Below are 72,089 nucleotides of genomic sequence, written 5' to 3' on the forward strand. Positions count from 1 at the left end.
GGGTAGGTACTACCCGAATTTAAACTTATAAAACGCTAATATGAAGAAAAAGCTTTTATAAATGAGTTCATATTATGCTACGAAATACTATTAACTACTCTTAATAATCTGTATGATTAACTTGTTCCATTTAACTATTTTGAAGGAAATGGCACCGACTACTCGACACACCGTGAATATGAATGAAGAGGAATTCCGTACTTTTCTAGCTTCAAACATAGCCGCAGTACAGGCTGCGCTACATACCAACAATAACCTTGGATCTAGCAGTACAGGAAATCGTGTAGGATGCACCTACAAAGAATTCACTGCCTGCAAACTTTTGGAATTTGATGGAACCGAAGGACCGATCGGATTGAAACGGTGGACCGAGAAGGTCGAATCGGTGTTTGCCATAAGTAAGTGTACTGAAGAGGACAAAGTAAAGTACGCTACGTATACCTTCACAGGTTCTGCGTTAACATGGTGGAATACCTATCTAGAGTAAGTGGGACAAGACGATGCGTACGCACTACCGTGGTCAGCATTCAAGCACTTGATGAACGAGAAGTACCGTCCCAGAACCGAGGTCAATAAGCTCAAGACAGAACTTAGAGGGTTACGAACCCAAGGATTTGATATTACCACGTACGAAAGACGATTCACAGAATTATGCCTATTGTGTCCGGGAGCATTCGAAGATGAGGAAGAGAAGATCGACGCGTTTGTGAAAGGATTACCGGAAAGAATCCAAGAAGATATAAGTTCACACGAGCCCGCCTCCATACAACAGGCATGTAGAATGGCTCACAAACTAGTGAACCAGATTGAAGAAAGAATTAAAGAACAGACTGCTGAAGAGGCCAATGTGAAACAAGTCAAAAGAAAGTGGGAGGAAAACGGTGATAAGAATCACCAATACAACAACAACAGCAATTACAACAATAATCGCAACAATTATCCCAACAATCGCAACATCAATCGCAACTACAACAAACGGTCCAACAACAACAACAACAACAACAACAACAACAACAACAACAACGACAACAACAACAGCAACTACAACAATCATCCCAACAACAATAATAACCGCAACAACAACAACAATCAGAAGCAGCTATGCCAAAGGTGTGAAAAGTATCACTCGGGGTTCTGCACCAAATTTTGCAACAAGTGTAAAAGAAATGGTCATAGCGCGGTGAAGTGTGAGGTCTACGGACCAGGGGTTAATAGAACGAAAGGAACAAATGGTGTCGGAACGAGTAATGGCGGAGCAAGTAGTGTCGGAGCAAGTTATGCCAATGTAGTTTGTTATAAATGTGGAAAACCGGCCACATTATTAGAAATTGCCCGAACCAGGAGAACACGAATGGACAAGGCCGCGGAAGAGTTTTCAATATTAATGCGGCAGAGGCACAAGAAGACCCGCAGCTTGTTACGGATACGTTTCTTATTGACAATAAATCTGCTTACGTTTTATTTGATTCGGGTGCGGATAGAAGCTATATGAGTAGAGATTTTTGTGCTAAATTAAGTTGTCCATTGACGCCTTTGGATAGTAAATTTTTACTCTAATTAGCAAATGGTAAATTAATTTCAGCAGATAATATATGTCGGAATCGAGAAATTAAACTGGTTAGCGAAACATTTAAGATTGATTTGATACCAGTAGAGTTAGGGAGTTTTGATGTGATAATCGGTATGGACTGGTTGAAAGAAGTGAAAGCAGAGATCGTTTGTTACAAAAATGCAATTCGCATTATACGAGAAAAAGGAAAACCCTTAATGGTGTACGGAGAAAAGGGCAACACGAAGCTACATCTTATTAGTAATTTGAAGGCACAAAAACTAATAAGAAAAGGTTGCTATGCTGTTCTAGCACACGTCGAGAAAGTACAAACTGAAGAAAAGAGCATCAATGATGTTCCCGTCGCAAAAGAATTTCCCGATGTATTTCCGAAAGAATTACCGGGATTACCCCCACATCGATCCGTTGAATTTCAAATAGATCTTGTACCAGGAGCTGTACCAATAGCTCGTGCTCCTTACAGACTCGCACCCAGCGAGATGAAAGAACTGCAAAGCCAATTACAAGAACTTTTAGAGCATGGTTTCATTCGACCAAGCACATCACCGTGGGGAGCTCCTGTTTTGTTTGTCAAGAAGAAAGATGGTACATTCAGGTTGTGTATCGACTACCGAGAGTTGAACAAACTTACCATCAAGAACCGCTACCCACTACCGAGAATCGACGACTTATTTGATCAACTACAAGGCTCGTCTGTTTATTCAAAGATTGACTTACGTTCCGGGTATCATCAAATGCGGGTGAAAGAAGATGATATTCCAAAGACTGCTTTCAGAACACGTTACGGTCATTACGAGTTTATGGTCATGCCATTTGGTTTAACTAATGCACCAGCTGTGTTCATGGACCTTATGAACCGAGTGTGTGGACCATACCTTGACAAGTTTGTCATTGTTTTCATTGATGACATACTTATTTACTCAAAGAATGACCAAGAACACGGTGAACATTTGAGAAAGGTGTTAAAAGTATTGAGGAAGGAAGAATTGTACGCTAAGTTTTCAAAGTGTGCATTTTGGTTGGAAGAAGTTCAATTCCTCGGTCACATAGTGAACAAAGAAGGTATTAAGGTGGATCCGGCAAAGATAGAAACTGTTGAAAAGTGGGAAACCCCGAAAACTCCGAAACACATACGCCAGTTTTTAGGACTAGCTGGTTACTACAGAAGGTTCATCCAAGACTTTTCCAGAATAGCAAAACCCTTGACTGCATTAACGCATAAAGAGAAGAAATTTAAATGGAATGATGAACAAGAGAAAGCGTTTCAGTTATTGAAGAAAAAGCTAACTACGGCACCTATATTGTCATTGCCTGAAGGGAATGATGATTTTGTGATTTATTGTGACACATCAAAGCAAGGTCTCGGTTGTGTATTAATGCAACGAACGAAGGTGATTGCTTATGCGTCTAGACAATTGAAGATTCACGAACAAAATTATACGACGCATGATTTGAAATTAGGCGCGGTTGTTTTTGCATTAAAGACTTGGAGGCACTACTTATATGGGGTCAAAAGTATTATATATACCGACCACAAAAGTCTTCAACACATATTTAATCAGAAACAACTGAATATAAGGCAGCGTAGGTGGATTGAATTGTTGAATGATTACGAATTTGAGATTCGTTACCACCCGGGAAAGGCAAATGTGGTAGCCGATGCCTTGAGCAGGAAGGACAGAGAACCCATTCGAGTAAAATCTATGAATATAATGATTCATAATAACCTTACTACTCAAATAAAGGAGGCGCAACAAGGAGTTTTAAAAGAGGGAAATTTAAAGGATGAAATACCCAAGGGATCGAAGAAGCATCTTAATATTCGGGAAGACGGAACCCGGTATAGGGCTGAAAGGATTTGGGTACCAAAATTTGGAGATATGAGAGAAATGGTACTTAGAGAAGCTCATAAAACCAGATACTCAATACATCCTGGAACGGGGAAGATGTACAAGGATCTCAAGAAACATTTTTGGTGGCCGGGTATGAAAGCCGATGTTGCTAAATATGTAGGAGAATGTTTGACGTGTTCTAAGGTCAAAGCTGAGCATCAGAAACCATCAGGTCTACTTCAACAACCCGAAATCCCGGAATGGAAATGGGAAAACATTACCATGGATTTCATCACTAAATTGCCAAGGACAGCAAGTGGTTTTGATACTATTTGGGTAATAGTTGATCGTCTTACCAAATCAGCACACTTCCTGCCAATAAGAGAAGATGACAAGATGGAGAAGTTAGCACGACTGTATTTGAAGGAAGTCGTCTCCAGACATGGAATACCAATCTCTATTATCTCTGATAGGGATGGTAGATTTATTTCAAGATTCTGGCAGACATTACAGCAAGCATTAGGAACTCGTCTAGACATGAGTACTGCCTATCATCCACAAACTGATGGGCAGAGCAAAAGGACGATATAAACGCTTGAAGACATGCTACGAGCATGTGTTATTGATTTCAGAAACAGTTGGGATCGACATCTACCGTTAGCAGAATTTTCCTACAACAACAGCTACCATTCAAGCATTGAGATGGCGCCGTTTGAAGCACTTTATGGTAGAAAGTGCAGGTCTCCGATTTGTTGGAGTGAAGTGGAGGATAGACAGATTACGGGTCCGGAGATTATACAAGAAACTACCGAGAAGATCATCCAAATTCAACAACGGTTGAAAACCGCCCAAAGTCGACAAAAGAGCTACGCTGACATTAAAAGAAAAGATATAGAATTTGAAATTGGAGAGATGGTCATGCTTAAAGTTGCACCTTGGAAAGGCGTTGTTCGATTTGGTAAACGAGGGAAATTAAATCCAAGGTATATTGGACCATTCAAGATTATTGATCGTGTCGGACCAGTAGCTTACCGACTTGAGTTACCTCAACAACTCGCGGCTGTACATAACACTTTCCACATCTCGAATTTGAAGAAATGTTTTGCTAAAGAAGATCTCACTATTCCGTTAGATGAAATCCAAATCAACGAAAAACTTCAATTCATCGAAGAACCCGTCGAAATAATGGATCGTGAGGTTAAAAGACTTAAGCAAAACAAGATACCAATTGTTAAGGTTCGATGGAATGCTCGTAGAGGACCCGAGTTCACCTGGGAGTGTGAAGATCAAATGAATAAGAAATACCCGCATCTATTTCCAGAAGATTCGTCAACACCTTCAACCGCTTAAAATTTCGGGACGAAATTTATTTAACGGGTAGGTACTGTAGTGACCCGAACTTTTCCATGTTTATATATATTAATTGAGATTGATATTTACATGATTAAATGTTTCCAACATGTTAAGCAATCAAACTTGTTAAGACTTGATTAATTGAAATATGTTTCATATAGACAATTGACCACCCAAGTTGACCGGCGATTCACGAACGTTAAAACTTGTAAAAACGACATGACGATATATGTATGGGTATACATATGGTTAACATGAGATTATGATAAGTAAGTATCTCCATAAGTATATTAACAATGAGTTATATACATATAAACAAGACTACTAACTTAAGGATTTCGAAACGAGACATATATGTAACGATTATCGTTGTAACGACATTTAAATGTATATATATTATATTAAGATATATTAATATATCATAATATCATGATAATATAATAATTTAACATCTCATTAGATATAATAAATAATGGGTTAACAACATTAATTGAGATCGTTAACTTAAAGGTATCAAAACAACACTTACATGTAACGACTAACGATGACTTAACGACTCAGTTAAAATGTATATACATGTAGTGTATTTAGATGTATTAAAATACTTTTGGAAGACTTCAAGACATATATCAAAACACTCATACTTAACGAAAATGGTTACAGTTACTTTCCCATTCTTTTCTTTCATCAAGAATTCTAGTCGTATTCTTACCCGTATTATACACAGCTTCAAAACGTACTTACTATGGGTATATACCAATAGGAACTAGCATGGGATTCCACTCTTGATTATGTCATGTATGACTAATCAATTTTAACTTCTACCATGAGCTAGTCAACTAACTAGAACTCCTTTTAACCCCACTCACCACTCACCAATTACCACTCATCATTCACTCCATTTCACTTCCAATTCTCTTTCTAATTCTCTCTCAACACACACACACTATTATGAACGTATTTTTCCAGTAGTTAATCATCATCTTCATCAAAAATCACTTCAAGAATCAAGCTATAATCATCATAGGAAGAACACTTCAAAAATCCCTTCAAGTTTACTAATTTACTTCCAAGCTTTCTAATCCATTCCAAGTAATCATCTAAGATCAAGAAACCTTTGTTATATACAGTAGGTTATCTTTCTTATTCAAGGTAATATTCATATTCAAACTTTGATTCAATTTCTATAACTATAAACTATCTTAATTCGAATAAAAATCTTACTTGAACTTGGTTTTGTGTCATGATCCTACTTCAAGAACTTTCAAGCCATCCAAGATCCTTTGAAGCTAGATCATTTCTTGTCACTTCCAGTAGTTTTACCTACTAAACTTGAGGTAGTAATGATGTTCTTAACATCATTCGATTCATATATATAAAACTATCTTATTCGAAGGTTTAAACTCGTAATCACTAGAACATAGTTTAGTTAATTCTAAACTTGTTCGCAAACAAAAGTTAATCCTTCTAACTTGACTTTTAAAATTAACTAAACACATGTTCTATATCTATATGATATGCTAACTTAATGATTTAAAACCTAGAAACACGAAAAACACCGTAAAACCGGATTTACGTCGTCGTAGTAACACTGCGGGCTGTTTTGGGTTAGTTAATTAAAAACTATGATAAACTTTGATTTAAAAGTTGTTATTCTGAGAAAATGATTTTTATTATGAACATGAAACTATATCTAAAAATTATGGTTAAACTCAAAGTGGAAGTATGTTTTCTAAAATGGTCATCTAGACGTCGTTCTTTCGACTGAAATGACTACCTTTACAAAAACGACTTGTAACTTATTTTTCTGACTATAAACCTATACTTTTTCTGTTTATATTCATAAAATAGAATTCAATATGAAATCATAGCAATTTGATTCACTCAAAACGGATTTAAAATGAAGAAGTTATGGGTAAAACAAGATTGGATAATTTTTCTCATTTTAGCTACGTGAAAATTGGTAACAAATCTATTCCAACCATAACTTAATCAACTTGTATTGTATATTATATAATCTTGAGATACCATAGACACGTATACAATGTTTCGACCTATCATGTCGACACATCTATATATATTTCGGAACAACCATAGACACTCTATATGTGAATGTTGGAGTTAGCTATACTGGGTTGAGGTTGATTCCAAAATATATATAGTTTGAGTTGTGATCAATACTGAGATACGTATACACTGGGTCATGGATTGATTCAAGATAATATTTATCGATTTATTTCTGTACATCTAACTGTGGACAACTAGTTGTAGGTTACTAACGAGGACAGCTGACTTAATAAACTTAAAACATCAAAATATATTAAAAGTGTTGTAAATATATTTTGAACATACTTTGATATATATGTATATATTGTTATAGGTTCGTGAATCAACCAGTGGTCAAGTCTTACTTCCCGACGAAGTAAAAATCTGTGAAAGTGAGTTATAGTCCCACTTTTAAAATCTAATATTTTTGGGATGAGAATACATGCAGGTTTTATAAATGATTTACAAAATAGATACAAGTACGTGAAACTACATTCTATGGTTGAATTATCGAAATCGAATATGCCCCTTTTTATTAAGTCTGGTAATCTAAGAATTAGGGAACAGACACCCTAATTGACGCGAATCCTAAAGATAGATCTATTGGGCCTAACAAACCCCATCCAAAGTACCGGATGCTTTAGTACTTCAAAATTTATATCATATCCGAAGGGTGTCCCGGAATGATGGGGATATTCTTATATATGCATCTTGTTAATGTCGGTTACCAGGTGTTCACCATATGAATGATTTTTATCTCTATGTATGGGATGTGTATTGAAATATGAAATCTTGTGGTCTATTGTTACGATTTGATATATATAGGTTAAACCTATAACTCACCAACATTTTTGTTGACGTTTAAAGCATGTTTATTCTCAGGTGAATATTAAGAGCTTCCGCTGTTGCATACTAAAATAAGGACAAGATTTGGAGTCCATGTTTGTATGATATTGTGTAAAAACTGCATTCAAGAAACTGATTTCGATGTAACATATTTGTATTGTAAACCATTATGTAATGGTCGTGTGTAAACAGGATATTTTAGATTATCATTATTTGATAATCTACGTAAAGCTTTTTAAACCTTCATTTATAAAATAAAGGTTATGGTTTGTTTTAAAAATGAATGCAGTCTTTGAAAAACGTCTCATATAGAGGTCAAAACCTCGCAACGAAATCAATTAATATGGAACGTTTTTAATCAATAAGAACGGGACATTTCAGGTTAAACCTATAACTCACCAACATTTTTGTTGACGTTTAAAGCATGTTTATTCTCAGGTGATTATTAAGAGCTTCTGTTGTTGCATGCTAAAATATGGACAAGATTTGGTGTCAGCATGCTTGTATAATATTGTTTAAAACTGCATTCGAGATTTATTTTGTTGTAACATATTAATATTGTAAACCAATATGTATTGGTAGTGTGTAAGTGTGATATTTTTAGATTATCATTTCTGGATAATCTAGGTGGTGTCCTTTTAACATTGTCGATAAAATAAAGGTTATGATTTGTTTTTAAAAACGAATGCAGTCTTTGAAAAACGTCTCATATAGAGGTCAAAACCTCGCAACGAAATCAATTAATATGGAACGTTTATAATCAATATGAACGGTACATTTTAGTAAAAACATGACTTTTTAGCCGATATCAGTGATTTACATTTGGACGACTAGGAGCTCAAGCGGGAGTTGCCTTTCTTGTAACCGAGGTGAGTGAAATATTTATACGTGTATGTATATAATTTGGTTGCTTGCGTGCAACGTGGCAAGTGTTATCCGGTAGGATGCGCTTTTTGTGGGCCACAATTGGGTTGGGAAAATATAGTGAGTGATATCCGTATGGATAGCTCTTCGTTGACTATATTTGGTTTGCGTTATGTGGTGAGTGATATCCGGAAGGATTGACTCTTTGTCGATCACAATTGGGAATGGGGGCATGTGGTGAGCGGTTAACGTTTGACCTATCGCTCTTTGTCGGCCACATGTGTGTGTTGGGGTAAGTGGTGAGTGTTAATCGTGAGGATTCGCTCTTCGTTGGCCATTTATCGTAGGATGGTAAGCGGTTTCGCTTTTATTCGGCCATCCTTGTGAATGAGGTAAGTGTTAACGGTTCGGTTGCACTTTTCGTCGGCCTCATGGTGCGTAGTGGTGAGTAGTTAATGTATATTTGACCTACCGCTCTTCGTCGGCCACGTACGCGTTGCGATGGGTGGTGAGTGGTTAACGTATTTGACCTACCGCTCTTCGTCGGCCACCATCGAGTCGAACGTCGACATTGTGTATTTTTAGTTGTGTGAGTTTTATTAGCATTGTACGTTTGATTATGCGATTATTGCGATTTGCTAATGCTATGCGTTGTTTGTGTAGGTGTATGCAAGTGATCGAATTATGTATGTATGCGTATAAGTATTGCATTCACTAAGCATTAGCTTACCCTCTCGTTCTTTACATTTTTAGGTTCGGAGGTGGACGTGACAAGGGTATGCCCGGGATTTAGATGATTCCCCTTTTGTTGCTTGCTTGGATTACTTTTGGAATCGACCCAGGATCGGGTAATTTATCCCCAAACATCATGCTCATAGTTTGTTTAGAAATTAAACTCACTTGGGTCGAAATCACTACTTTAATGTATTTAACGGGTCGTTGGAGTCCTAAAGATTGTAATGTACTTTGTCGTTTTAAACCCGGTTGTTTAATGTTTGGAAAGTGTTGGAATTGGTTTTGGGATTTAACGGAACTTGGGTTGGACGAAAATGGCTTTGTCATGTTTAAAATGGGCTGCAGTGTTTTCGCAGCTTTAACGTGCGCCGCGCAAATGGCCGTTTGTTGGTGGTCAGGTCAGTTGCCAGCTTCTGAGTCTGTTTCACGTTATAGAGTGCGCCGTGCAACCCATATGCGCGCCGCGCATATGGTCAGACATGAAATGTTGTTGGTTTTTTTTTTAAAAAAAAAGAAGGAAATAAGTCGTGTTTTCTAGTAAATGGAATTTGGGTCGTTACAAAGTGTGGGAAGCGTTTGTGGTGTTAGTTAAAAGAAAGAAAGAAAAAGGTGAAAAGGCGAAAACGCCTTGGTACTATTTATCATTTTTGTCTAATAGATAGTATAGTAATAATATAAATTATAATTATTATATTATTAATATTCAAATATGGATTCTTTTTACGAAATTAATTACGTTACATATGTATGCGAAAATACATGTCTCTATATATTTGTAAAAACAACGACAAGTTTCTTAGTCAAATGGGTCATTAAAATAAATGTCTTTAGCATTTACATTTACTTAATACTTAAAACATGTCATTAAATTGTTTCGTTCAAATAAACCCGTAATTTCACGAGTCATTTCACTAGTTTTTATTAAATATGGGTGTGTTTGGACGAAAGTAGCTGGAGCTGGAGCTTATAGCTGGAGCTGGAGCTTATGAGCTGGAGCTGGAGCTGGAGCTTATTTTTAAAGCTGGTAGCTGGAGCTTATTATTTTTTATAAATGTTTGGTAAATTAGGTGGAGCTTATTTTTTAGTTCATAAGCTCTACTTTTTTTCATAAGCTACTACAAGTAGCTTATTTTTTCAGAGCTTATGATTTTCATAAGCTCTACTTTTTTTGTCTACCAAACAAAGCTTATGACTTGAAGCTTATTAAAATCATAAGTTCAAGCTCTCATAAATTTCCATAAGCTTCAATAAGCTACGCGCCAAACACACCCTATGTATATAAGATTCGCTAAACATCACAATTAAAAATCATTATTATAATCATAATAATAATAATAATCACAATTCATAATATAAACAATAATCTGGTTAACATTGATTTCAGTGACACAACTACACTAGTAACTTTTATAATATTTCCATTAATAAAGTTTAATATTACCGTGATTATTAAATTATTAAATTATTAATTATTATTATTATATTATTTATATTTATTTATTATTATTATAATTGTACGGATCAAGAAGTGTCCAATCGTTGACCATATGTTGACCGAATTACTATCTATAAAATCAAAGAAAATGCAATTGACACTATTCATTATCCGCCAATTTTGACTTTTAAAAACCTCCATTTTCATATTTATAGCAATAGTTATAGTATATAACGAAAATGCATGGATAGTAGGGATGGCAATGGATCGGATATGGATCGGGTGATGCCGTATTCATATCCATTTAGTTTTTGTTCATCTATATCTATATTTATATCCATTTAATTTTTATTCATCCATCCATATCCATATCTACTGGATTAAGCGGGTTAATGGATATCCAATGGATATTTAAAATTTGTTATAATATTTTCAAATATGCGATGAAAACAAAAATATTGTATAGCAAAAATAAATATAACATGCCATAATTAAAATTTATTCACTAGAACGTGTAATCTTTTTCGAATATAGAATACGATTTGTTGAATTTACTATTATACATGGACAATTAAAATTAAATATCTAATTTGTATGTTTATTTTGTTATATATACGTGTTTTATCATAATATATCATAGTTATTTTATTATAAGGTTGAGTAAAAAATGTAAATTTAACGGTAAATGCATTTGTAATGGTAAATATGTAAACATATATCTATATTTATGTATTTGTATATGTATTTCGGGTGGTAATGGATATATCCATGGATGTAACTTTTCATCCATATCCATTTCCATATCCATTTAGTTTCATCCATATCTGTATCCATATCCATTTAAGTTCATCCATATCCATTACGAAGCGGGTGGATCGGGTGGATATCCACTGGATCGGGTGGCCATTGCCATCCCTAATCGATAGTCGGATGGTTTGGTGCGCTATTTTACAAGCGAGTTCATGACACCAGTGGAGCTTTGATTTTCTATTATTTAAAAGAATACGAATTTGGGTATATGTATATTGTTAGTTCTAAGTACTCTCTCCGTCTCATATTAATAGAGCACAGACAAAAAACACACAGTTTAAAAAAATGTTATAAAAGTACTGTACTTTTTGTTTACTTTTCAGTTTTATCCTTACATTTTCTTTCTCCTTTAATTCTATCCACATACATTAAGGGCATAATAGAACTTAAACTTTTTATTTTTTTCTATTTATGGAAGTGGCTATTAATTTGGGACATCCCCAAAAAAATATTGGACTATTAATATGGAACGGACGAAGTATTTAACACAATTGAATGGTTGGTTGGGTGGTTTGGCATGCTCCTTTGCTACCAGGTGGTCGCGGGTTCAAAACTTGGAAGGGTTTAACACAAGACATGGAAGCAATCTCTTTATTCGTCGAACAGAGAGAGAAAGACTTTCTCTAGTCTTGAAGTGTTTCATTTCAGTTGAAGAAATGATTTACCTTTATTTTAGGATAGATGAAAAATTATATACATCTCATTCCCAGTACCCCACACATGTAAGATGATAGAGGAAAGATTGTATATCTCATTTTCTAATACGCCACACATATAAGATTAGGTTTTGATGTTGTTGTTTTTTTTCTAAAAAAAAAATAAGATTACACCGTTTGCAATGTGCGTCTAACTCAAAACTTGTTAAAATAATTAAGAACATCTATATTTATCTCAATTTTTCGAATATTCCGTCGAAAATAAATATATAGGATACTTTAATTTGTATATCTTGAGAATTTGTGTTTTTAGTTACGAAGTTATTATTATATTAGTAAGAAAGAAAAAAAACTTACATGTAAAGGATATAAATAAATAGGGATTTTGATTAGGGATGACAATGGCCACCCGATCCGATGGATATTCACTCGATCCACCCGCTTTGTGATGGATATAGATGAACCTAAATGGATATGGATACGGATATGGATGAACCTTAACGGATATGGATATGGATTTGGATGAAAAGTTTCATCCATGTATATATCCATTACCACCCGAAATACATATTCAAATATATAAATATAGATATATGCGTACATATTTACAATTACAAGTTTATTTAACGTTAATTACATTTTACTTTCAACCCAAAATGAAATAACTATAACTATAATATATTATAATCAAACACGTATGTCTAATAAAATAAACTTACAAATTTCATATTTAATTTTTCATAATCTATGTTTTATAGTAAAAATAAAAAAAATTTGTTATATCTTCGACAAGGATTACACATTCTTATGGATAGATTTTAATATATTTATTTTTGCTACACTACGTTTTTATTTTAATCAAATATTATAATATTTTTTTACATCCATTGGATATCCATTAACCCGCTACATCCATTGGATATGAATATGGATGGATGACCTGAAACTAAATGGATATGGGTGTGGATATGGATATGGATATGGATGAACAAAAACTAAATGGATATGGATATGGATACGGCATCACCCGGTCCATATCCGATCCATTGTCATCCCTAGTTTTGATTGAACAATGAGTGTTAATTTTTTATATGAACATACTAAATTCTAAGCCTACCATCTTTGCTTTTTTACCGGCAAATAAAATTTTATTAATAACGCTTTTTTCCAGCAGCTAGGAAGCCAAACAAAGAATACAAGGGATTGACTACGAATACAAGGGCCATACGTGTCAACAAATATTAAATCCACCTCTATTACATAGCCAATTAAACGAGGTAAGGCAGATGCTGTCGTAAATCGAATTCATTTTCAACGTGGATGCACCGAATAAAGTGTTGTTTCTTAACTTCCATAAGTACCATAACAAACTCATTGCAATGACATATACACGGTACTTTGAATCTGATGAATCCGGCCAACCATTGTCCAATCATCCCAAGATGCACAAATCGGAATATCTATGACTGTCCAAATTCGAGCCATTCTCCAAAGTTCAGACGTGATCCTACACCCGAACATCATATGGTCAATAGACTCCACGGGATGATCACACAACTCGCAACCAATGTCATGAATCTCTAGTTCTCTGCTCGAAAGATTGAGTCTTGTAGGAAGACGATTAAACCCAATCTCCATATGAAAATATTAACCTTGCGTGGAATAAATTTAAACCATCTAGTACCTGAATTTGCTTGAGGTAGAATGATGTCGTCGATATGATTACGAGTGCAACCAACTGAAATTGAACCATCAGTAGCTATGTTCCAGCTCTAAACACCCTCATTTTGCGATAGTGAAGTCTGCCCGATCTCCAGTAGCATCAAATCTAGTAGTGCCGAGTTTCTGGCACCTATATGTGATCGTAACCAGGACCACGACCAAGAATCGTTTTCCAGTCTGTCTGAAACCATGCAATCCCCATGTGAATCCCCATGTGAATCGAAATGAAAAAGTCAGTTATATCGCTCTTTTAAACACCCACTTCTAACCCAATTATCCAACCAAAACCGGGTATTGTATCCATTCCCAAGTCTTCTTCGCAACACATTTTGTTGAATCAAGTCGTTCGCGATCGACTTGCAGAAAAAGAGATGATATTAAACCATATGTCTGGGCCACGAATAACACCACCATCCAAACCTGCGCCTACGCCATTTATGGAAGTGATGATCTCGGCCCATTTAGCTTTCGGGTTCGAAACGAATCTCCATCCACTTATACATGACAGCGTGGTTAAAATAACGTAATCTACTGATACCCAAACCGCCATGTTCAAGTGATGAAAGAACTTGATCCAAATTAACCCAATGCATCTTGCAATTCGTATCCGTACTACCCAAAAAAATTCTCGAACGAATTCCTTCATATTCGTTAATAATCCGGACTGGACATTTGAACATCAAAAGACAATGTATGCAACACTCCCGAGTATCGATTTAATGAGAGTTAAATGTCCCCCAATGGATAAAAGATTCACTTTCCATCCCAACAAGCGTTTCACAAACCAATTAATTAGCACCTTTCAATTTGATTTTCTATTCATGTTGACTCCCATCGGTAACCCTAGGTAATTAAAAGTAAAATTGCCACGTACACAACCAATAACCCTCGCGTAACCCAATCCAAATAAGTTTGAATTATTAACATTAATTTTCAGTCCCGAATAACGATAGAAATTATTAAAAACCAAGATAATACTATCCAACTTCTTTTGTCCCGATCCGAAATAACAATAGCATCGTCAGTATACAAAAGACGATAGACTTTTGTAGCATTTAAACCAACAGAAGCACCCAAAATGTCCTGTCGATTTATTTGTTCCTCCAAAAGTAAGTGCAAGCCTTCCATTACCTTTAAAAAAAAGGCTTAGTGGGTCACCTTGTCTTAAGCCTTTTTGTACCTCGAACTTTCCCGTTGGGCTCCCGTTACTAAGTATAGAGGTGCGAGCCGACACCAAACACATACGCACTCAATTACGCCAAGTAGAACCGAACGTCAAAGTGACGAACATGTGGTCTAAGAATGCCCAACATACCGTGTCATATGCTTTCTCAAAATCGAATTTAAGAACCATCAACTTACATTTGTTCTTCTTGTGCCACTCCATTGTTTCGTTAAGTACTAGTGGTCCGTCTAGTATGTGCCTCCCGGCAATGAACGTCGTTTCCTCTTTACAAATCACATTACCAATAACCGTGGTGAACCGATTAATTAGCCAAACTTTTAGTAATTATTTTATATTGCACCCCAATGAGATATATCGGGCGGTAGTCTTTAAAACAAGTGTGACTTGCTAACTTTCGAATTAACGTATAATGATGATCTGTACACAAAGATTCACTACTATACATTAATTATAATATTACACATTATAACCTTCTAATTAGTTTTAGCGGTGCATGGATAGATTTTGATGGTATCCCTTTTATATATGATTAACTTAAACATGATATCGATTTTAAACTTCATTGGCCAATTCAGACATTTTATTTAGTAAATCAAACTCGTTCCATTATTCTACAATTAGTCACCATCTAAACGCCCAGGTAAGATAATTACAATATGAATGTGATTCTTGTAGCTTTTTGAGTTGGGACTACACCATAGAACATGTATACCACTCAACTTGATGGCATTGACAAAAATGAAAGATGGGTGATAGATACATCATATATTTGTTTCTTATGTATCAACATATCAATATATTAAACTTACAACATACTGTACAAAGCATTTATGCATGACCTAAACTTTTGAAAGTATATAGTCGACATAGACGAAAATAAGTATATGGACGACATCGGGACATTTGAGAAAGTATATAGCCTATTTGTACTTTAACCCTTTAATTCCATTATTTTGTTTGCTCTCTTCTAGTATTATTTACTAACTAGCCATGATGTTTTATCTTGGCGTACTTTCCATGAAAAGGAACTTTAAAGCTAGAGAAAATACAAGTAACTTTATATCAATCGAATTTGATCCGATTGTAAAAATACACACAGTCATTGAGTATACATAGAATATATTCATATGTGCACTACCACAAGTAAATATCAACATCATCTAAGAATACATTTCATATCGATGAAGACTCTCTAGGAATCAGTATTTTTTTTTTTGTTTTTATCCTTTTTTATCTAACAAAATGTCGTTATGCACATTATAATTTACTTCAAGGGTAATATTGTCATTTAATATGGAATGGAACCTAGATTAAAATTGAAAACTGCATTACAAGGGTGTTTGTGATTGTGTTTTTGTAAAATAGTTTTGGCATTTTTAAAAATGATATATTGAAAAAACATGTTTCATTGCTTTTTTCTAAATGCATTTTTTTTATTTTATTTTAGCAAATCACATTAATCACATCTACAATCACTTTATATCTGTTATAAGGAGTACTAGTGAAAAGACCCGTGAAATCACGGGTTTATATAAAAGACATTTTACAAAAAATAAAAAAAGGATAATACAAAAATATGAATATCAACGCTTCAAATTCAAATATAATATCAATTCAAAATCTATTGTAATAGATTATAACTACTATCTCAACCTTTATATTTATATAATAACGACGTACAAATGACTCTCCCAACCTTTTCATATGATTCTTCTAAAAGTGTCAACTTGCAGCTCAATAAGCTTTGAGAACAGCTTCAAAATCTATTATTGATCATGTCACAAAGATATAGTTTAATGATAAAAGCATCAGTTGAACCCCGATTGTAAAATAAAAATTTAGTAATTATTTGATAATTGGATGAATTTGAAGATCACATACCTCAAAACTCATCTTGAGAGCAATATTTGGTATCTTCTTTTCATAACCAAACTCAATTCAGACTTCAACCTCCAAATCATTAATACAATCCCTAGAAATAAAATATAAAAAACAAATCAGAAAAACACATAACTAAAATCAGTTCATAGTCTTCTGGTCATTCAGTCAATAGTCTTCTGGTATTTCAAGCATATAAAAGAAATCAGAAACCCACATAACTAAAAGGAATCTACTTTGAACATCAAATTCATCTTTGTAAATTGTATTAATTGCACAGCAAGCATGTAGTACGTTTTGATGTTTTCTAAACGTGAAACGATTTGTGTACATGAATCCTTGAAAAGCAAAACTCAAAATCAAAACCTTCACATACAAAAATAACAATAAATTGAGAAATAAGAAAAAGAAGAGATATTTGCATAAAACTAACATAATAGATGAGGAATCAAATTGATGCCAATTTCATCGTACATAACATGGTGGTGAGTTTACTTAAAATAAATTACCTGGTTGAACGTTATCAGGAGATCTGGCAAGAAGAATTTGGTGTAATGCCTCGCTCTTTAGTGCGATGATCACAAGAAACTTCAGGCACCATTTGTGATCGAGAAACTTGCAAGCCTGCACCGCTTAATGGTTATATTACATTCCAAAATCTAAGTAAGTGAAAACAATTCAAGGAAATCAAAAATAAAATAAAAAACTCAATAATCTAATCTAGCTGAATGTTTAGGACTTGATTGAATTGAGACTCACTAATATCGTCTGTAAAATTTTTGGCACAAATCAAACTGAATAAAGAGATTACAACACTTGAAAGGACACTTCAATACTAATTTTAAAAAACGTACCTGAAAATAATAATTTGATCCAGCTTTCGTTTAGTAGAGCTAACATAGAAATCAAGTAGCAACTCCCTGCCAGCATTGCATATCTTTGTTAGAACATTTCAAATGCGGTTTTTTAGCCTAGCTAATAACATACTCAAAATAAGTAATAGCTTTATTAAAAGATATATAAAAGTCCCACCTCATTATTCCTTAATCTTCGGTGTCTGAAACCTTTTTAGACAGGGAATCGATCATCTCCACTTTGGGAGACTGGGTTCTCACTAAAGCTCTGCAGCAAGATAGCAGAGGATTTTGTCTTGAACTAACCACCTAAAAAAACACACCAAAAAAACATACTACTACTAATTTCATCATATTATTATCTTATTAATAAGTAGAAAAACGAAGAAACAGTTGCATCACTAATAGACGGGACATCAGATTGTTCCGGTGAACCATGTGAAACATCCATTCCGAGGATAATAGACCTGAGGATTCTTGTCATTGTGCTCAAGATTAAACTCGTCATTCTAATATTCGAGTTGTCAATATCAATATGAATTTGAGTGAGCATCGTAAAAAAAATCTTACAACAACATACTTAAACAATTGTGAGCGTGACCAGTTATTTAAATATACTTTCATGACCTCTGGCTCCTTTATCTTGTGTATTTCAAGTTTGTGCAACTACTAACATATAACTGATTAATACTCCAAGAAAATATAATGCTTAATGCAAGATCATGAAAAGTTTTGAGATAAGGATTTGAAGCCAATGAGTAGCACATTGCCTACTATGACCAGTTTGTTTTATACTGTATTTCACCAAAAATAGCATAAACAAAATTTGGTGTTTCAAAAAACCCAATTATATTTATGGACCGGATAGGGTAATCAATAACTTTGTACACATCACTTTAGCAGAATATATAAATGATCATCATAACAACATTCAAGGTAAGATTGTTCTAGTGAAAAAACTCATGATTAAATGAAAAAATCGTTCATCAATTGATACAAAATGGATGAATAAACTAACCTTAATTTCATCAGTTTTACGATTCTTACAAGCCTCAAAACAATCTACAGATAACATGTCAGTTAACCAACAAAATTAGTACAAACCACTCACAATTTTTGTAGTTGTAACAAAAATACAAAAAAATAGACATCCATTTATAGATAAGCAAATTAAAACGCCTATCTGACAGAGGCAAGTAGACCACGAAGGTATTCGAGAACACTAAATATGATTATGAAAATTGTCAAATTACACTCAACCACAAATTAAACCTAAATTACTAAATTCAAATAAAATCTTCATAGAGTACTACCTTTACCCCAAAATGTGATTTCACCTATTCATGTTATTTACCTATACTTAAACTAAGATACAAATTGTGCAGCTATTGAAGAAGGTTTCATCTGTGTAATTCACTCTAATAACCATTGAACTATAAAAAAACTATTTTTACTTCGTGTAAAGTTCAATCTTCTCAAGTCCCAAAAGTAACTTCAAATCTGTAATTTTCCCAAAAGTAACCATACGAAATTAATTTATAGAAATAAATCGGCTTGTGACTACAAAAATTCAATTATTTTAACTTATGATAACATAAGACTTGAATACAGAGACATTAAGTATCCATTCACAAGGCGTCATAAACATGAAGAGTTTTAATTATTCCAGAATTTCTTCTGTATAAATCGAACATTTATTTATGAAAATAAAAATGAATACTATTAAAATAACTAACCCTTCGATGTAATCAGATTGGAGAAGATCAAGATACATGTCTCATTTGTTTCCAATAACCTAAAAGTACCGGTTTGTGAAGAAAAACAAAATTAGGGTTATAAAGGATTCGTATGGAGTAAAGGGGGTAGTAGTAAAGGCAAGGCAAAGTTTGCATGGAAAGTCATTTGTACTCTCAAAGACCAAGGGGGACTAGGGTTAAAATCATTGAGTGTAGGGGTGTTCATCGATTCGGTTTTCGGTTTGTTCAGTGTAATCGGTTCGGTGTATTCGGTTTTGAAATTTTTTTGGGGAAAACCGAAAATCGAACCGAAAACCGAATTCAAAGTTAAAACCGAACCAAACCGAAAACCGAATTCAAATTCAAATTCGGATTCGGTTCGGTTTTCGGTTAAAACCGAATATTATGAAAAAGTCGTGAACGATGGTAGTTTAATTGTGGCGTTACCGATGTCTTAGTTATATACAACCTAAAACAATGATGTACTATTAAATTATCAAGAATTCGATGATTTATTAATATTTACAGCTTAATTATGACGTTTATTGCTTCTGTTATTGAAAAGAATAACAATAATAATTTGAATAACATAATTATAATGTGAGCTATCAAATCGTCATATGGGTGAGAACATATTTTATTGATTGGATCCTAAATTATAGTGACATTTGAACATAAATATACAAATTAATTTTATATAAATTTTGAATTCGGTTTTGAATTCGGTTTTCGGTTAAACCGAATTCAGAATTATCAAAACCGAAAACCGAACCGAAAACCGAATTCAAATTCGGTTTCGGTTTGACTCGATCCGAAAACCATTTTTCAAATTCGGTTTAGGTTTTTTCCGGTTTGGTTTCAGTTTGGTTTTCGGGTTAAACGGTTTCAAACCAAATACTGACCACCCCTAATTGAGTGAATGGAATGATGTGTTGTTACTTAAACAACTATGGAAGATAATTGATAAAAAGGAGACTTTATGGTTTAAATGGGTTAACCTTGTAAAATTAAAAGGGAGAAGCATTTGGGAGATTAAGTATGAGCATAATGACAGTTGGGGTTGGAAGCAAATTTTGGAATTAAGAGATAAGGTTGAAAGTCATATCCACTTTAGAATTGGAAATGGGAAGCATATTTATGCTTGGTTTGACAAATGGTGTAATTTTTAACGACCCGTCCTAATTCATCTGGACGAATACATTACATTTGGCTACATCGCGAGGTACTTGACCTTTATATGATACATTTTACAAACATTGCATTCGTTTTTAAAAAACAAACTTTCATTACATCGAAAGTTGACGGCATGCATACCATTTCATAATATATCCAACTATAATTGACTTAATAATAATCTTGATGAAATCGACGACTCGAATGCAACGTCTTTTGAAATATGTCATGAATGACTCCAAGTAATATCTCTAAAATGAGCAAATGCACAGCAAAAGATTTCTTTCATACCTGAGAATAAACATGCTTTAAAATGTCAACCAAAGGTTGGTGAGTTCATAGGTTTATCGTAAACAATAAAATTCATCATTTTGATAAACCACAAGATTTAAATACAGTACACCTATCTCGTGTACAAAACCATATTTTATAATGCTTAGCAGAGTAGGTTCGTATCCTTTTCTCCCCCGTAGGTTGCCTCGCGATTTTTAATATCTTTCATAAACATAATCTCATATCAGGCATTACGGCATAGAGATAAAAGTCATTCATACGAACTACAAACACCTGGTAATTAACCTTAACAAAATGCATCTAGAATATCTCTCGCATACCGGCATTCCGCACGGTCATGCAAAAAGCATACAATCAGGCCACTCTTTTAAATATGGTGGTTGTGTACACCTCACAAATAGATCATATCTTTTAAAGCTGTCGGTTGTATACCTATTTCGAAGTACTAAAGCAGTTCAAATTCTCTGACTGGGGCTTGTTAGTGCCCATAGATCTATCTTTAGGATTCGCGTCAATTTGGGGCTCGGTTCCCAAATTCTTAGATTACCAGACTAAAAGGGGTGATATCCGGTGTACTCATAACTCATTCGTAGAATGTTTTTAGGTACTTGTGTCTATTTCGTCAAACATTTATAAAAACATTTCATGTATTCGGAGTTCAAAAATATATTTCAAAAGCATTTAATAAAGAAGTTGTAAAAACAGCGCATGTATTCTCAGTCCCAAAAATGTAAAGAGTAAAAGGGAATCAAATGAACTCACAATACTGTATTTTGTAGTAAAAATACATATGACGACATTGAACAATGCAGGGTTGGCTTTGGATTCACGAACCTATATCATTTGTATATTTATTAATATACATAGTTGTAATCGAACAATATATATATAAATTTATTAGTTGTATACTTTTTATATTAATAATATATATGTTTCATATATTCATTTTGTTATATGATAAATATTAATTTTTGTTATGTTATATGTATTAAATATATTTTAACACACACACACACACACACACACACACACACACACACACACACATATATATATATATATATATATATATATATATATATATATATATATATATCATTTGTATGTTAATAATAGTATTTATAATAAAACCAAAATAATATTAATAGTGGTAAAAATGATAGTAATTATAATACTTAATTATAATACTTAATATTACTAATGAGATAATAATATTAATAATTCTATTAATGATAATAATAATTATATTAATAATTATATTTGTAAAATATTAATTTTTCTGTTAATAATAGTTATGTTACCGATTTTAGTAATTTACATAATAATACTCGTGATAATACAAATAATAATACTTATGTTAATATTAACAATTCTATTATTTATAAAAAGATATTAATACTAATATTTATGAAAATAATAATATTTTGTATTATTTTCATAATGATAATAATCTTAACTATAATCTTAATGATGATATTAATACTAAAATGATAAGATTACTAATAATAATAATAATAATAATGTTATTAATACTTTTAATAATATTATTGATAATGATTATAATACTTGTACCTATAATAATAATAATTATTATTATAACACTAATAATAACCATAATGATAATATTACTAATTAGTTTAATGATAATGATAATTATATCAATAATAATAATGTTAATAATAATACCTATGTTATTAATTATAGTAGTAATAATAATACTAATAATTATAAGTTGTTTTTACATAATAATAACAACAATTAATGATAGCAATAATAATAATAATAATAATAATAATAATAATAATAATAATAATAATAATAATAATAATAATAATAATAATAATAATAATAATAATAATAATAATAATTGAAATAAAAATAAAGTGTATACCCTTCTCTAAAAAGAATTGCCCTCGACGGGACTCGAACCCGCGACCTCCCGTTCACCCACAACCACCCAACGCCACTTGACCATTTAAGTATTTCTGATAAAACCTCCTCCCCTATTTTATTTAACCAAAACCGAATTCTATCTTCATCTTCATCATTCTAACTACTTGAAATCCTTAATAACAATGGGATACAACGTGGAATAGTTTTAGGATACACATAAACGATTCACTTGTGTATTTGAATTTAACAGAAACGAAAGGAATAAATAAAAATAAAGGATATGCTGCTCGTCGCTGTTTTAGAAAAAAAAAATCAACTTTGATTTCTAGGACGTTTTAGATAAATGTTATAACATGAAAAAGCTTGTAATCCACTCCCAGAAACTATGGGAACCATTAATTTAACTTAAATCGAAACATAAAACTCGAATTTGGCTGATGAACATAAGTTGACTTTTTGTTTTTAAAACTTTGACTTCAAAATTCTTGCTCGTTTCTTCGAATTAGCTTCTGTAACTTTGAAGAAAGTTTCAAGCAATGAATTAGAAGGTTTTTCACTTTTCTTCAATTTGTCTCAAATTATATCAAGTGCTAAATGGTTTGGATATGGTGACAGGAAGAAAAAAAAAGATAAATAAAAAGAATCTGTTTTCTTTATAATTTCGCCGAAGTAGATTGATAATTGATATCAATGATTAAAGAATCAAATTACTGGGTGCAGAGGACATGAGGATGATCGAATGAAATTTTGTAGGGTTGAAGTGTCTGGTCACGGATGTATAGAAAGGAAGGAGAAAAATTGTAAAGTGGAAAGAGATAGCAGGTAGTTCATATCCGCGTAATTTATGTCTTTATAATTTATTTTGATTAATATTAATAATTATTTAATACATTTATAATAATAATAATACTTATACTTATTAATAATAATTATATTAATAGTAATATTAAATAATAATAATAATTATAAAATGATAATAATAATCTTACTACTGATAATAATAACAAATTGTATTTATTTTTATAATAATAATCATGATAACTATAATAATAATGATATGAATAATAAAAATAATAATAATAATATGTTAATAATAATTTTAAATAAAATTGATAATTTTTAGTAATAATAATATTAATCATAATAATACAAATTTACTATTAATTATACTAATAATGATATTAATAATGATAACAATAACATTAGTAATAATAAATTCTATATGACAAATTTTATATTATAATTTTAATGATACTGCTAATACTAATAATAACAGTTAATTTATTAACTACATTTTAACTTATAATTTAAATTATATTAATATTACAATTTATTAATTATATCATTTCTACCAATAATATAATATATTGAATCTTTAGTATTTATTTATTATTTATATTTAATATTTCTTATGTATAGAATTTATACATACATACATATATATATTTACATATTTATTTACACACAGTTGTCGTGAATCGTCTGGAATAGTCAAAGGTTATTTGAAATATATGAACATCGTTTCAAAATTTTCTAGACTCAACATTACACACTTTGCTTATCGTATCGAAATCATATAAAGATTAAGTTTAAATTTAGTCAGAAATTCCAGGGTCGTCACATAATGAGGGTCCAATTGGTGATTTTGTGAATAGAAGAGATAGATATGATGCCAGGTATTCTGATGAGATGACACTGGATATGCTTATTGAAAACAACTCTTGGATTTGGTCTAGTGATTGGTTGGTTAATTTTCCCATTCTGCAGAATGTTCAGGTTCCTGTTTTGTGTAATAGGAAAGATGAGGTTGAATGGGTTACTAATGCAGGTAGATATGTGCCTTATTCCACAATCCAAGCATGGAAAGATTTGAGGAGTAATCAGCCTAATGTTCCTTGGCATTATGTAGTTTGGTATCCACAAGCTAACCCTAAACATGCTTTCATAATGTGGTTGGCAATTCAAAACAGATTAACACTCAAGATAGGTTACAAATGTGGTATCCTAATCAGTCTTTTAAGTGTGCTTTCTGCAGTTATTGTATTGATTCAGTAGAGCATCTCATGTTTCAATGTAGTTATGCCATGAATCTTTGGAATATGATGAAGTCTATGCTTCTGTTTAGAGGGATCCCAAATAAATTTTGGGAAATTATTGACAGGTTAGTGGTGTATCCCTCATCAAGGAAAATTTGGAATGTGGTTAATAGGCTAATGGTTGATGCAGTTGTTTATTTTTTATGTCAAGAAAGAAATTGGATGTTGTTTAAGAATAGGAGAAGGAGTGAGGAGGATTTAAGCAAGGAAGTGATGGCCTATATGAAGGCAAAAGTGATGTCATTTAAAGTGAATCGTACTAAATCTGTGATTATGCTTGCTAATCTGTGGAATATAGAATGGAGAGATAACTTACTGCATTTGAAGAATAGTTTGGTGTAGTGGTCCCTGGCGTGCTATGAAAGATGGGGTAACCTCAAGTTGCTTTATCTGTTTTGCATTTGTTGGTGGTTATTTTTTGATTTGGTTGGTTTTGACTTTGTTGTATTTGTTGGGTTTTAAGAGTTAGTGATATTCCCTGCTCTTTGTATGTGTAACGACCCAACCCGTTATTCAACCAAAAACACGCCCTAAAAATTTTTTTTGATTCAGTGCATCTGGACGGCGTCCAGTTATCTGGACGGCGTCCAAAGGAACTAAGATATTCTAATCAGTTTTACAATTTTACGCGAGCGAAAAACCCGCTTCCCGAAACTTTCACACGAAAATACTTTCACAATATGTTATAATAATTAAAACTAAGAGTTTTCCACAATAAAACCGAGTTTTGCGACACCGGGCCCACATCGGCCGTTTTACGACTTTCGTATAAAATACAAGTTTCGACCACGTGAGTTTTAACACAAAATAAAGACCGAGCATGGCGATTGGGGATACGCTACCCAATTCTAATCAATCCAAAAGCACGTCTTCTAAAGCAACCTACACGAGTCCACTAGTCCCCACGCTTACCCGAGCCACCGCCTCCACACGAATCTATAAAAATGTAAACAACGAGAGGGTAAGCTACTGCTTAGTGAGTGAGAATATACTACAAACATATATATGCATAAAATGGATACGCCACACAACAATAATCAAATAGCACATACCGGAGCATCCAAGTATAAAGGCTAGCAAAACTAAGCATACCTTACGATCGCTATACAACAAGCTAGTAATGTCAACAAAGTAAGTTCACCAACAACGATATGAACAATGCCATCAAGCTACACCCGGAGGGCTAGCTACATCACAACAATACGACAATATATATATCTATATATATAACAAAGCGTAAACCGCCCAAGGTTAACCCTTTAACCCAATACCGAAACCAACTACCAAGTACCAAAATGAAGATTGGCCAAAATACACGAGCCTTAGTAAATCCGCATCCACACGAGACTACTATCTTCAATACCACAACAACATCGAGGATGGCCGAACTACACGAGCCTTAGTAAATCCGCAACCACACGAGATCACTACCTCAATAAGATGACCGAACTACACGCGTCATCGTGAATCCGCATCCATACGATTCACTTCACAAATCAAAACCCACGATCACGGGATTATAAAATCCACCACATCGGGGTTATCCACATCACAGCTCAACGCCAACCCTTCGCTATTTGGGTTATAATCCACATCACAAGCACATGTGATAACGTACACACGAAGTGTGCACGTCACCAAAGGTGGTCAACCAAAACGCACAACCGTGCCAATTAGACCTATACGCAAGTCCATCAAATCTACCTATATGTGAAGTGAGCTCTATAACCGAGAACCACTTCACCTGACCCGCACCCATCCTACACATACATATGCACATAGGATATTAACACTCACCTTATCGTCTTGATGAATGCAACCGAAATAATCCGCAACTCGCCGATGAAATGTACCTATTCCATTATCACAATACAAACAACACAATTAGGGTGGATTTACAAACCAACCCAATTGATACTTAGTGCAATTTCAACCCAAATGCACTTCCAAGCACAAACCGCGCCCAAACTAACCAATAACCACTAACACAAGTGAAAATGGTCCTAATACGCCAATTAAACCCAAACACAAGTGTTAAACACCCGTCTTGCCTAAATTGACACCAAACCCTAATTTTGACCCATTTCAAAATTAGTCAACCAAATACTCCCAAAAGGGTTCCAACACTTCCATAATCACTAACACTAGTGATTATACCCATTATCAAAGCCTAATCATGGCCAAATCATCAACCAACGCAAAACCCGCCAAGTGACATGAATAACTTCCCAATAGAATGACCGCATCTACACGTGTCATTGTGAATCCGAACTACACGAGACTCACTTCCCAATAGAATGACCACATCCACACGTGTCATTGTGAATCCAAACTACACGAGACTCACTTCCTCAATAAGATGACCGAAACTACACGTGTCATCGTGAATCCGCATCCACACGTGATCCACCTCCCAAATCTCAACACAGGAATGGTACTCCCATTCCCCATCGGTACTCGCATTTCCCGATAACGTTATACCATACCAATATAACACTTCTCCCAAGGTGAAGTTAGCGGACAAAGTCAACGGCCATAACCCACCAATCACACATGCTCTTTTGGCCTCATACAACGAGTAGTGTAACATCGCGCACTGCTACACCATAGTGAATTCTAACGGAATACACTAACCATCAACACACGCTCTTTTGGCCTCGATCACAACGAGTAGTGTAACATCGTGCACTGCTACACCATAGTGAATCCTAACGGATTACACTAACCATCCACCCCAAACAAATATCCATTAGCGTACTTAACACCGCGTAAGACTAACTCTCAGATGGTGTTTTAACACCGCGAATAACCCACCCAAGTAAATCCATCATACATATACGTGCATCATACGTACGTGTACACAGCGCCAACACAATCGAGCAAGAACCACCTATATCGCACATAGGCACACAATAATAATTCTCTATAAGAGAATCCGACACGCACATCCCTGATGTCGTAGCGTGGGGTTACGAAATATACTATATTTTTAATACGGAATGCTACAAATTATGACAAGTTTTAATTATTTATTTATCGAGTGGGATATACCAAAACCTTGCTACAACACAATAGGCAGTGTACCTAGTCGCGGAGTAGTATAGTTTTTAGTAAGTCCGGTTCGTTCCACAGGGAGACGGGCTTATGAAACACTTATTTTTATATAATTATATTTGTACAAAAATATATAAATATATATATAATAATATATAAAAGTGGGGGTTTTACCGTTTAATGACCGGTTTGTCGATTTTAAGATTTTAGTCGCAGTTAAAACCTAATGTAAAATATAAAATAAATACAAGACTTAAATTAAAGCGTAAAGTAAATAACGATAATGAAATTGCGAATAATAAAAATGCGATAAAATAAAATTGCGATAATTAAAAAGTACGATAATTAAAAGTGCGATTAAATAACAATAAATAAAAATGCGATAATTAGAAGTGCAATTAAATATAAAATAAAGGAAATTAAATATGAAATAAAAGAATTATGCTTATTTAAACTTCCGTAATCATGATGTTTGACGTGTTGATTTTAGTTTTATGCCCATGGGTTAATTGTCCTTTGTCCTGGATTATTTAATATGTCCGTCTGGTTTTCGTCCATAACAGTCTATCAGTCATAAATATAAAGTGCAAGTGTCCTCGTCAAATTATTATTATACCCGAAGTTAAATATTCCAACTAATTGGGGATTCGAATTGTAACAAGGTTTTAATACTTTGTTTAATGAATACACCAGGTTATCGACTGCGTGTAAACCAAGGTTTTACTACTTTGTTAACAATTACACCAATTACCCTTGAATGTAATTTCACCCCTGTTTTAATTATTCTAGTGGCTATTAATCCATTCCCGTGTCCGGTTAAATGAACGATTATTCGTACATATAAATACCCCGCCCATCGTGTCCGATCGAGTGTATATGGTAATTTATAGGGACGCCCAATTGTAAATCTTTATATTAACATTAACAAACTATCATTTAGTTAAACAAATATAAAGCCCATTAATAGCCCATAGTCTAATTTCCACAAGTGTCGTTCTTTTGTCCAAACCCCAATTATGGTACAAAGCCCAATTACCCAATTTTAGTAATTAGCCCAACATCATGATTACTTCGTTTTAAATAAGCATAATAATAACTTAGCTACGAGACATTAATTTAAAAAGGAGAACATAACTTACATTGAGTATTTATCGCGTAGTGTTACACGGACAGAATTTCGACTTTAAAAACCCATAAAAATAACTTTTACATAACCCATTCTAATCTAATATAACACTAATCTATACTATATATACATATATATATTTATTTATATTATACTAGGGAGTATTATTATGTATTTGTGTATGTGGTGTGTGTTAAAAACGAACGAAAACTGGCAAATTTATATACCAGGCCTGATTCTGATCCTCATGCGACTCGCATGGGTTTATGCCTATTTGCCATGCGACTCGCATGGCCACGCTGGACAGCTCACATATCTTTTGTCTTCTTGTTCATCGACATATTTATTAAATATATATAAAATATAAATAATTTTAATAATTATTTATATATTATATTATATTTATGTGCATAGTAGACTAGATATTTTTGGTCCATTGCGTCGGGCGTTTCTTCTTGGCTCGGGTCCCGGTTCCGGATTTTCGGACGTCCTTGCGTACTATTTTATATCGTGTACTTTGCGTTTCGTAACTTGTACTCTTGTTATTTTTAGACGTTCCTCATCAATAATTTGAACCATTTTAATTGTATCTTGTACATTTGAGCATTTTGGACCTTTCCGTCTTCAAATCTTCATTTTCGCCTTTTGTCTTCGCACTTATTTAATATAAACGAATATTACTTGAATATGGAACAATTGCAACTAAAATCTTGTCTTTCTTGGGGGATAATGTTATGAAATATATGTTCCTTTTTAGCCTTATCAATATCCCCACACTTGAGCGTTGCTTGTCCTCAAGCAATACAGTCTTGAAATAATATAATACATCACACAAATCACTTCTTTATTCTTCACACTTTATACATTAGTGATTTTGATATGGCGGTATAAACAATGATAGTAACGATGTGGTTTAAAGGTGGGTGTGTCATCCACAGTTGCCTCGGGTTTAGGTCAACGACACTTGCAATCAAATAGCCGATTTACTTTCGGTTTCCAAAGCAAAGTGCACATTTGAAAGGCGGTTTACAGTCCCACATGACTATAAAAATGTAGATCCTTAAGGAAATTGGATCTTTATGAAAACATTTGATCTTTTGAAAATTCAAGCTAGATTTTACCCTAGACAAGTTTTCTGATTTAACCCACCATTGGTGTTGCAAAATATATTTGTGGATCAATATTTTGGCTAAAAACATTTAGGCTCGTGTAATCCACTGCTATCCCGGTATCGGAAAGCACACATCCAGTTTACTTGTTCCGTATATTACCTTTCGATAAACTACCGTCCGGTTGTAAAGGAAAGCGATGAACAAGAAACTGTTAAGGCAATGTCTAATGACATGCATTTGTTCATGGTCTAATTACATGTCGGATGCTAGTACTATCCTTGGTAGGAGCAATAGTAAAGATCATCCTATGATTTTTCGGTCTGGCACAAGGTCCAGTCTCCGACCATGCTATGCAACCACCGTTCTTACGGTTGACACCCGATTTGGTTCAGGTGACCTAATGAATTCCAGGTGAATTCCTAGGATTTAACGTTCAATGGTAATGAACGCATTGAAAATGGATTTTCAGAAAACAAATCGGTTTGTATTTTTGATCAAAATATTTTCTCGTTCAAGCTCGAGTTTAGATATCATTGAATTCCATGAGTTTGAATTCTCAATCTTTAAGGTCAATCTCAAGGATTGAGTAATATCAGTCTTAAATGCTGATTTTTAATCTTTAAGGAGAATATCCTTTCTGGGGATCTGATTCATTAGTCTTATCAAGCTAATTTGCACGGTGCCCCCCCATTGTACGAGATAAATCCTTCTCATGGTTAGGATAAATCTGACCACTTGGCGACCCTGTTTGATGCTGAGGTCCGTGGATTTCCAGCCGATTTTAGTGATGACTTTTCTAGATTTTTCGTCAACCTACAGCTGGTCTGGACGACAACTTCATGACCTAAATCAAGAAGCGCGTGTCTTTTTCGGAAGACTTTACTTCCTTCTAATGATGGAATTGATTCATCGTGTAGATCCATCTTTCTTTCAAAAGTATCACAATAAACCGGGTAAAACTATTAATTTAGTTCAAAACAAAAGCACCTGCAATAACTTTACAGAAACATGTGATAGATAATTTTTAATTGAATAACTTGGTACATTCTCCCCACACTTAGTTTATTTCTTTGCCTTTTTATTCTCTTCTATTCCATTCTTAAATGAATTCAAGCGTTTTGGGTTGTTTCTCAATTTATGTCCTTTTTAAGGTAACGATAATTTCGGTATTAACACCTAGTTTTCATCGTTCATAAATATGTATAAACATGATTTTAAATTCATTTAGTTGAAATTTTTTTCAAATTTTCACAAAATTTGGCAAATAAACCAAGTGTAAACCCGAGAGAATTTATAACCCTTCCCCACACTTGAGATCATGCAATGCCCTCATTTGCATGAAATCAGACTCTAATTATAAATTCATGAGGGTGATTAGTGTAGAAAAGTGATTAAGAATACCTAGTTTGTACTTACAAAGCTCGACGAATGATAGATGGCGCGCCTCATCGTTCATTCCTTCTTGTATTATCACACATGTTTTTCTTCAAAAATGGTTGCTTTTCTGAACTGTTTGCTAATCTTTGAAAATGCATCTTTTACCCTAATTTATTATGCATGTTTATTAACGAGTTATGCACTAACCCGAACCCCTAATTTAACGTTAAGTGGGGTTAGACTTCCCCACACTTAGCTGACGACATGTGAAATCGGTGGAATAAGTTCCACGAATTAAAATAGTGAGCCAGTTATTTGCATCTCGGGTGGTGTATAATATATCAATGGGTTTAAAGTTTAGACTCACCCGATCGTCACTACTTAATTCTTTTTTAAGTGTAGCTTTTAGTAAATGGATATGTCTCTTTTCTGGTTCTTGGTCAAATGGATCGATATACACCGACATACTTATATCTATAGGGTGGTCAATTCCAAAAGTGTCCTTCCGTTTATTCTCGGGATTAAAGTTTTCACCTCTATTACCCAATTGGGTGAAATCCGAGGTGTCATTATCTATTACAGCTCGTAGTTCATCTTCAGTAGATGACTCGTCTATTGAGAATATTGGGTTGGAAAGTTGTGGGATGGTAAAGTTCGGTTTGGCCTCGGGGGTAAAATTTTCAACGTTATCGTTTTCCCAAGAGTACCAATTTGTCACCCTTTCTTCTTCTTCATCCTCCATTGATGGATTGATTATTTCGTCGGTAGAGGCTAATGTGTCGATATGTTGTGAATTTGGTAAGACTGAATAAAAAGTATCATCGGGATAGTTGGTGATTTCGGAGCTCCCGAATTCATCAAAATTCGATGATTTGAGATTTTCTTGCACACGACTCCTCAGATCAACAGGTGTGTAATCTGATAGAGTTTCAGCTTGCCGGTTTACAAACTCTCTCATTTGTTCCTTTTGAGCATCAAGTTCTTCGAGTTTGATTCTCATATAATCTAAAGAATTTTCGGACACGTAATTTTCCTCGTCTTCTGGTTGTTGAGTTTGGATATATTCTTGGGAATAATCCCAATTTGAATTGTGTTCTTCATAATCGTTCCATTCAGGTTCCGTGGGTGCGTAATTTTCCATAGGAACGTAATAGTAACATTCCCATGTTGAGTGATAATCTCCACAGATTTCACAACCAGTTATTGTTTCGTCGTTCGCGATCCAAGATTGACTGACCGAATTGTCATCAACACTCGTTTGAGAGTATTGATTTAATTGATTTTGGAGTTCAAAAAGAGTTTCCAAGGCCTTGTTTTCAAAATTTTCCATTTTATTGCGATGGCCAAATTTTAGCTACAGTTTTGCGCAATTCCTATTAGTTATAAAAATAGAAAAACTTAAATAAGTTGTCCAATTAATAGACTTTTCTGCTTTTGCCCACGTTTCGAATAGCCAAAAGATGCAGCAGGGAGCCAGAACCCTTTAAATCGGAAGCTCACAACTCAGCCACTAACAAATCCAACTATTACTACGAAGCAGAAAATTGTCAACGTCCATTAATTTAACCACTTAAATAATTTTTCTTTCTGTTTGAGATATTAGATAAGAAATAGAGAAAATTTCTAAGTCCTAAAAACTAAAGCGTCGAGAAATAAGAAAGAAAAAGAATGCGTGTCGAAAAACGTCGAAAAATAAAAATAAGAAAATAGCGCGTCGTAACTTAAAAAGGAATTAAAAACTAAGAATTAAAAGTTGCGTCTAAAAATATTAAAGCTTAAAAGAAAAACTATATCCCAAATGGTAATAACTTAAAAAGGTACTAAAATATAAAAACGGCGTCGCAAAATTCTAAAGCACCTAAATCTTAGTCTAAGGAATAAGTACTTAAGGGATTTTACGGCAAAGTCTAAAAATTCTAGAAATAAAAATGAAACTACGGCAAAAACTAGACTTAAAACTAAGCACGAATGATAAAAATACAAAAATTACGCTAAAAATAAATAAAAGATACAAAATATAAAGGAAAATAAAAAGTTGATAAAATTATATATTTTTATAAAAATATTATTTTTATATTTATATTATAAAAGTATTAATTTTAAATAAAATAAAACTAATTATAAGTAATAATAACTAATTAAAAACTGAAATATAATAATAATAAATAGATTAGGGTTTATAATAATAATAATAATAAAATCCGTAATAAATGCGAAATTAGGGTAGAATGGTGGCCTGTCAGAAGACCTCATGCGACTCGCATGGGGTTCAGTTGAAATATCATGCGACTCGCATGGTGTTCGGATCCAGGCCAAAAGTTGGGCTGCTACAGTACCTTGGCCCGATTACTTATTATTTTTTTTTTCTGTTTTTCTATTTTTTAATTTTTCTGTTTTAAAATTTAATATAAAATATTTATATAGTTTAAATAAAAACTTATATTTTTATAAAACTAAAAATAGAAATATTTGATAATTTTGTAAATAAAAATCTTAAAAATATATATAAGTATATTTTTTTTTTCGGTTTTAAATTTTTTTTTTTTTTTTTTTTTTTTTTTTTTTTTTTAGATTTTATATTGTTTTTCTAAAAATGTAAATAAATATTTCGCCGACTCCCCGGCAGCGGCGCCAAAAACTTGATGTCGTAGCGTGGGGTTACGAAATATACTATATTTTTAATACGGAATGCTACAAATTATGACAAGTTTTAATTATTTATTTATCGAGTGGGATATACCAAAACCTTGCTACAACACAATAGGCAGTGTACCTAGTCGCGGAGTAGTATAGTTTTTAGTAAGTCCGGTTCGTTCCACAGGGAGACTGGCTTATGAAACACTTATTTTTATATAATTATATTTGTACAAAAATATATAAATATATATATAATAATATATAAAAGTGGGGGTTTTACCGTTTAATGACCGGTTTGTCGATTTTAAGATTTTAGTCGCAGTTAAAACCTAATGTAAAATATAAAATAAATACAAGACTTAAATTAAAGCGTAAAGTAAATAACGATAATGAAATTGCGAATAATAAAAATGCGATAAAATAAAATTGCGATAATTAAAAAGTACGATAATTAAAAGTGCGATTAAATAACAATAAATAAAAATGCGATAATTAGAAGTGCAATTAAATATAAAATAAAGGAAATTAAATATGAAATAAAAGAATTATGCTTATTTAAACTTCCGTAATCATGATGTTTGACGTGTTGATTTTAGTTTTATGCCCATGGGTTAATTGTCCTTTGTCCTGGATTATTTAATATGTCCGTCTGGTTTTCGTCCATAACAGTCTATCAGTCATAAATATAAAGTGCAAGTGTCCTCGTCAAATTATTATTATACCCGAAGTTAAATATTCCAACTAATTGGGGATTCGAATTGTAACAAGGTTTTAATACTTTGTTTAATGAATACACCAGGTTATCGACTGCGTGTAAACCAAGGTTTTACTACTTTGTTAACAATTACACCAATTACCCTTGAATGTAATTTCACCCCTGTTTTAATTATTCTAGTGGCTATTAATCCATTCCCGTGTCCGGTTAAATGAACGATTATTCGTACATATAAATACCCCGCCCATCGTGTCCGATCGAGTGTATATGGTAATTTATAGGGACGCCCAATTGTAAATCTTTATATTAACATTAACAAACTATCATTTAGTTAAACAAATATAAAGCCCATTAATAGCCCATAGTCTAATTTCCACAAGTGTCGTTCTTTTGTCCAAACCCCAATTATGGTACAAAGCCCAATTACCCAATTTTAGTAATTAGCCCAACATCATGATTACTTCGTTTTAAATAAGCATAATAATAACTTAGCTACGAGACATTAATTTAAAAAGGAGAACATAACTTACATTGAGTATTTATCGCGTAGTGTTACACGGACAGAATTTCGACTTTAAAAACCCATAAAAATAACTTTTACATAACCCATTCTAATCTAATATAACACTAATCTATACTATATATACATATATATATTTATTTATATTATACTAGGGAGTATTATTATGTATTTGTGTATGTGGTGTGTGTTAAAAACGAACGAAAACTGGCAAATTTATATACCAGGCCTGATTCTGATCCTCATGCGACTCGCATGGGTTTATGCCTATTTGCCATGCGACTCGCATGGCCACGCTGGACAGCTCACATATCTTTTGTCTTCTTGTTCATCGACATATTTATTAAATATATATAAAATATAAATAATTTTAATAATTATTTATATATTATATTATATTTATGTGCATAGTAGACTAGATATTTTTGGTCCATTGCGTCGGGCGTTTCTTCTTGGCTCGGGTCCCGGTTCCGGATTTTCGGACGTCCTTGCGTACTATTTTATATCGTGTACTTTGCGTTTCGTAACTTGTACTCTTGTTATTTTTAGACGTTCCTCATCAATAATTTGAACCATTTTAATTGTATCTTGTACATTTGAGCATTTTGGACCTTTCCGTCTTCAAATCTTCATTTTCGCCTTTTGTCTTCGCACTTATTTAATATAAACGAATATTACTTGAATATGGAACAATTGCAACTAAAATCTTGTCTTTCTTGGGGGATAATGTTATGAAATATATGTTCCTTTTTAGCCTTATCAATCCCTTAACCGAGGGATCTCACCATGCTCGTCAAACATGTCCATTATCTCTCAACGAGATTCACCACATTACCACCTCGGTGATAATTTAAATCCAACCCTAAGTACAACTTATTCCAAATCGTACTCTTACCACAATCGACCAACATAGGTCTCAACGCTAGCTCCGAATCCATACGAGCATCTTATCAATACACTAGAACATCTTTGTGTGAGAGTTCAAACTGTTGGAATTCAATATAACAACATGTTCTTAATGTAAACATAATCACTAAACCAATTTAGTAAGATTTATAGCAAGCGGAAGCAAGATTTATTAAGAAAACAAGTGTATATATTTGACCAATTTATTTGAATTCCAATTAGACATCAAGTCATGAAATATGCTTGCAAATAGAAGTAGTTTAGAGGTTATACCTTCTTCAAGTTAGGAGGTTAATAAGTGATGATGAAGATGATGAACAAGTGTGTAAAACTCAATCCTTTGATGCACCAACACCACCCTTTAAATTAGTTAAGATTTAGACACTTAACTAGCTAATTAACCATGCTCAAAAACCTTTTGTTTGCACCCAATTTTCTGGACAGCAGCAACTACAAAGATGATGAGAATGCAAGCCTCAAAAGCATGAAACCTTAAGAGATTATACCCCAAACTTGATACCAACACCTAGTACTTTTGTTAGGATTAATTGACACTTGAAAAACTAGCTTGAAAAAAGGAAAATGAACCTCCTTTTGACCCCTTAAGGCCACGGCACAGCAGCAGCAGAAAAATGCTGAATGTTTTAGTTTTTCTTTGATGTTTTATGCATGTATCACCTGAGAGAATTTAATCAAACCTTGGTGGAAGTGTTAGGCATGCTTATGAGGAGTTGTGTAGTATTAAAAGTAACAAAGGAGCATGTGTTTGTCATTCTTGGAGACCCAAAATTCTGCAACACATAACCTTTTAATAATAATACTTGTAAGTTTATAAAAGTTTATAAACTTGTTATAAACTTATGTATTATTTTGTTACTTATATATTTTATAAAACCTTTTATAAAATATAACACAATATAATCATTTAAACCTATAAACAATTATATATAAATTATCCAAATAATTTATCTCAAGTGATAATATTTTAGAAACCCGATTTTCTAAAATCCAAGTGTCGCGTATTTGTTTAATGATCCAATCGTTAAGATCAAATACGTATAAGGTGTCGGTAAGTTTGTTATTGGGTATGACCCGACTTGGATCATAACATATTAGCCACATTAATTTAATACGTCTCTCGGGCATACGAAATACCTTCAATCTCCCACTTGCACGAGAAACATAATAAATTAATGCAAGTGACGGATACCACCTAACGACCGTCCATCACCCCCAATATGTTATGACTTTGTGCCATTCAATAACATCATCCCTTTCGAGTTCCCATCTCGAATATGAATAGGTGAATCTTTCATTATTTCCTTTCGTCCTAGATGTCATGTTAAATCCAAGAGATACAGAGTGATCACTCTCTTCTAGATTTAACTTTATCAGGCCTTAGACATCTGACTCTCAACGAATAAGAGGGACAAATTCCATCTTGTCTACATACGTCCTAAATATGTACCTTGCATTGTACCTGAGCTCTTCCTTATGAACTACCATATTTCAGAATAGCGAAGGAAAGAATCAAGGCACAGTACTCGGTGAATATACGAACCTAATATGTATCTCAGGTCAGAGGATACAATGATATTCGCCTTTACTCAAGATTATATGTTATCAACCACAAAGGCTCCATTTAGTAAGTCTTGAGGGCGGGTCTTCCAATATTTGTATCCCACAAATATCTATGAACCTTGGTTGTGACCTTGCACCATATTCATCCCGTGAATGTATACCAATCCGAGTTCATAATAGTCTAAACCTCACACTTGTTCCCACAAATGTGATCAACTACGGAATTTAGAATAATTACTTATTCATGGATAAAATATGCAAAATATGAACATGATTCAATATTAATAAATTAATACCATAATTATATTAATGAGTTTGAACAGATTTCGTTCCGTTAAAATACTTAAAACAGATCATGACCAATCACCAGAATATCGAAGCCCTAATGCACAAACATGTCCTGCATGTTTTGATCCATGTAAGAGCTTCGTGAAAGGATCCGCTATATTAAGATCTGTGTGAACTTTGCGAATACATATCTTTCCCTTTTTAACTTCATCCCTTATGTAGTTAAATCTCCGCTCAATGTGACGGGTCTTTTGGTGAGCACGAGGTTCCTTGATTTGAGCAATCGCACCCTCGTTGTCACAAAAGATCTCAAGAGGGTACTGAATGGAAGGGACTACTCCTAAGTCGTCGATGAATTTCTTCATCCATGCAGCTTCCTGAGCTGCCAATGATGCGGCGATGTACTCCGACTCTGTAGTGGATAAAGCAACAACATCCTGTTTTGAACTCTTCCAAGAGACTGCACCTCCATTTAACGTGAAGACATAACCGGATTGTGATCGAGAATCATCTCGATCAGTTTAGAAACTTTCATCCACGTAACCTTTTACAGTGAGTTCCTCCTCACCAGACCCGTATATAAGAAACATATCCTTAGTTCTCCTAAGGTATTTCAATATACTTTTAACAGCAATCTAATGACTGTTTCCTGGGTTATTCTGGTATCTACTTGTCAGGCTAAGAGCGCATGACACATCCGGTCTAGTGCATATCATTGCATACATGATTGACCCAATAGCAGATGCGTACGGGACATTCTTCATTCTCTCTTGTTCATCTTTCGTGGTAGGACACTGAAACGAACTGAGAGGTGTTCCTCTTTGAATAGGTACCAAACCTTTCTTAGAGTTGTCCATATTGAACCTTTTCAAGATCTTTTCAATGTATGCACTTTGATTCAAACCTATCAGTTTCTTGGATCTATTCCTGTAGATCCCAATCTCCAAAACGTATTGTGCTTCTCCAAGATCTTTAATGGAGAAGCATTTACTTAGCCAAGTTTTAACTCCTTGCATTGCCGGAATATCATTTCCAAATAACAATATATCATCCACATATAGTACAAGGAACATGATAGTGCTCCCACTAGCTTTCTTATATACACAAGCTTCATCACCATTTTTAATGAAGCCAAATTTCTCGGCTTCCTCATTAAAACGATGATTCCACATTCTAGATGCTTGTTTCAATCCGTAGATTAACTTCTTTAACTTGCATACCTTTTTAGGATATTTCGGATCAACAAAACCTTCAGGCTGAACCATATAGACATCTTCCACAAGATATCCATTTAGGAAAGCGGTCTTGACATCCATTTGCCATATTTCATAATCATAATGAGCAGCAATGGCAAATAATATCCTAATTGACTTTAGCATTGTAGTGACCCGAACTTTTCCATGTTTATATATATTAATTGAGATTGATATTTACATGATTAAATGTTTCCAACATGTTAAGCAATCAAACTTGTTAAGACTTGATTAATTGAAATATGTTTCATATAGACAATTGACCACCCAAGTTGACCGGTGATTCACGAACGTTAAAACTTGTAAAAACTATATGATGACATATATATGGATATATATATAGTTAACATGATACTATGATAAGTAAACATATCATTAAGTATATTAACAATGAACTACATATGTAAAAACAAGACTACTAACTTAATGATTTTTAAACGAGACATATATGTAACGATTATCGTTGTAAAGACATTTAATGTATATATATCATATTAAGAGATATTCATACATGATAATATCATGATAATATAATAATTTAAAATCTCATTTGATATTATAAACATTGGGTTAACAACATTTAACAAGATCGTTAACCTAAAGGTTTAAAAACAACACTTACATGTAACGACTAACGATGACTTAACGACTCAGTTAAAATGTATATACATGTAGTGTTTTAATATGTATTTATACACTTTTGAAAGACTTCAATACACTTATCAAAATACTTCTACTTAACAAAAATGCTTACAATTACATCCTCGTTCAGTTTCATCAACAATTCTACTCGTATGCACCCGTATTCGTACTCGTACAATACACAGCTTTTAGATGTATGTACTATTGGTATATACACTCCAATGATCAGCTCTTAGCAGCCCATGTGAGTCACCTAACACATATGGGAACCATCATTTGGCAACTAGCATGAAATATCTCATAAAATTACAAAAATATGAGTAATCATTCATGACTTATTTACATGAAAACAAAATTACATATCCTTTATATCTAATCCATACACCAATGACCAAAAACACCTACAAACACTTTCATTCTTCAATTTTCTTCATCTAATTGATCTCTCTCAAGTTCTATCTTCAAGTTCTAAGTGTTCTTCATATATTCTACAAGTTCTAGTTACATAAAATCAAGAATACTTTCAAGTTTGCTAGCTCACTTCCAATCTTGTAAGGTGATCATCCAACCTCAAGAAATCTTTGTTTCTTACAGTAGGTTATCATTATAATACAAGGTAATAATCATATTCAAACTTTGGTTCAATTTCTATAACTATAACAATCTTATTTCAAGTGATGATCTTACTTGAACTTGTTTTCGTGTCATGATTCTGCTTCAAGAACTTCGAGCCATCCAAGGATCCGTTGAAGCTAGATCCATTTTTCTCTTTTCCAGTAGGTTTATCCAAGGAACTTAAGGTAGTAATGATGTTCATAACATCATTCGATTCATACATATAAAGCTATCTTATTCGAAGGTTTAAACTTGTAATCACTAGAACATAGTTTAGTTAATTCTAAACTTGTTCGCAAACAAAAGTTAATCCTTCTAACTTGACTTTTAAAATCAACTAAACACATGTTCTATATCTATATGATATGCTAACTTAATGATTTAAAACCTGGAGACACGAAAAACACCGTAAAACCGGATTTATGCCGTCGTAGTAACACCGCGGGCTGTTTTGGGTTAGTTAATTAAAAACTATGATAAACTTTGATTTAAAAGTTGTTATTCTGAGAAAATGATTTTTATTATGAACATGAAACTATATCCAAAAATTATGGTTAAACTCAAAGTGGAAGTATGTTTTCTAAAATGGTCATCTAGACGTCGTTCTTTCGACTGAAATGACTACCTTTACAAAAATGACTTGTAACTTATTTTTCCGACTATAAACCTATACTTTTTCTGTTTAGATTCATAAAATAGAGTTCAATATGAAACCATAGCAATTTGATTCACTCAAAACGGATTTAAAATGAAGAAGTTATGGGTAAAACAAGATTGGATAATTTTTCTCATTTTAGCTACGTGAAAATTTGTAACAAATCTATTCCAACCATAGCTTAATCAACTTGTATTGTATATTATGTAATCTTGAGATACCATAGACACGTATACAATGTTTCGACCTATCATGTCGGCACATCTATATATATTTCGGAACAACCATAGACACTCTATATGTGAATGTTGGAGTTAGCTATACAGGGTTGAGGTTGATTCCAAAATATATATAGTTTGAGTTGTGATCAATACTGAGATACGTATACACTGGGTCGTGGATTGATTCAAGATAATATTTATCGATTTATTTCTGTACATCTAACTGTGGACAACTAGTTGTAGGTTACTAACGAGGACAGCTGACTTAATAAACTTAAAACATCAAAATATATTAAAAGTGTTGTAAATATATTTTGAACATACTTTGATATATATGTATATATTATTATAGGTTCGTGAATCAACCAGTTGCCAAGTCTTACTTCCCGACGAAGTAAAAATCTGTGAAAGTGAGTTATAGTCCCACTTTTAAAATCTAATATTTTTGGGATGAGAATACATGCAGGTTTTATAAATGATTTACAAAATAGACACAAGTACGTGAAACTACATTCTATGGTTGAATTATCGAAATCGAATATGCCCCTTTTTATTAAGTCTGGTAATCTAAGAATTAGGGAACAGACACCCTAATTGACGCGAATCCTAAAGATAGATCTATTGGGCCTAACAAACCCCATCCAAAGTACCGGATGCTTTAGTACTTCGAAATTTATATCATATCCGAAGGGTGTCCCGGAATGATGGGGATATTCTTATATATGCATCTTGTTAATGTCGGTTACCAGGTGTTCACCATATGAATGATTTTTATCTCTATGTATGGGATGTGTATTGAAATATGAAATCTTGTGGTCTATTATTATGATTTGATATATATAGGTTAAACCTATAACTCACCAACATTTTTGTTGACGTTTTAAGCATGTTTATTCTCAGGCGATTATTAAGAGCTTCCGCTGTCGCATACTTATATAAGGACGAGATTTGGAGTCCATGCTTGTATGATATTGTGTAAAAACTGCATTCAAGAAACTTATTTTGTTGTAACATATTTGTATTGTAAACCATTATGTAATGGTCGTGTGTAAACAGGATATTTTAGATTATCATTATTTGATAATCTACGTAAAGCTTTTTAAACCTTTATTGATGAAATAAAGGTTATGGTTTGTTTTAAAATGAATGCAGTCTTTGAAAAACGTCTCATATAGAGGTCAAAACCTCGCAACGAAATCAATTAATATGGAACGTTTTTAATCAATAAGAACGGGACATTTCAGTTGGTATCCGAGCGTTGGTCTTAGAGAACCAGAATTTTGCATTAGTGTGTCTTATCGAGTTTGTTAGGATGCATTAGTGAGTCTGGACTTAGACCGTGTTCACTTGAAAAATGATTGCTTAACAAATTTTGTTGGAAACTATATATTTTTAACATGTGAATATTATGTGATATATTAATCTCTTAACGCGTTTGATATTATGTGATAGATTTCTACCTCTAGAACAAGTCCCATTGACTCACCTAATAATAATGAAGAGTCAAATGTAAATTGGAATGATTCGTGGACTGATTCACAAGTTCCCGAAGAGGAACCGGAAGAAGAGTCGGAACCAGAAGAAGAATCGGAACTGGAAGAAGAATCGGAACCGGATGAAGAAATAGAACCGGTGGGGGAAATAATAAAACGGTTAAGTAAAAGAAAATCCTCAACCAACCGACCAAGGTTAATTATGGTCAATGGTGTTTCCGCTAAGGAAGCAAAATATTGGGAGGATTACCAATTCTCCGATGAATCGGATTCTGACGAGAATTCCGATGATGTTATAGAAATTACCCCAACTGAATTTAAAAAGGTAAAAGAAAATAATAAGGGAAAGGGCATAAAAATAGAGAAATCTAATTCCAACCCCGATGAACTTTATATGTATCGTCAACCCCCGAAGTCCTTAAGTTGTAACAATGACCCGGGAACCTCTAAACCACCAGGTTTTTCTAAACCAATGTGGATAACGATGGCTCGTATTAGGGGAACATCATATATCCCTAGAAACTTGACAAAACGAACCAAAACTAAAGAAGAAGAAACAAGCGAGTCGGAATAAGATAGTTGTATTCGTGTGGTGTAATATATGTAATATAGTGTGCTTATGCTTTATGATATATGTAAAAATTGCTTGTATTAATAAGTATTTTTTTTATGAATCTAACTCTTGTCTATTTTACAGTATAAAAACACAAAATGGATAGACAACCCAATATTTTAAGAGACCTACCCGGAGACATGATTGATGAAATCTTGTCTAGAGTCGGTCAGAATTCTTCGGCACAACTATTTAAGGCGAGATCAGTTTGTAAGACATTCGAAGAACGTTCCAAGAATGCCTTGGTTTATAAAAGGCTTTCGTTCGAAAGATGGGGGATATCACATTGGGGAATCCATAAGTTACGATGTGTTTACTTTGACGCATATATTGCGGGGAACCCAAATGCTATTTTACGCAATGGGTTAAGAAATTATTTTGACTCAATATATCCGAATATTGGACTTCGTGATTTAGAAAAAGCGGCTAACATGCAACATAAAGAAGCATGTTATGCTTACGGATTAGTAATGTTCGCTTCTCACCAAAGTGAGAACAAGAACATCGGCCTACAACTATTAAACAAAACGTTTCCACAAGTGACGGAGTTGGTAATTGGGGTAAGAAATGAGGTTTTTAGATTGTTACGGGACTGTTGGACATTACGTAACCCTCGTCCCTTTGACGACGTTACAACACGATGTCTTATCAACGGCCATAACAGTTATGTTCCACAAGACCAAGGATGGGAAGTAATCCTAGTAAAACCAGAATGCATGACTTGTTTCTGGACGTATGAATTACGTGTCTTTAATGCCTTTGCTGAACGACTTGTGTACTAGCTAGAATTATCTTCACAACCATCTTGTATCAAATTTATTGTGTGCTATATTTCATGCTATCTGTAAAATAAGCGGTATTGTAAGTTTGTAAAATATTGTGTAAAAGTTTGAACGCGAAATATTATTATAAGCAGTTTTTCATATAGATTTGTAGTAGTTGAATTGTATATTAGCTACTAAGTATGAACTTAACGGGTAGGTACTACCCGAATTTAAACTTATAAAACGCTAATATGAAGAAAAAGCTTTTATAAATGAGTTCATATTATGCTACGAAATACTATTAACTACTCTTAATATTCTGTATGATTAACTTGTTCTATTTGATTATTTTGAAGGAAATGGCACCGACTACTCGACACACCGTGAATATGAATGAAGAGGAATTCCGTACTTTTCTAGCTTCAAACATAGCCGCAGTACAGGCTGCGCTACATACCAACAATAACCTTGGATCTAGCAGTACAGGAAATCGTGTAGGATGCACCTACAAAGAATTCACTGCCTGCAAACCTTTGGAATTTGATGGAACCGAAGGACCGATCGGATTGAAACGGTGGACCGAGAAGGTCGAATCGGTGTTTGCCATAAGTAAGTGTACTGAAGAGGACAAAGTAAAGTACGCTACGCATACCTTCACAGGTTCTGCGTTAACATGGTGGAATACCTATCTAGAGCAAGTGGGACAAGACGATGCGTACGCACTACCGTGGTCAGCATTCAAGCACTTGATGAACGAGAAGTACCGTCCCAGAACCGAGGTCAATAAGCTCAAGACAGAACTTAGAGGGTTACGAACCCAAGGATTTGATATTACCACGTACGAAAGACGATTCACAGAATTGTGCCTATTGTGTCCGGGAGCATTCGAAGATGAGGAAGAGAAGATCGACGCGTTTGTGAAAGGATTATCGGAAAGAATCCAAGAAGATATAAGTTCACACGAGCCCGCCTCCATACAACAGGCATGTAGAATGGCTCACAAACTAGTGAACCAGATTGAAGAAAGAATTAAAGAACAGACTGCTGAAGAGACCAATGTGAAGCAAGTCAAAAGAAAGTGGGAGGAAAACGGTGATAAGAATCACCAATACAACAACAACAGCAATTACAACAATAATCGCAACAATTATCCCAACAATCGCAACATCAATCGCAACTACAACAAACGGCCCAACAACAACAACAACAACAACAACAGCAACTACAACAATCATCCCAACAACAATAATAACCGCAACAACAACAACAATCAGAAGCAGCTATGCCAAAGGTGTGAAAAGTATCACTCGGGGTTCCGCACAAAATTTTGCAATAAGTGTAAAAGAAATGGTCATAGCGCGGCGAATTGTGAGGTCTACGGACCAGGGGTTAATAGAACGAAAGGAACAAATGGTGTCGGAACGAGTAATGGCGGAGCAAGTAGTGTCGGAGCAAGTTATGCCAATGTAGTTTGTTATAAATGTGGAAAACCGGGCCACATTATTAGAAATTGCCCGAACCAGGAGAACACGAATGGACAAGGCCGCGGAAGAGTTTTCAATATTAATGCGGCAGAGGCACAGGAAGACCCGGAGCTTGTTACGGGTACGTTTCTTATTGACAATAAATCTGCTTACGTTTTATTTGATTCGGGTGCGGATAGAAGCTATATGAGTAGAGATTTTTGTGCTAAATTAAGTTGTCCATTGACGCCTTTGGATAGTAAATTTTTACTCGAATTAGCAAATGGTAAATTAATTTCAGCAGATAATATATGTCGGAATCGAGAAATTAAACTGGTTAGCGAAACATTTAAGATTGACTTGATACCAGTAGAGTTAGGGAGTTTTGATGTGATAATCGGTATGGACTGGTTGAAAGAAGTGAAAGCAGAGATCGTTTGTTACAAAAATGCAATTCGCATTATACGAAAAAAAGGAAAACCCTTAATGGTGTACGGAGAAAAGGGCAACACGAAGCTACATCTTATTAGTAATTTGAAGGCACAAAAACTAATAAGAAAAGGTTTCTATGCTGTTCTAGCACACGTCGAGAAAGTACAAACTGAAGAAAAGAGCATCAATGATGTTCCCGTCGCAAAAGAATTTCCCGATGTATTTCCGAAAGAATTACCGGGATTACCCCCACATCGATCCGTTGAATTTCAAATAGATCTTGTACCAGGAGCTGCACCAATAGCTCGTGCTCCTTACAGACTCGCACCCAGCGAGATGAAAGAACTGCAAAGCCAATTACAAGAACTTTTAGAGCGTGGTTTCATTCGACCAAGCACATCACCGTGGAGAGCTCCTGTTTTGTTTGTCAAGAAGAAAGATGGTACATACAGGTTGTGTATCGACTACCGAGAGTTGAACAAACTTACCATCAGAACCGCTACCCACTACAGAGAATCGACGACTTATTTGATCAACTACAAGGCTCGTCTGTTTATTCAAAGATTGACTTACGTTCCGGGTATCATCAAATGCGGGTGAAAGAAGATGATATTCCAAAGACTTCTTTCAGAACACGTTACGGTCATTACGAGTTTATGGTCATGCCGTTTGGTTTAACTAATGCACCAGCTGTGTTCATGGACCTTATGAACCGAGTGTGTGGACCATACCTTGACAAGTTTGTTATTGTTTTCATTGATGACATACTTATTTACTCAAAGAATGACCAAGAACACGGTGAACATTTGAGAAAGGTGTTAGAAGTATTGAGGAAGGAAGAATTGTACGCTAAGTTTTCAAAGTGTGCATTTTGGTTGAAAGAAGTTCAATTCCTCGGTCACATAGTGAACAAAGAAGGTATTAAGGTGGATCCGGCAAAGATAGAAACTGTTGAAAAGTGGGAAACCCCGAAAACTCCGAAACACATACGCCAGTTTTTGGGACTAGCTGGTTACTACAGAAGGTTCATCCAAGACTTTTCCAGAATAGCAAAACCCTTGACTGCATTAACGCATAAAGGGAAGAAATTTGAATGGAATGATGAACAAGAGAAAGCGTTTCAGTTATTGAAGAAAAAGCTAACTACGGCACCTATATTGTCATTGCCTGAAGGGAATGATAATTTTATTATTTATTGTGACGCATCAAAGCAAGGTCTCGGTTGTGTATTAATGCAACGAACGAAGGTGATTGCTTATGCGTCTAGACAATTGAAGATTCACGAACAAAATTATACGACGCATGATTTGGAATTAGGCGCGGTTGTTTTTGCATTAAAGACTTGGAGGCACTACTTATATGGGGTCAAAAGTATTATATATACCGACCACAAAAGTCTTCAACACATATTTAATCAGAAACAACTGAATATGAGGCAGCGTAGGTGGATTGAATTATTGAATGATTACGACTTTGAGATTCGTTACCACCCGGGGAAGGCAAATGTGGTAGCCGATGCCTTGAGCAGGAAGGACAGAGAACCCATTCGAGTAAAATCTATGAATATAATGATTCATAATAACCTTACTACTCAAATAAAAGAGGCGCAACAAGGAGTTTTAAAAGAGGGAAATTTAAAGGATGAAATACCCAAAGGATCGGAGAAGCATCTTAATATTCGGGAAGACGGAACCCGGTATAGGGCTGAAAGGATTTGGGTACCAAAATTTGGAGATATGAGAGAAATGGTACTTAGAGAAGCTCATAAAACCAGATACTCAATACATCCTGGAACGGGGAAGATGTACAAGGATCTCAAGAAACATTTTTGGTGGCCGGGTATGAAAGCCGATGTTGCTAAATATGTAGGAGACTGTTTGACGTGTTCTAAGGTCAAAGCTGAGCATCAGAAACCATCAGGTCTACTTCAACAACCCGAAATTCCGGAATGGAAATGGGAAAACATTACCATGGATTTCATCACTAAATTGCCAAGGACTGCAAGTGGTTTTGATACTATTTGGGTAATAGTTGATCGTCTCACCAAATCAGCACACTTCCTGCCAATAACAGAAGATGACAAGATGGAGAAATTAGCACGACTGTATTTGAAGGAAGTCGTCTCCAGACATGGAATGCCAATCTCTATTATCTCTGATAGGGATGGTAGATTTATTTCAAGATTCTGGCAGACATTACAGCAAGCATTAGGAACTCGTCTAGACATGAGTACTGCCTATCATTCACAAACTGATGGGCAGAGCGAAAGGATGATACAAACGCTTGAAGACATGCTACGAGCATGTGTTATTGATTTCGGAAACAGTTGGGATCGACATCTACCGTTAGCAGAATTTTCCTACAACAACAGCTACCATTCAAGCATTGAGATGGCGCCGTTTGAAGCACTTTATGGTAGAAAGTGCAGGTCTCCGATTTGTTGGAGTGAAGTGGGGGATAGACAGATTACGGGTCCGGAGATTATACAAGAAACTACCGAGAAGATCATCCAAATTCAACAACGGTTGAAAACCGCCCAAAGTCGACAAAAGAGCTACGCTGACATTAAAAGAAAAGATATAGAATTTGAAATTGGAGAGATGGTCATGCTTAAAGTTGCACCTTGGAAAGGCGTTGTTCGATTTGGTAAACGAGGGAAATTAAATCCAAGGTATATTGGACCATTCAAGATTATTGATCGTGTCGGACCAGTAGCTTACCGACTTGAGTTACCTCAACAACTCGCGGCTGTACATAACACTTTCCACGTCTCGAATTTGAAGAAATGTTTTGCTAAAGAAGATCTCACTATGCCGTTAGATGAAATCCAAATCAACGAAAAACTTCAATTCATCGAAGAACCCGTCGAAATAATGGATCGTGAGGTTAAAAGACTTAAGCAAAACAAGATACCAATTGTTAAGGTTCGATGGAATGCTCGTAGAGGACCCGAGTTCACCTGGGAGCGTGAAGATCAGATGAAGAAGAAATACCCGCATCTATTTCTAGAAAATTCGTCAACACCTTCAACTGTTTAAAATTTCGGGACGAAATTTATTTAACGGGTAGGTACTGTAGTGACCCGAACTTTTCCATGTTTATATATATTAATTGAGATTGATATTTACATGATTAAATGTTTCCAATATGTTAAGCAATCAAACTTGTTAAGACTTGATTAATTGAAATATGTTTCATATAGACAATTGACCACCCAAGTTGACCGGTGATTCACGAACGTTAAAACTTGTAAAAACTATATGATGACATATATATGGATATATATATAGTTAACATGATACTATGATAAGTAAATATATCATTAAGTATATTAGCAATGAACTACATATGTAAAAACAAGACTACTAACTTAATGATTTTTAAACGAGACATATATGTAACGATTATCGTTGTAAAGACATTTAATGTATATATATCATATTAAGAGATATTCATACATGATAATATCATGATAATATAATAATTTAAAATCTCATTTGATATTATAAACATTGGGTTAACAACATTTAACAAGATCGTTAACCTAAAGGTTTAAAAACAACACTTACATGTAACGACTAACGATGACTTAACGACTCAGTTAAAATGTATATACATGTAGTGTTTTAATATGTATTTATACACTTTTGAAAGACTTCAATACACTTATCAAAATACTTCTACTCAACAAAAATGCTTACAATTACATCCTCGTTCAGTTTCATCAACAATTCTACTCGTATGCACCCGTATTCGTACTCGTACAATACACAGCTTTTAGATGTATGTACTATTGGTATATACACTCCAATGATCAGCTCTTAGCAGCCCATGTGAGTCACCTAACACATGTGGGAACCATCATTTGGCAACTAGTATGAAATATCTCATAAAATTACAAAAATATGAGTAATCATTCATGACTTATTTACATAAAAACAAAATTACATATCCTTTATATCTAATCCATACACCAACGACCAAAAACACCTACAAACACTTTCATTCTTCAATTTTCTTCATATAATTGATCTCTCTCAAGTTCTATCTTCAATTTCTAAGTGTTCTTCATATATTCTACAAGTTCTAGTTACATAAAATCAAGAATACTTTCAAGTTTGCTAGCTCACTTCCAATCTTGTAAGGTGATCATCCAACCTCAAGAAATCTTTGTTTCTTACAGTAGGTTATCATTATAATACAAGGTAATAATCATATTCAAACTTTGGTTCAATTTCTATAACTATAACAATCTTATTTCAAGTGATGATCTTACTTGAACTTGTTTTCGTGTCATGATTCTGCTTCAAGAACTTCGAGCCATCCAAGGATCCGTTGAAGCTAGATCCATTTTTCTCTTTTCCAGTAGGTTTATCCAAGGAACTTAAGGTAGTAATGATGTTCATAACATCATTCGATTCATACATATAAAGCTATCTTATTCGAAGGTTTAAACTTGTAATCACTAGAACATAGTTTAGTTAATTCTAAACTTGTTCGCAAACAAAAGTTAATCCTTCTAACTTGACTTTTAAAATCAACTAAACACATGTTCTATATCTATATGATATGCTAACTTAATGATTTAAAACCTGGAGACACGAAAAACACCGTAAAACCGGATTTATGCCGTCGTAGTAACACCGCGGGCTGTTTTGGGTTAGTTAATTAAAAACTATGATAAACTTTGATTTAAAAGTTGTTATTCTGAGAAAATGATTTTTATTATGAACATGAAACTATATCCAAAAATTATGGTTAAACTCAAAGTGGAAGTATGTTTTCTAAAATGGTCATCTAGACGTCGTTCTTTCGACTGAAATGACTACCTTTACAAAAATGACTTGTAACTTATTTTTCTGACTATAAACCTATACTTTTTCTGTTTAGATTCATAAAATAGAGTTCAATATGAAACCATAGCAATTTGATTCACTCAAAACGGATTTAAAATGAAGAAGTTATGGGTAAAACAAGATTGGATAATTTTTCTCATTTTAGCTACGTGAAAATTTGTAACAAATCTATTCCAACCATAGCTTAATCAACTTGTATTGTATATTATGTAATCTTAAGATACCATAGACACGTATACAATGTTTCGACCTATCATGTCGGCACATCTATATATATTTCGGAACAACCATAGACACTCTATATGTGAATGTTGGAGTTAGCTATACAGGGTTGAGGTTGATTCCAAAATATATATAGTTTGAGTTGTGATCAATACTGAGATACGTATACACTGGGTCGTGGATTGATTCAAGATAATATTTATCGATTTATTTCTGTACATCTAACTGTGGACAACTAGTTGTAGGTTACTAACGAGGACAGCTGACTTAATAAACTTAAAACATCAAAATATATTAAAAATGTTGTAAATATATTTTGAACATACTTTGATATATATGTATATATTGTTATAGGTTCGTGAATCAACCAGTGGCCAAGTCTTACTTCCCGACTAAGTAAAAATCTGTGAAAGTGAGTTATAGTCCCACTTTTAAAATCTAATATCTTTGGGATGAGAATACATGCAGGTTTTATAAATGATTTACAAAATAGACACAAGTACGTGAAACTACATTCTATGGTTGAATTATCGAAATCGAATATGCCCCTTTTTATTAAGTCTGGTAATCTAAGAATTAGGGAACAGACACCCTAATTGACGCGAATCCTAAAGATAGATCTATTGGGCCTAACAAACCCCATCCAAAGTACCGGATGCTTTAGTACTTCGAAATTTATATCATATCCGAAGGGTGTCCCGGAATGATGGGGATATTCTTATATATGCATCTTGTTAATGTCGGTTACCAGGTGTTCACCATATGAATGATTTTTATCTCTATGTATGGGATGTGTATTGAAATATGAAATCTTATGGTCTATTATTATGATTTGATATATATAGGTTAAACCTATAACTCACCAACATTTTTGTTGACGTTTTAAGCATGTTTATTCTCAGGCGATTATTAAGAGCTTCCACTGTCGCATACTTAAATAAGGACGAGATTTGGAGTCCATGCTTGTATGATATTGTGTAAAAACTGCATTCAAGAAACTTATTTTGTTGTAACATATTTGTATTGTAAACCATTATGTAATGGTCGTGTGTAAACAGGATATTTTAGATTATCATTATTTGATAATCTACGTAAAGCTTTTTAAACCTTTATTGATGAAATAAAGGTTATGGTTTGTTTTAAAATGAATGCAGTCTTTGAAAAACGTCTCATATAGAGGTCAAAACCTCGCAACGAAATCAATTAATATGGAACGTTTTTAATCAATAAGAACGGGACATTTCAAGCATTGCCACAGGCAAAAAAGTTTCATCATAGTCAACCCCTTGAGTTTGAGTGAAACCTTTTGCTACAAGTCTAGCTTTATATGTATCCAAGTTTCCATGTATGTCGGTTTTCATTTTGAAAAGCCATTTACAATCAACTAGCCTTGAGCCAGTAGGTTGTACAACCAGTTCCCAAACTTGGTTGTCATACATGGATTGCATCTCAGCGTTCATGGCTTCCTGCCATTTATCCTTATCAATCCTTGATAAAGCATCTTAGTAGTTTGTTGGTTCATCCAAATCAACCACATAGCAACCATCCATGAGAAACCCATATCTCTCAGGAGGATTACTAATCCTACCAGATTTGCTAACGTCTTGTGTATTTTGATCATCCATCTGATCACTCTCAACATTTTCATGTTGAGTGCTAGTGTCAGCCAATTGTGTATCATCTACTTGATCTTGAACCTCTTCAAGATCTATCTTCCTTTCACTATTTCCTTCCATTAGGAACTTAGTTTCAAGGAATTCAGCCTTTCAAGCAACAAATACATTTTGCTCGGTTGGATCATAGAAATAGTATCCCATATCATCCTTGGGATATCCTATGAAGATACACTTCGTGGATCGAGCATTCAACTTATTAGGGACGTAATGCTTAGGATAAGCTTCACATCCCCATACCTTTAAGTATGATAGAGATGGAGGTTTTCCAAACCACATCTCATGAGGTGTTCGTTCCACTTTCTTGGTTGGGGCCATATTTAAAATACGAGCCGCGGAGCATAGACAATAACCCCAAAATGATAGAGGTAACGAGCTTCTAGCCATCATAGATCGAACCATATCCATTAGGGTTCGGTTCCTCCTTTCGGAAACTCCATTAAGTTGTGGTGTCCCGGGTGGAGTAAGTTGCGAGATAATCCCACAACTTCTAAGATGATCTTGGAAAGCATAGCTTAGGTATTCACCTCCTCTATCGGTACGAAGTACCTTGATTAGTTGATTTTGCACTTCGTTTTGATATTCTTTGAATGCTTCAAAAGTTTCGTCCTTATGTCTTAACAGGTAGACATATCCAAAACGACTGAAGTCATCAATGAAAGTAACGAAGTATCTTTCACCATTCCTAGCTATGGGCTTAAAGGGTCCACATACATCCGAATGTATTAATCTCAATAAGTCCTTAGCCCTTTCATAAGTCCCTTTGAAAGGTGCTTTAGTCATTTTGCCTTGTAAGCAAGACTCACATACATCAAACGAGTATAGTTCATTTGATTTCAAAAGTCCATTCTTTTGAAGTGTATGCATTCGGTTCTTGTTTATGTGACCAAGGCGACAATGCCATAAGTAGGAATCACTCAAATCCCTTTTGAGTTTCTTGGTGTTTGCATGGTATATTGAGCTATTGTATGCTGTGTCATCATGAACCAATTCATAAATACCATTCGAAGGCGAAGCCTTAAAATAGAACACATTATTTAAAGAAACATGGATATCATCATTAATGAAATTAAGATTAAAACCACATTGTTTCAAACGGGATACAGAAATAATGTTTCGTGATAAATCGGGCGCATACAAAACATTTTCCAAAATAAGCTCCAAACCACTTGGAAGCTTTAAAATGAAGTCTCCTTGAGCTACTACGTGCACCTTAGCTCCATTTCCCATGTAGAGACTTGATGTTCCCGCTTCTTGCTTACTTCTTTTGAACCCCTGCATAGAATTGCAAATGTGAGTTCCACATCCTGTGTCTAATACCCATGTATTAGAAGAAGTAATACTAAGCTCAATGTATACCATATATACATTACCTAAGGTTTGCCCTGCATCCCTCTTTTCCTTCAACTCCTTAAGGTAGACCGGGCAGTTGCGTTTCCAGTGACCCATTTCACCGCAACCGAAGCATGGATCTTCCTTGGGGTTAGCTTTACCGGCAACCTTTTGCTTTTTGTTGTTGTTGGTTGGGGTAACCATCTTCCCCTTTCCCTTGCCCTTGCCTTGGTAGGCGGGTCCTTTCCTCTTAGCCGCCTTCGGCTTAGAAGTGTTATTGGTTTTGGACCCGCCTTCATTGATCATAAACATGGGTGAAGCCCTTTTACCCATGCTCGCTTCTGCCGTCTTAAGCATGGCGTGTAATTCGCCAATGCTCTTATCCCATCCATTCATGTTGTAATTCATTACAAATGTGTCAAACCTCTTTGACAGGGAATTAAGGATAAGGTCTGTGGCTAATTCATTAGACACATTGCAGTTTAGACGGTTTGCTCGATCAATTAGGCTTTTCATCTTAAGGACATAAGATGAAACGGATTGGGAGTCGTCCATCCGACATGCATGAAGCGCTCGAACCGTTTCGAAGCGCTCGACACGAGCTTGTTGAAGGAACATCTCCTTCAACTGTGTAATCATGTCGTATGCACTATGATGCTCAAAATCCTTTTGGAGTTCGGGTATCATAGTCCCAAGCATAAGGCAAGAAACTGGCACCGAATCGGTGCAATATTTCTCCCAATAAGCCATGCCTTCTGTATCATCCTCGTCCGGTTGATCAGGAATGGGGTCTTCCAACACATACGCCCTATCTTCAAGTTTGAGGACAATTCTTAGATTGCGGAACCAATCCATGAAGTTGGTATGGTTGAGTTTTTCCTTTTCGAGGATTGACCTCAACGATAAGTTGTTAAAGTTGATAGGTGCGTTTGGAATGTTGTTGTTGTTATTGGCGGCCATCTACAAAATTTAACAAAGTTGTTTAAGTATTAATTTTAATTTAACAATCAATACCCTTTAAATCCAATTGATATTTATTAAATTTTAGAATCCAACGGTAAACCAAATTTCGGCTAGGTGACCTTTATCCCGTCATTTGATTTAGCTAGGTAGTCATTGCATGACAATTGCAATCCTTTTGCAACTTCTAAGTTATGGGATCATGCAATCCTTTTGCATGGCATATTTATCCCATCAACGCCTATTTGTTTCTCATGCTTCGGTGACCCTAAGTTCATGATTCCCAAATCAAGTCGTCCTACTTGTGTAAACGTGTAAATTTAACATACAAGTGGTTAGGTGACCTTTATCCCACAAGTGTGCGAAATTCACCTTAATCATATTAGTTTGCTCATAACGGTTAGGTGACCTTTATCCCATTATGAGTTCCCTAATATTTTTAAGTGTTGCACAAAAGGATGGCGTTTAACTTGTTTACCTTGTTAATAAGGGATTTTAAGTTTTCATTAATTCTAGTTTGAGAAAACAATCATGCCATACACCAACATGCATTTAGTGTATGGTTCATTTGAAATCCATTTTCAAGTCTTGTAATTTTAGTCAATTACTTGATATAAACCATTTTATATATATGATCCTTATCATGTTCTTAATAACCGATTATTAATGTCCTTTTAGCCATTTTTAATTTAACCATTTAAATTGACGTTTTGCATGTCGTTAATAATGTTTTAATTTAACCAATTAAATTGCCATTTTCTAGTTGTTGACTTGTGTGAGTAACTTGTAGCATACAAACATACAATCCACATAATCATACAAAACAACTACGCATGCAAAATCATATGTTCACAATCAAGCCATTTTGGTGGACATTTGTTTAGCCGAAAACAAATGCCACCGGTGAAGGGGTTATAACACAAAGTAGGAGATTTTAAATCTCCCACTTAATCTTGCATCCAAATGCTTCTTCATGTGTTCTTCAAGTCTTCATCATCTTCATTATTTTACAAAATATATCCTAATACATTTTGTCTAAAAAAAATGAAAATACAACCTAATCTATTTTACATACCAAATATAAAATAAATTACATAACCAAATGAATAATTATTACAAACCAACTTGAATAAATTATTACAAACCAAATTGATGAATAAATCAACCAAACGAACATTCATTCAAATACAAGGTCGTGGCTATGATTGTAAACAATAAATATGACCAAAATGGAACAACCCAAAACTCATTTTAGGTGTCCAAGAATTCGGCCAAACCAAGCAACCCTCCAAACCCGAAAAGTTTTTGTAATCTACTTTCATGCATGTTTATAGATTACAAAATTCATGGGTTTATAAACCATATAAGAAGCATATTCCAAAGACCTCGGCTCTAGATACCATAGTTGGAATTCAATATAACAACATGTTCTTAATGTAAACATAATCACTAAACCAATTTAGTAAGATTTATAGCAAGCGGAAGCAAGATTTATTAAGAAAACAAGTGTATATATTTGACCAATTTATTTGAATTCCAATTAGACATCAAGTCATGAAATATGCTTGCAAATAGAAGTAGTTTAGAGGTTATACCTTCTCCAAGTTAGGAGGTTAATAAGTGATGATGAAGATGATGAACAAGTGTGTAAAACTCAATCCTTTGATGCACAAACACCACCCTTTAAATTAGTTTAGATTTAGACACTTAACTAGCTAATTAACCAAGCTCAAAAACCTTTTGTTTGCACCCAATTTTCTGGACAGCAGCAACTACAAAGATGATGAGAATGCAAGCCTCAAAAGCATGAAACCTCAAGAGATTATACCCCAAACTTGATACCAACACCTAGTACTTTTGTTAGGATTAATTGACACTTGAAAAACTAGCTTGCAAAAAGGAAAATGAACCTCCTTTTGACCCCTTAAGGCCACGGCACAGCAGCAGCAGAAAAATCCTGAATGTTTTAGTTTTTCTTTGATGTTTTATGCATGTATCACTTGAGAGAATTTAATCAAACCTTGGTGGAAGTGTTAGGCATGCTTATGAGGAGTTGTGTAGTATTAAAAGTAACAAAGGAGCATGTGTTTGTCATTCTTGGAGACCCAAAATTCTGCAACACATAACCTTTTAATAATAATACTTGTAAGTTTATAAAAGTTTATAAACTTGTTATAAACTTATGTATTATTTTGTTACTTATATATTTTATAAAACCTTTTATAAAATATAACACAATATAATCATTTAAACCTATAAACAATTATATATAAATTATCCAAATAATTTATCTCAAATGATAATATTTTAGAAACCCGATTTTCTAAAATCCAAGTGTCGCGTATTTGTTTAATGATCCAATCGTTAAGATCAAATACGTATAAGGTGTCGGTAAGTTTGTTATTGGGTATGACCCGACTTGGATCATAACATATTAGCCACATTAATTTAATACGTCTCTCGGGCATACGAAATACCTTCACAAACTAACCCACTTACAACTCCGTTCCGTAACCACATCATCGAGACAAAAGTATCTCACAACCACACACATCATAATACCTTGCTCCAACCTTGAGCACACGAAGTATTTTAACCTATCCTTAAACACTTCGAATGAAGAGTTTACCATAAATTACACAAACTTTGCATCTTGCAACCTTCTGATTGCTCTAGCTTGTCAAATTTCCACCTAGTCACTCATGTACCTAAGGGTTTCTCTCTGGTACCCTAAGTACAATGTAACCGCAACACCAACGGAGTCGAATACCACGCTAGTAGGTATGAAAGAGGCACCTAACATCGCGTCACGTAGACTCCATTACCAACATACATCGAGATCAACACTCGATCTTTAGGGTTCTATCCACCCGTCGAACCTCATGATTCAACAGCTTCAACACGAAAGCAAACACGCGCTTAACGACCGAACACCCAAGCCCATACCCATGGCTTGGTATAAACATTTCTCGAACACTAAGGAATGCTTGGTTGCACCAAGTCTTACGCCCTTCGCCCATCAATCAAAATGTCACCGTAGGGTAATTCCATTAGGAACGTCACCCATAACAATACAATGCACAACACAAGGCATTTAACAAACCCGAACTAAATCGGCACATAATAAATAATCAAAGGATATATTTATTAAAACAAAAAGTACCTTAACGTCTTCTCGTCACACCCGTCCCCTCTAACTCGGGACACTCCGACTTACGATGTCCTTCTTCTTGGCAATTGAAGCACACCGTGCCATCACCCTTTGGCACCGAACATTCCCAAGACTTGTGACCCCTCACGCCACAATTATAACACCTAGACGCACTAGAATCCGATATACTCGTCCGTATACCACCCGTGCTCACACTTGCACCCCTAGTTCTCTTACTTGGAGCACCATATGAAACAACCCTTCTCTCACTTGAAGGTTCACCAATCTTTGATCGCGAATACGATTCAAAACCCCTAGCCACCACGAATAACTCCGCAAACGACTTCGCTTGACCTCTGCTAATTTTGTCCTGCAAGTCATCATTCAAAGTTTGATAGAAATCTTCCATCAACATATGATCGTTCCCAATATACTCCGGGCAAAAACGAGCCTTCGCCATAAAGGTCGTCTTGAGAGTATTCAAGTCCATAGATCCTTGTCACAAATTTCGCAACTCATCACGCAATTCCACCAAGTCGGCTTGCGTCCGGAACTCCTCGAAGAATTCCTTCTTAAAATCGTTGATGTGGTAGCGGAGTGGTATATAATACTGTTAAATTTTACAACGAAACACTATTAAATACGATACAATTTTACACAAGATATTTATTTATTTATAGAATGGATATACTTAAACCTTGCTACAACACTTATAGGCAGTGTACCTAATCGTACAGTAGTGTAGTTTTTAGTAAGTCCGGTTCGTTCCACAGGGAATCTTTTTTAAACAAAGCTCAACGCTATATTAGTTTACTTTTATAAAAATACAAATATATATATAAGTAATATTATTATTATAAAGGGGGGTTTTTACCGTTTAATGACCGGTTTGTCGATTTTAAAACTTTAGTCGCAGTTAAAACCAAATGTAAAATATTAAAAATAAATACAAGACTTAAATTAAAGCATGAAGTAAATAACGATAAATGAAATTGCGAATAATAAAAGTGCGATAAAATAAACTTGCGATAATTAAAAAGTACGATAATTAAAAGTGCGATTAAATACAATAACAATAAAAATGCGATAATTAGAAGTGCAATTAAATATAAAATAAAGGAAATTTAATATGAAATAAAAGAATTATGCTTATTTAAACTTCCGTAATCATGATGTTTGACGTGTTGATTTTAGTTTTATGCCCATGGGTTAATTGTCCTTTGTCCTGGATTATTTAATATGTCCTTCTAGTTTTTGTCCATAACAGTCCATCAGTCATAAATATAAAGTGCGAGTGTCCTCGTCAAATTATCCTTATACTCGAAGTTAAATATTCCAACTAATTGGGGACTTAAACTGTAACAAGATTTTAATACTTTGTTTAATAATTACACCAGGATGTCGACTGAGTGTAACTCAAGGTTTTAATATTTTGTTATCAATTATACCAAGTGTCCTTTGTACATAATTTCACCCCTGTTTTAATTATTCTAGTGGCTATTATTCCATTCCCGTGTCCGGTTAAATGAACGATTATTCATACATATAAATACCCCGCCCATCGTGTCCGATTGAGTGTATATGGTAATTTATAGGGACGCCCAATTGTAAATTTTTATATTAACATTAACAAACTATCATTTAGTTAAACAAATATAAAGCCCATTAATAGCCCATAGTCTAATTTCCACAAGTGTCGTTCTTTTGTCCAAACCCCAATTATGGTACAAAGCACAATTACCCAATTTTAGTAATTAGCCCAACATCATGATTACTTCGTTTTAAATAAGCATAATAATAACTTAGCTACGAGACATTAATATAAAAAGGTTGAACATAACTTACAATGATTAAAAATAGCGTAGCGTTACACGGACAGAATTTCGACTTACACCCTTACAACATTCGCTAACATATCCTTATTATTAGAATTATAATTAAAATTAAAATTAAAATATAAATTATATATATATATTTTACGTATATATGAGAGAAGAAGAAAAAGATTATGAAAATGATCAGATTTCGGTTTGCTTTATAGGGAGTTTCAAAACTGGGGGCTCCGCGACTCGCGGCCCTTTTGGCCTTCAAACTCCGCGAGTCGCGGAGATTGAAAATACAGCTCACACCAATTTGGAGTCTTTCTTGCCGACGGTTTATATTATAAATATAATATATATATAATTAATATAATTAATTATATATTATATTATATTTATATACATAGTTAACTTGTAATTTTTAGTCCGTTGCGTCGAGTGTTGAGAGTTGACTCTGGTCCCGGTTCCGGATTTTCGAACGTCCTTGCGTACAATTTAATATCTTGTACTTTGCGTTTTGAATCTTGTACTCTTGTAATTTCGAGACGTTTCTTATCAATAATTGGAACTTCTTTGATTGTCTTTTGTACTTTTGAGCTTTTTGGTCGTTTGCGTCTTCAATTCGTCGAATCTGTCTTTTGTCTTCACCTTTTATTATTTAAACGAATCTCACTTGTAAATAGAACAATTGCAACTAAAAGCTTGTCTTTCTTGAGGAATAATGCTATGAAATATATGTTCGTTTTTAGCATTATCAAATATTCCCACACTTAAGCGTTGCTTGTCCTCAAGCAATATCGTCTTGAAATACTGGAATCACTTCTTTATTCTTCACACTTTGTACATCGGTGATTTCTATACGGTGATATAAACAATGGTAGTAACGATATGGTTTACAGTTCCACATGACTATAAAATTTAGATCCATTAAGGAAATTGGATCTTTATGAAAATATTTGATCTTTTGAAAATTAAATCTAGTTTTTACCCTAGATAAGTTTTCCGGAATAACCCTTTACCGGTGTTTGCAAAATATTTTTGTGGGTTTGGTGGGTTTCAGATTTGAAAATTTTAGCTCAAAACTTATGGTTTTGTGTCACCCACTTGTTAACCTTGTATTTGGAAAGCAACACGTCTAGTTTACTTGTCCCGTATATTACCTTTCGGTAAACTACCGTCTGGTTGTAAAGGAAAGCGTTGAACAAGCAACTGTTAAGGCAATGTCCCCTGACATGCTTTTAATTATGGTCTATAAAGTGTCGGACGCAATTACTATCCTTGGTAGGAGCAATAGTAAAGCTCACCCTTATAATTATGGCACAAGGTCCTGTCTTTGACCACTATGCAACCACCGTTCTTACGGTTGACACCCGTTTTAGTTTAGGTGACCTAATGAATTCCAGGTGAATTCCTAGGATTTTACGTTCAATGGTAATGAACGCATTGAAAATAGGGTTTTCAGAAAACAAATCGGTTTGTAATTTTGATCAAAATATTTTCTCGTTCAAGCTCAAGTTTAGATATCATTGAATTCCATGAGTTTGAATTCTCAATCTTTAAGGTCAATCTCTAGGATTGAGTAATATCAGTCTTAAAAGCTGATTTTTAATCTTTAAGGAGATTATCCTTTCTGGGGATCTGATTCATTAGTCTTATCCAGCTAATTTGCATGGTGCCCTCCCCATTGTACGAGATAAATCCTTCTCATGGTTAGGATAAATCTGAACACTTGGCGACCCTGTTTAATGCTGAGGTCCGTGGATTTCCTGCTGATTTTAGTGATGACTTTTCTAGATTTTTCGTCAACCTACAGCTGGTCTGGACGACAACTTCATGACCTAAATCAAGAAGCGCGTTTCTTTTTCGGAAGACTTTACTTCCTTTTAATGATGGAATTGATTCATCGTGTAGATCCATCTCTTCTTTTCTTTCATCGGGTAAAACAGTTTAGTTTAGTCCAAAGCAAAAGTATTTTCAGTTATTTGTTACAGATATATGTGACATATGTTTAAGATAACTTGGTAAATTTTCCCACACTTGGCTTTTATTTTCCTTTTTATCGTCCTCTATTCCATTTTAAATGAATTTTAACATTTTGGTTTGTTTCTCAATTTATGTCCTTTCCGAAGTAACAATAATTTCGGTGTTAAAACCTAGTTTTATCGTTCATAAATATGTATAAACATGATTTTGAATTCATTTATTTGAAAATTTTGAAAATTTTTACTAGAATTGGGTAGTCAGTATATAAGACTAGGGCTGTTCTTTATTATCAGAGAGCACTAGATTCTAATACAACTACTGCTTTACTAGTATTTTTAATGGTAACCAAGTGTATAAAGTAAAAAATTTTAAAATCTGAAAGAATTTAACCCCTTCCCACACTTAAGATCTTGCAATGCCCTCATTTGCAAGAAATCAGGAATAATTTTAAATTATTGAGGGTGATTTGTGTGAAAATGATTAAATTTTTACCAAAGTTTCCAAATATATTGGCGTTTGTTTGCTGAATGATAAATGGTGCACATCATTTGTTCATTCCGTCTTGTTGTTATTTCACATATATTTTGTATCTTGTCGTCAAAATTAGTTGCTTTTGCTGAACTTAATTGCAGTCTTTGAAAATGCGTTGTTTTACCCTGTTGTGTACATAAGATAAACTGCAAACATATATACATATTTTTGAAGTTTGGTATATTACCCCACATTCAAAAATTATTAAAATCTAAGAATAAAAGTTAGATAATTATAAAAATGATTACAATATTAACAAAAGCATTAAACGTATCAATAATTACAAATTACAAAAAAAAATAAAACTAAGTATACTAGGTATGATACTGGTACCAATAGGGGTTCCAGGCATAACCATAGGTGCTATAGAATGCTTCGGCAGGGTTATACGTAGGATACGGTGGTTGCATCTCTATAGACCAGGGAGGGAAGATGGGTTTCGGTGTAGGAATATAGTTTCTACCTATATGTTGGCAATGAGCTATGATTTGGTTCTGATGAACTTGCCAATCTTCAAATGCTCTCTGTCTAGCATTTTCGTATTCCTGAGAAGCTATAAACCTTTGCATTTCTTGCATCTCATTCCCCCCTCCTACATTACCTTGCTGTTGGTTTCTCTCCACCTGTGGATGTATACCATGGTATTGTACTGCGGCGTTATTTCGCCTCTTCAAAACTTTCGCACCATGGTATACATTTAAACCTATAGTATCGCGGGGTTCCGGTTCTTCTACTAATAATCCCCCCCGACTTATATCCACACCGAGATATTCACCAATCAAAGTAATAAAAATACCACCTCCTATTATGCTATGCGGTCGCATCCCCCGAACCATAGCTGATAAATAATAACCCACACAATATGGTATACTTACAGCGCTTTGTGGGTCTCGAATACATATATGGTAAAACAAATCCTGTTCATTTACTTTTTCCTTGTTCTTACCCCTTTGTGTAATCGAATTAGCTAAAAACCTATGAATCACTCTTAATTCGGCTCTATCTATATCCAAATAAGAGTAATTTCCCCCTTTGAAACGGTGATGGCTTGTCATTTGACTCCACACACCGTGTGTATCAAAATTTTCATCAATCTTTCTACCGTTTAGTATCAACCCTCTACAATCGGCAGATGCTAACTCCTCAGGCGTATATATACGTAAAGCCTGAGCCATGTCCAGTAAAGACATGTGACGCATCGAACCGCCTAACAAAAATCTAATAAAAGAACGATCGGTTAAACTAGCTACCTGATCATTCAACTCTATACTACACAAAAATTCTTCACACCATACTTTATATACAGGTCTACGCATGGTGAATAAACGTACCCAGTCATTAAAAGAAGAATTACCATACCTCTGTACAAGTAATTCCCTAATTAGCCCGGCCAATTCTACAGCTTCTAAGGGTCCCCATTCTATGACCCTCGGTACCTCAACAACCTTAGAATGAAGAGTATGCAAACCCCTTTGGTATTTTGGATAATCTATCCAAAGTCTGTCAAATCTCAGGTTCGGGTGCAACTCTTCCAAGTGCATATCAGAAAAGGTCATGACTGGATGAGGTATATCCTGCTTGTAGTAGTTATCCACCTCCTGTTGTTCCACATTCTCAGCAGGAGCATTGCGGGCTTGGGATGAAGATTCACCCCTTTCAGTCTGCAAAACACATCAAACACAAATTTTGTGCATCCAAATATGCATTAGTGTCAGCAAAATCATCAATCAAAATAATTACAATGACATTATCAATTTATATCAAACTTAAGCTTATTTTCATATTTTCATCAAATCTACACTTTTTCAAATAAGCATATACGAAAATGTTCGCCAAGTTCATAAGCATTCATCTCAAATAACATGTCAAAATAATCATTACTAGCAATTAAACAAGTTTCAAATGGCATTATCTCTCAAAAATCAAGTTCATGAATTTTAGACTTGAAAAAGTCCACTTTAATTCTCAAAATCATGTTTAGGTTCAAAGTTTGGATCATTTAACTACCTAAACATGTTACACTACTTAATTTAGCAACAATTCATGACAAAAATCGGCCATAACCTGTTTATATCAAAAAGCCCCAAATTTGCTCAAGAACACAAACCCTAGATTACTCTAAATTTGAAGTTTAAGGCTTCTAATCATGTTAAATAGCATCAATCTAGGTTATACAAGCATAATACATAAACAATTTAAGCATAATTACACTAAAAAGCATTAAAATCAAATTGGGGAAAAAATTGCTCAAGAACACAAAATTTCGGATTAAATGGTGTTTAGGTGTAGAAATTTACCGTTCTTCTTGAGTAATTCCTAGATAGCATCCTTCTCAACATGATTTTAGTAAAAGATTTGGTGATTAACGGTTAAAAATTGTGATTTTGGGGGGTTTTTTCGGGTTTTTCGTGGGGTTTTTCGCTGTTCTTCGCAGTATTTTTTTGGGTGGGGGAGTGAACTGATCTGTTTTTTTACGTTTTATTTTTTTCTGGGTTTTGGTCCCTCCGTGACTCGCGATGTTTGGACCCTTCAAACTCCGCGAGTCGCGGAGTTTGGTTTTTTTTTTTTTTTTTTTTTATAATCTTTAACTTATAAAACAATTAAGTAATTAATTTTAAAATTTTGTTTCCCTTGTTATTTAGGACGAGGTCGTTTCGGATCGATGTCCTAGTCCGTCCTTCGACAAAATTTTAAAATTTGTCTTTTTGTAGCGATTGTTTTAAAAGCTAAGATTTTTGGGTTTTTTCAATGTTTTTGGCATACTTTAATTCAATAAGATTAAAAATAATGATAATAAAAGTTCTCGTCCCTCCCTCGGGTAAAGCAATTTCGGTTCAAAGACCTAGTCTTCAACTTACGACGAATTTTAAAAATCATATTCTTAACTTAATGAGATAAAGTAAATTTTTGTTTTTAAATTCACACAACTTAAATATAAAATTCAAAATTAATATTAAAAATTCACACCAAACTTAAAATTTGAAATGCATAAAATTAAAAATTCATATTTTAAAAATTAAAAATTCACACCAAACTTAATTTAAAAATTCATATTATAAATTCATACCAAACTTATATTAATTTTTCAAATATTTACAATTTTAAAAATATTGTTTTTAAAAAGTTTACAATATTAATTTAAGATTTAAATATTAATTTTAAAAACATGGTAAAAATAAAATTAAAAATCTTTTTGTCTTTTTATCCCACTTTAATCAATCAAATATTATCAAAAATATGCGCCCCTCTTTTCGGTAAAGTAATTTCGGTTCCAAGACCTAGTTTAACTCATGACGAATTTTTGAAATATTTTGGGTTGATTGATTAAAGATATTTATACCTTAAGAATAAACGTTAAATTTCGCAGTGATGTAATAAATTTTTGAATGATATCAATAATTTCGGTCGCCAAACCTAATTTTATTCAATATCAATTTAATACTTTTTAGCGAACAAATTAGCGTTTATTATCAAAAGGTTAAAAATAAAAATAAAAATAAAAACTGTACAGACATACCTGTGAAATAGATTTCTTAGTTATATGATCTATCCCATTCATTAGATAGTCGGTTTAATTGGTTTTCCATGGCTACATAGGCGTAACCTCGAGCATTCAGTGTCTTTTCTTCTAAACATATGAACGGTCCGTCTCTGCATAAAGTAACAAATTCGGTATTTGAATAGGTTTGATTATTTGAACATTTACCTCCATGTGACCATTTTCCGCATTTGTGACATCGTTCTAGGTGTCGTGCTCTTCTTTTCGCTGCGGATTTTGATTTTCCTTTACCAAATTGTAACTTATTATCTTCGCATCTGGATTCTTTTCTAACTCCGTCCATTCTTTCTCTGATTACTGATACTAATTCACTCGGTAGTATGTCATTATTACGTTTAGTGATCAAAGCGTGTAGCATTAGACCATGGTTTAGTTCACAGGCAGTCTTCATTTTGTAAAAACCTAAAAAAAAATAAAAATTCAGAATGGGGGGAGAAGACTAGTTCTTTAGGGTCTGCTAGGGAAAGACCATTCGGGTTCCATTTTCGAGAACTACACGAAAACAGACAATCTAACTCTAACAGAAATACATATTATCTTTTAAAGACTTGATTCTCCCCACACTTAGTTAGCTGTGGTGTCGAAATTGTGATTAACTTCGTTGTCGACTTCCATCGGACCATGTATGTAATGTTTAACTCTGTGACCATTAACTTTAAATTCAATCCCATTTGAATTTATCAATTCTATCGTTCCGTATGGGAAAACTCTTTTGACTATGAATGGTCCAGACCATCTTGATTTCAATTTTCCAGGAAATAGCTTGAATCGTGAATTGAAAAGAAGAACTCTGTCTCCTTCTTTAAATTCTTTTGAACTTCTGATTCTTTTATCATGCCATTTCTTCGTTCTTTCTTTATAGATTAACGAATTATCGTATGCTTCATGTCTTAATTCTTCTAATTCGTTTAGTTGACTTAATCGTAGACGTCCGGCTTCATGTAAATCAAGATTACATGTCTTCAAAGCCCAAAATGCTTTGTGTTCAATTTCTACTGGAAGATGATATGCTTTTCCATAAACAAGTCTAAAAGGTGTGGTTCCAATTGGAGTTTTGTAGGCTGTTCTAAAAGCCCAGAGTGCATCCTCCAATTTAATGGACCATTCCTTCGGATTTGATCCTACGGTTTTCTCTAGAATACGTTTTAAAGCTCGGTTGGTATTTTTAACTTGTCCACTTGTTTGTGGATGATATGCGGTGGAGATTTTATGAGTTACTCCATATCTTTTAAGAACTTTCTCAAGTTGATTATTACAGAAATGAGTACCCCGATCACTTATTAAAGCTTTCGGTGTTCCAAACCTTGCAAAAAGACGTTTTAAAAAGTTGACTACAACTCGTGCATCGTTAGTTGGGAGAGCTTGTGCTTCCGCCCATTTAGATACATAATCAATGGCTACGAGTATATATAGATTATTATGAGATTTTGGAAATGGACCCATAAAGTCAATACCCCAAATGTCAAATACTTCACATACTTGGATGACATTTTGTGGCATTTCATCACGTTGACTTATTTTTCCGGCCCTTTGACATGCATCACAGGATTTGCAAAGAAGGTGTGCGTCTTTGTAAATTGTAGGCCAATAGAATCCAGCTTCATAAACTTTTCTAGCTGTTAGTTGAGGCCCATAATGCCCTCCTGTTGGTCCTGTGTGACAATGGTTTAATATTTTACTAGCTTCATCTCCAAATACACATCGGCGTATTATTCCATCGGGACAACTTTTAAACAGATGTGGATCTTTCCAGAAATAGTGTTTTATATCACTGAAGAATTTCTTTCGTCTTTGGTACGATAATCCTTTTTCAAGGAATCCACAAACCAAGTAATTTGCATAGTCTGCAAACCATGGGATTTCTTTATAATCTATCTTCAATAGATATTCATCAGGAAAATTGTCTTGTATGGCTGATTCATTTAGAACTTCTAATTCGGGATTTTCAAGACGAGAAAGATGATCAGCGGCGAGATTTTCTGCTCCTCTTTTATCTCGGATTTCAATATCAAACTCTTGTAAGAGTAAGATCCAACGAATTAATCGTGGTTTGGCATCTTGTTTCGAAAATAGGTATCTAAGAGCAGAATGATCGGTATAGACTATTGTTTTTGCTAGAACGAGATATGATCGAAATTTGTCAAAAGCAAAGACAATAGCAAGGAGTTCTTTTTCAGTAGTTGTATAGTTCGTTTGTGCTCCTTGTAACGTCTTACTAGCATAATATATAGGTTGAAATCGTTTTTCAATCCTTTGTCCTAAAACGGCTCCCATTACAAAATCACTTGCATCGCACATGAGTTCAAATGGTAGATTCCAATTTGGCGTTATCATGATCGGCGCATTAGTGAGTTTCTCTTTAAGAATATTAAAAGATTTGATACACTCATCTGAAAAGATGAATGGCGCATCCTTTTCTAGGAGTTTATTCATAGGAGTGGCAATCTTAGAAAAATCTTTTATGAAACGTCGGTAAAAACCGGCATGCCCTAAAAAACTCCTAACTCCTCTAACATTGGTGGGATGTGGAAGTTTAGCAATTACATCTACTTTAGCTCTATCCACTTCAATTCCTTCTTTTGAAATTTTATGTCCAAGAACGATGCCTTCTTTAACCATGAAATGGCATTTCTCCCAATTAAGTACTAGATTTGATTGTTCGCATCTAAGAAGCATTCGTTCAAGATTAGCTAGACATGATTCAAATGTATCACCGAAGACTGAAAAGTCATCCATGAAAACTTCCATGCATTCTTCTATCATGTCGTGAAAAATCGCCATCATGCACCTTTGAAAGGTTGCAGGGGCGTTGCAAAGTCCAAATGGCATGCGTTTGTAAGCAAAAGTACCATAAGGGCACGTGAATGTGGTTTTCTCTTGGTCCTCGGGTGCTATTGGAATTTGAAAATATCCGGAAAATCCATCTAGAAAACAATAGTAACTATTTCCGGCTAATCTTTCCAACATTTGATCAATAAAAGGTAAGGGAAAGTGATCTTTTCTGGTGGCGTCATTTAATTTTCTATAATCAATACACACACGCCATCCTGTTACAGTTCTAGTAGGAATAAGCTCATTTTTCTCATTTGTAATGACAGTCATGCCACCCTTCTTAGGCACGCATTGAACTGGGCTTACCCATGGACTATTAGAAATTGGATATATCAAACCTGCATCTAGCAGTTTAATAATCTCTTTATTAACTACATCTTGCATATTAAGATTTAGTCTTCATTGGCGTTGCACATACGTTTTATGACCTTCTTCCATAAGGATTTTATGTGTGCAATACGAAGGACTTATTCCTTTAATATCATGAATCTTCCATGCAATGGCTGATTTATGAGCTTTCAACACAGAAATGAGTTGTGATTTCTCATTTTCAGTAAGAGAAGACGATATTATTACAGGTAATTCAGATTCACCATGTAAATAAGCGTATTCCAAATGGTTTGGAAGTGGCTTTAACTCTAATTTCGGAGGTTCTTCTATCGATGATTTATATCGATATCTGTCTTCTTCTTTTAGCATTTGAATTTCTTCTGTTGTTGGTTCATATCCATTAGCTATAAGTGTAGCTAACATTTCAGCTTCATCAATTGGTTCATTACCTTCTCCTAAAGAGCATTCTCCTGTTCCTTGTAATTCTGGAAATTCTTCTAATAATTCTGCATGTGCATCTATAGTTTGAATATAATAACATGTATCATCTGCAGATTGTGGTTGTTGCATTGCTCTATCAACTGAAAAGGTAACACTCTCATCCTCTATACTTAGGGTCAGTTTCTTACCGAACATGTCTATCATTGCTTTAGCCGTGTTTAAGAATGGTCTTCCTAATATGAGAGGAACTTGAGAATCTTCTTCCATGTCCAGAACAACAAAATCTACTGGAAATACTAAAGTACCAACAAAATCTGGTTGGTTTCAATTCTCCAAGGTCTAGTTTAGTGTATAGTGAATACGGCATTAAATTTATACTAGCACCTAAGTCTGCCAATGCTTCTATTGAATTAAGACTACCCAGAAAACATGGAATTGTGAAACTTCCTGGATCAGATAGTTTTTCTGGTATCTTATTCAACAGCACTGCTGAACAATTAGCATTCATAGTAACAGCCGAGAGTTCTTCCATTTTCTTTCTATTTGAGATTAGATCTTTCAAGAATTTAGCATATCTAGGCATTCCTGAAATCACATCAATGAAAGGAAGATTTACATTTATCTGTTTAAACATATCCAAGAATTTGGATTGCTCGGCTTCAAGTTTTTCTTTCTTCATTTTACTCGGATAAGGAAGTGGTGGTTGATATGGTTTAACATAAGGTTTAGCCTTAACTTTGTTATCTTCATTAACCTTTTCAACTACCGGTTCTTTTTCCTTATCTTGATCAGGTTGTGGTTTTTGTGGAGTAGGAATGGCTTCATTAGAAGTTACAGGTATTTCAGGTGGTTTAAGTGTTGTACCACTTCTTGTGGTAATGGCTTTAGATGTTTCATTCCGGGGGTTAGCATTTGTATCACTAGGTAGACTTCCCGGTTTTCTTTCACCTATTAACCTTGCTAGGTTACTTACTTCTTGTTCCAGATTTTGAATAGAAGCTTGTTGATTTCTAAATGCTTGAGCATTTTGTTCATTGGTTTGTTTCTGAGATGTGAAAAACTGTGTTTGAGTTTCAACTAGCTTTGTCATCATATCTTCTAAATTCGGCTTTTTATCATCGGTTTGTTGTGGTGGTTTGTTTTGAAAATTCGGTCTTTGCTGATTGTAAGTATTATTGGATACTTGTTGATTGCTAGGACCTTGTTGGTTGTTGTATGGAATATTTCGGTTATAATTCTGGTTTTGATTGTAAATCGGTCTTGGCGGTTGATAATTATTCTGATAATTATTTCCAGGCCTTTGGTTTATGTATGAAATATTCTCTCTTTGTTCCATTGTTAATTCAATATTGAGACAATCTTTTGTCAAATGTGGTCCTCCACACTGCTCACAACTAATTCGTATTGAGTGAATATCCTTAGTCATCTTTTCCATTAGTCTCTCCACAGCATCTATCTTTGCGGAAATGGAATCTAAGTCATGGCTAGAATCGGCTCTAGCTGCTTTAGATGATCTAATGATATCTTTTTCTTGGTGCCACTCATGTGAGTGGGAAGCAGTGTTATCAATAATTTTGTAAGCATCAGTTTCGGTTTTCTTCATAATAGAACCACCAGCTGCTATATCTATGTCTTTTCTTGTAGTGATGTCGCATCCTTAGTAGAATATTTGTACTATTTGACAGGTGTCTAAACCATGTTGCAGACATCCTCTTAACAACTTTCCATATCTTGTCCATGCCTCATATAGAGTTTCATTCGGTTTCTGTGTGAACGTAACAATTTCTGCTTGAAGTCTTACGGCTTTAGATGCAGGAAAGAATTGTTTAAGAAATTTGTCAACTAAAACATCCCATGTATCAATCGCCCCTTCAGGTAACGATTCCAACCAATCTTTGGCTTCTCCCTTTAAAGTCCAGGGAAATAACATGAGATATATTTGTTCATCCTCCA

The 72,089-nt window shown here is 34.2% G+C and overlaps 1 long non-coding RNA gene across 1 annotated transcript; it reads right to left on the reverse strand.

The window, feature by feature from the left end:
* Positions 1–16,644: 16,644 nt before the first annotated feature.
* On the reverse strand, positions 16,645–19,730 carry LOC139886255 (uncharacterized). The gene is made up of 7 exons (XR_011772368.1): positions 19,524–19,730; positions 18,806–18,849; positions 17,966–18,096; positions 17,788–17,853; positions 17,443–17,557; positions 16,937–17,027; positions 16,645–16,818 (listed from the first exon to the last, which is right to left on the reverse strand). It is a non-coding gene; the product is annotated as an uncharacterized lncRNA (long non-coding RNA).
* Positions 19,731–72,089: the final 52,359 nt, after the last annotated feature.

Source organism: Rutidosis leptorrhynchoides, chromosome 1 (genome assembly GCF_046630445.1).
Source record: "Rutidosis leptorrhynchoides isolate AG116_Rl617_1_P2 chromosome 1, CSIRO_AGI_Rlap_v1, whole genome shotgun sequence".
Lineage (NCBI taxonomy): Eukaryota > Viridiplantae > Streptophyta > Magnoliopsida > Asterales > Asteraceae > Rutidosis > Rutidosis leptorrhynchoides.